Here is a 72089-nt window from a genome sequence, read left to right as displayed (position 1 = left end):
TTGATGTTCTCATCTTGACAATGTGGCTTGATGTGTTTGTGCTATATTCTTCTGTGTAGGTAATAAGAGGTAAGATGCCACCTGTGTAGTAAAGGATTTTCTGTACATCGCAGGGCTTTGGTTACCATGGCACCTGATTAGATATATTTTTATTGACTGGTAATTTTGATGCTTAAGGTTAATTTTTATGTTTATTTTCAGAGTTTTTTTTCTATGGGGGGGGGGGTGTATTTGCGGTATTCATTTTACTGACAATATACTGTTTTAAAAATACATTTTGAAACTTATGTGGATGAAGAAAAACTCTTTTTACTTCACCACCTGCTTTGGGCCTGCCACAGTCCCCAGTCAGTACTACCAAAACCACAGAGCCCTGTTGCTGCAGCACAACCTTGAAATTTCCATCAAAGGACATAAGTGCACAGCAGCAGCAGCAGCAGCAGGTAGCTAGCAGTGGGATGCACAGAGGGAACAGCAGTGCAGCGGGTGTCTGAGATGTCCCTGAATCTATCAATCATTTAGTAACTAAAACATTCATAAATGCAACTGCTGAGACCCCCAAAATATTGTGAGGTGGTAACTCCTGGTATGCATGGTATGGTGATGCAGCAAGCCTTCTGTACTGGTCTGTTTGTGCCTTGTTTTAAGGCTCTGAGAAGGTGGTTGTCAGGGCAGAGAGGTCGAGGTGAGCTGTGACACCCCGACCACAAGCTCCTCCCTGGACGCAGCAGCCTTTGTGACTGTGGGGGTGGAGCAGGTGGAGCGGGAGGAGGCTGTGTGGTAAAAATGATGACAGGGTGGGTGCAGGGAGGGTGCAGCAGGACCTGCTGCTGCTGTCTATACTGCAGAAAGAACTGTAAAGTGAATGGACAAGATGTATGCAAAGCAACTTGGAAAGCAAATACTTAATACCAATTAAACGTCACCTGGGTCTCAAAACCATAAGGAGAAAGAGAAATGAAATTTAAAAATCTTGACTGGAAAGGATGTAATGGGACAGGCGGACAGTTTGGTACCAGATGGCTGTTATGGTAATATGCAGGCTTTTAGTCCTTGAAATGGTAAGGTCCCACCTTCTGCTCTCTGAGCCATTTTAAATTCCCAGCCATCTCTGGCGTGCAGTCTTAGGCAGAGAAGCAAAACTGTGATTTCATCCTGTTACAATGCCCTCGAGTTGATAGCCCTATATAGTGCAGTCCCAAAGCTACACTCTCCTGAATGCTGCTGCCATCAGATTGCTGTGGTTTGTGTTTAAAACATTCTACTTGCTTCTTGCTGCTTCTTGCTGCTTGTAACAGAGTAATTTCCCAATTTGGGATGAATAATATCTATCGATCTATCTGCTTGTGGGCCCATGACCCCACTGTAAAAAAAAAAGAAAAAACAACCTTTTGTTGCCTATTTTATACTGTAATCACTCAGTTGCAACTGACACAGGAAGTCATGGACATTTGATTTTAGTTGGTTGCAGGAATGTTTTGTTTTCTTTTTTTGAACAAGGGTATAAAAAATATTAGGTGATAAAACCCATTGAGTCTAATTCTTTATGACGTGAACAACGGAGTAGGATTTTATTGCGTTTTTCTTTACCTTTATTGTGCTGATAGTCTTTGATTTTGTTTTATAGATACCACCTGCTCAGCCAGTCAGATTGTAACAGCAACCACAGCTGTAGTAGCAGAAGAGTTATTGTTGTGTGACCCCCCCCCCCGCCTTCTGACCTCTAACCTTAGCATGGAAAGATTTGATGTCAGCCATGAACATCAATCTCTTTGGCACTTTTCACGCTGGAGGCAAATCTTTGTGTGAACTAAAACAATTCAACATAACTTTATTGTGCTTGTTACAGTGAAATTGTATTTTCTGCACTGCACATTGTTTGTAAAGCAGTTTGGAAAAATTGTCTGTTTACATATTTTAACAGCTATCTGTTGATAATAAATGGGAAACTGTAAAAAAAAAAAAAAAAAAAATCCATTAAAATACATGTGGTGAAAAAAAGGGGGGGAGGGGTTAAGAACAATATTTGGAATTTGCATATTTTGGAATAAAAAATGGCCATTAATCAAAACAAAATGTTCATCATTAGCCTATATGCTGTATCTCTTCATCTTCACTTAGATATTTTCACCATATGGAGCTTATAAATGAGCAAACACAGTTAGTGTTTGGTGTGAAATGGCCTTCAGCAGTGTGCAGTAGCTACAGCAGTTCTGTGCTAAGCAGACTAAAGTGATCACATCAGCTATTTCTATTTATTTAGTTTACGCAAGCTTATCAACTTAGCACACCTAAGCCATTTATTCTGTCGATTTAATCTGCACATCATTCTTTTCAAATAATCATATTGTTATGTTGTATGCTTGTGTTAACATTCTAGGTTGCACATTTGATTAGAAATGATTTCTAAACTAATTGTGCCTATTGTGGATACCCCCAGATAAGGGTTTGATAGTCGATATATCATCCTTCAGCGCGGATTGCTTAGGAGCCGTCTGCAGGTGCTCAAGGTACTGTAGGCTGGCAGACGTTGGTTGAATCTGGGACATTATGCTGCTGCCAAGGCCCACCCAACAGTGCTTTGGCGTGCAGAGCCTTAGTTATGGTTTTGAACAGGTGCCAAGCAGGCACAGAAATACACAAACAAGCAAACCTGTTTTGTCATCAGACATTAAGGTTTTGTATGCTTAATATAAATGCAAGAAAAGCAACTCCAGTGCTGCATTGCTATTGTTTTATCATATCTGATGGAAACCTTCAAGCTCAGAAATGGTCAAAGTCTTGACGGCTAAAGGATGCAGTCCTCTTGATGTACATGTAGTACAAGTACACTGAAATGAATCATGCTTTTTAACTGCAGGAACTTTGTCAGAAGCTCAGGCACCTATTAGTGACTGAAAGACATTAAAATACATTTGACTGAGACACCCAGGTCTAGTTTTAGTTTCTGGGCTGTGGTTCCTGCCTCCAAAGTAACTTGCACCAGGCCACCACAGGTGTTCAAGCCCTTTCTGAATAAACCGAAAAATGGAATAGCGTCTTCCTGCTGTTAAAACCCACAAGTCTTACCATGTTAATATCACTTAAACTACACACCCAACTCTTGCAGGTTACTAATTATTTATCAGTCAGTGTAACAGCAGATGTTTACTTTATTAATGTGGATTGTACTGCTGATTATTGGTCACTGGTTCTTTCTTTAGGCGGTTGACAGTGGGGTTTATACTGCCTTTGCTACCTGTGTTAATTGATGCACATCTGCGGCAAATTGGACAAATCCAAGCCTGCAAATAGATTGCCTGTGGTACCACTTCTAGTTACCACTTGGAGGATGATGTCAGCAGCTTGTATTTACAGTAAATCTGATATGACAGGGACACAACATGACAGCCCCTCCCCACCCTTTAGGTTCCTCTTTTCAACCCTCATCTCCTCCCCCCTTTTTATTTCTTTCTACCTAACCTGCTTTCTATTTTCTCACCCTCCCCCAGTCTTTCCTCCCATCCTGTTAACCCCCCCCCCCAGTGTCCCAGCAGACCAGTGTGTTGGAGAATGTTGACGTCATGTGCTGCTGACTGGATGGTCGTCCAGCTCCTGCCCTGAGATAATGGATCTCATTTGATCCTCTCTTTCTCTGCATAGACCACACACACACACACACACACACACACACACACACACACACACACACACACACACACACTCTCACTCTAGAGTGACTTGCTGAGCTGCTGGAGCCTGCATCCATCCCACCAGCCATCTATCCTCCTCTTTCTCTCTTCCTCTCTCCCTCATCTTCTCAACCTACCTTTTTCCTCTGCAGTATTGGCCCTGCCTACTGGGGAGACTGTTTGCTCTCTCTACCCTTCTTACTTCCTCCCTGTTTTTTTCTATCTCACTGTTTGCTGTGCTCTAGTCTATTTCTGGCTCTTCCTTTTCTTGTTTCCTGACTCTTTCTGTCTCTCTCTTGGTGTCCGTCTCGATCCCCTACTTGTTGGGCTGGCTGCTGCTTCCTCTGTGCCTCGTTCTCTTCTAATCTTCATTTTCTCCCTGACACACCCTGCCTACCCCTCATTGCACCCTCCTCCCCTCAGCCATCTCCTCCATCCGACTTTTTCCATCTATTTCTTCATCTCTATGATTGACTCTCGAGTATTCTCCATCCCGTCCTTCATCTGCCACTCTCTGTCTCCATCTTCATCCTCTCTGTGACTGCGTCTTTATCTCCATTTTCCTCTCTTATTTCATATTCTGCTTGTTTATACTCATTTTCCTTCTTCTAATGTACATTTCTCTGTCATGTAGCCCTAAGTGCCTTCCTCCCTTTTCTGTATCTTTATTTTCTTCAAACTTTTGGTCCTTTTTCATTTAATCTCTGTAATTACACTGTAAAAAGACTGCTCCATAATAGATACTGTGTGCTATTAGTCCGCAGTTGTCATTCCCTTGTGGTCTCCATGGGTAAAAGGCCCTGTACCTGCTCTCTTTTTAATAGACCTGTGCATCCTTCCTGCGTGTCTGAATCAATAGCCTTTAGTCAGACAGCACTGTCCGACAGCAGCGAGGGGAAGGTATTAGGTATTGAGGATTGATTGCTGATTCATTTGTTTATTGCCATATCAACCAAGGTTGCAAGGGCTTGACATTGATTTGGATTTTTGGAAATGTAGCAAGCTTATTTTTCTCATTTATAGAAATGGTCAAAGAAGATCTCTATCCTTGCTAATGCAAAGTCATTGTCTAGTGTTACGACCTCACGCTTCAGTTTTCTTTAGGAAGTGCAGCATGAGGTCAGCCAATGAGTAAGCTGTGACGAGCAGTTCTCCTGGCCAATGGGAAAGCAGGAGTTTGGTGCTCCAACAACAACATATAGTGCACACAAGCTTGAGAGGTTATGAATGAGTAATGAAGTGGCAGTATGGTATTTAGACATATTGCTTTGAATGTGTGTGGAGCATAGTAAGCATACACATGGACATCAGAGAAGTGTACCTTTATCATTCCCAGTAGTTCATAAAGTTTGATTACCTCATGTCCTTGCCAGCATAGCTCCGATTGACTTCAACCTGAGCAGAGGTCTAACCAGCTACAATAATTGAAAACCCCTGTGTGGGTGTGCAGGGCCTTTTTAAAAGGCTGCATGATGGTACTCCTAAGCACATTGTACTGTAAACTACAAATCCATTTACATTAGAAATAACACCAGTTAGTTTTATCCTAATTTTTTTTTTCACCATAAAAACTACACAATAACCACCAAAAATTGGATTATTCGCCAGTTGCATGGCAACTGGTCCCGGCCAAGAAATAAGTCAGGCACAAAACCCCCTGTAAAATGTGAATCCATTTTAATCCGTTTTTTGTACGAAATAAACAAATAAGACATATAACATGTAAGATAGTGACCTTTTTAGAGGTGCTGTGTCTGGCAAGAAAGTGAATAATTGTCCCGAGATATTTCTTTAAGCTCCACACAGAATTCACATGGCTCAAGAATTATCTTCAACAGATGAGTGTGTGTGTGTGTGTGTGTGTGCGTAAATACAGTATCTACTTGTTACTGCAGAACCCACTTGGTTTTTTTTTTGACTTCCTGTTGTATTTTGTGGATCAGATTGCTTGTTAGTATGGATATGAAACTGAGAATAGGCGTTGCCCCGAGCTGCAGTCCTCTGCAGTGTCTCTTTTCCCCCTCTCCCTTTTTGTACGGCACATGAATAATGACTTGTTAATTAGGCCGGGAAGTCAAAGCAAATACTGTCCTCCATCGATTTCTGTAATCAATCTGGTGCCTTCTACCTTATCAGCCAGGATGAAGAGGCAGCCAAGGTTGTCTTCTATTCAGAGCCACTACACACACACACACACACACACACACACACACACACACACACACACACACACACACACACACACTCATACACACCCATACATCCATTTGTACAAAGGAGCATGTCTTTTTCTTTTGTTGTCTGACTCTGTTTTTACCACCACCTTCCCGTCTCACTTCTCATCATTACTACATGAGCCATAGCAACAGTCAGCTGCTTTGTTGTAACCTAGCTGTCTAGTTTTCTTAACAGTTTGCAGTACAGGTTTGCATTAATGCAGCGAGTATGTGGGACTCTGTATGCATGGCAAATTATTTAGTTTTAATAAGTAATTGTGTACTTCACGTGAGCGACATAGAGAGGACTCCCTCCTTTCCATTTTTTTTGTCACTCACGTCTTTCTTTACTGCTTATCATATGATGAAGGCAAATCAAGCAGTGATAAATACTTTATTAAATGAACTAAACCAGCGACCTATTCCCCTGATTAGGTTTCATTCATAAATTACAGACTCCGCTCATTTATAATAATAATTGTAATAATCTTTATTTATGGAGCACTTTTCAAAATCCACATTACAAAGTAAAAAAAAAAAGGTTTTAAAAGAAAACAGATAAAAACAAGTTGGTGTATAAAACCAATACTGTGTAGGGCATTTTTAGGCCTTTATTTGTATAGGACAGCTGAAGATGTGAAAGGGGTGAGAGAGGGGGAATGACATGCGGCTGCTGCGTCAGTTGAGAATACCTCTATATATGGGCATACGCTCTACCAGGTGAGCTACCCAGGCACTCAGAAAAACATTTTTTTAAAGAAAACAATGTAAGTCAAATTTTAAAATCTATTCTAAAACATACTGGGAGCCAGTGTAGAGGAGTGATGTGATCATGTCTGTTGGTTCTGGACAGTCTGGAGTCAATCAATAGATTTTGGTTTGGGCAAGTAAAGGGGCTGTTGCATTAATCCAGGTGTGATGAGATAAAGGCATGTAAAATGGTCACTGTGTCTTTTTTAAAAGTTAAGATGGATCATATTTTTGCAAAACTTAAATTGCTGTCAAACCAGTCGCCAAGTTTCCTTGGAACACGCTTGAGGTTGTTCAATAGGCACTATTGGTCCCTGGCACAAAAAAGGTTAGGAACCGCTATTGAATAGAGGACCAGACACATAGAGGACCAGACACAGCCAGATGTGCTGGGACCCAATGACGATCTCTGTTTTGTTTGAGTTCAGATGAAGAAATGTTTTTGACATCCAGCTTTTGACATCACAAAGGCATTCATTAAGTGAACTCAGCATTTCTGGGTCTGTGTGTCTAACCGGCAGGTACATCTGCATATCATCAGCATAAAAATACGTAGTTTTTTTAGGAACATAGGTATCTATCAAATTTGTATATTATTATATTTCAATAAATTTTAAATTATGGTTTCATAACCAGCTCATTCACATACTGGTCATAATTCCTAATAAAATTATAACATAAAATTATTATATAATGAAATTATATGATTACATATAATCGTGAGTAAGTATTTCATTGGGTTCTCAGGGTTACTAAGATCTAGATTATGTCCGTTATTGCATGTGGGTCCAATGGGATTGGAAATTTTGACAAACCGCTGCCGCGGCAGCCATTTTTTTAAATGGCTGCCACGGCAACCATGGTGGGAGTTTGCAATGGCCCAATATCCAGTTTTGTTCCCAATGTATCACAAAATGAACAATTGTTTAAATTTATTGAGCTATGCCGCCCCACTATAATGGGAGCAAAGGTCTTGCTGTAGTCTTGTAGTCTGTCTGCTGTCTCTGCTTCCTCTTACAGTGGGGTAAATGGTATTGATTTTAAACAGTGTTTGAAGGGGGGGATAAGAACAACTGGTGAGGCAATCAGTTACTACAGTAGCGCAATGCAGCATGATGCACTGAAAGAATATTAATGAAGAAGAGCTGTGTATGTGTCTCTGTGTCTCCGTTTCAAAAAATGTTTAGTGCGTGCTGCTTCTCTGAGCTAAAAGGTGTGTGTGTGTGTGTGTGTGTGTGTGTGTGTGTGTGTGTGTGTGTGTCTGTCTGTCTCCGTCCGTCATACTGTTCAGTGTATTGCTATCTGATGAGCCTCCAATCTCATGGATCTATTACTCAAACTGGCCTTCCTCCATCATATTTAATCATCTCACTGGTGCCTGAAGCAACATGGCTCCAGCAACACCATTTTAATGCAGGGCTATTGCTCTTAATTTCCATAACAGGCAGAGTGACACAGCAAAATGTAGCTAATGGGAACAAGGTTTCCCACTGCGACTCTGGGAGCTGAGCTTGTGCCAAGTTTATCCCAGTGGCTCCTGTTTTCTACACTGGGTCTCTCCGGGCTTGTAGTCTTTTGATCAATGCTGTTTTGGCTCCATCTGTCCATCAAGCTGTGGGTTCTCTAGTTGTAAACAATGGTGTTTTACAGCTCCTATTTTTATTTCAACGTGTTGATTAAAAATTGATAATGACAATATGGTTGCTGACTCCTTCACCATTTTCAAACTAGAGGCTCATGCTGGCCAGCTCAGTGAAATGTGTCTCTTTGTGGGTGGCAAAAATAATTTAATCTGATCCCAGGGGGCGTTGCAGCGCTGCTGACTGTGCATGTTGCAGTCTTCATGGCTGTGAGCGGGAACAAGACAAGGCTGTGACGAATCATATCCGTAATGTTGTCAGGGTCAAGTGTGAACGTGATTTATGTGTAGTTGGTTCATCACAGGGCCATCGACGTGAATAGTTATTTTCTGCAGTTATCATTAGAAAATGATGATACAGTTTCAGTGACCAACACCCAGCAGCAGCTTCTGTCGGTGTACGATTTCTGAAAGATGAGGTCACCCAACTGTGTTAGCCAGCATTTTCTAAACTTGTTTGCTCTTTCTTTTACAGCTGAAACTTGAAGATCGATCTATCGTTATTAGAGACATGGTGCGAAGAAACAATTCTAATGTAAGTGGAGTTTTTTTTCTTTGTCTATAGATCTCCCTTTTCACTTCACCTCTCTCATTCTGTCTTGTGTTTTCTAGTTTTCTTTCAACCCAGTCTCTCTCTTTGTCAGTCCTGTCGCTGTTTACCACTCTGTTCCATTTGCTACATCAGACATGACTGGAATAACATTACAGGTTGACACTTAAAAAGGTCTAAGAGGAGACTTTTTGTGTTAATGCAGTACAACGACTCACAATCTGAATACAAATGCTACACTCTCTCTTTTGGTTGAAATTCAAGTGTTGTCTCGTTCACATACCCTCAATCCAGTGATGCTTGTGGACCTCAGGGAATTTCATTTTTTTTTTTTTTTTTTACAAGCAATACCTAAGTGTCCCTGTTGATAAATAGGAAACTGTAGCAGTGATGATAATTGATATGATGGTAAACTGAACATGTATTTGTTGCATTACAGGACAGCCAGTGTGGTATTGTGACCAACATTGACATTGAGTGTGCAGTGAAACTAGTGGGGACAAACTGTGTTCTTTATCCAGTTAACAGCAAAGACCTGCAGCACATCTGGGTAAGAGCTTTTACTGAAGGGCCTTAATACTCTTTTAAATACATTTATGGTAATGCTGGATTTACAGGTCGTACTTTTCTTAAATGTAATGTAGAACTAATTATATATATATATATATATATATATATATATATATATATATATATATATATATATATAATATATATATATATATATATATATATATATATATATATATATATATATATATATATATATATATATATATATTTATTTTTTTTTTTCAAATGTGATTAAAAATCATTATAGTCAGCGATTAGGATGATACAAATACAGCGTGTCACTGCATAGCCTGTTGTTTCATATAGTTTAGGAGTGTGTTTTATTGCATTATGTTAAGGATAATCAAATGTATGTGAGTAATTGTATATGATAAACACACAGTTATCAATCTCATAGTACACTTACTATTCAAATCAGTATTTGGTCCCAGATGATTGACTTCAGTCGTTGTTCATAATAGGGGTTGGTCTAGAAATATGTTAATAGTAATGGTGAACCTCTGCAACTTTCAGTAAAAAATATTGCAATCCAAGCAATCGCTCGCGTCAGTCAGTGTTTCCGGGACCTGAAAAGGAGTGAATTAAATCTGTAGACCTGGCAGTGTTGGTCTATCAGACTGATCTCAAGTGATCATCATAACTATTGTATTTGTTTGTTTGTTTATTAAGACCTGTCAGTCTTCAACAGAAGCTACTCTTCCTGGGGTCTCTATTATTTCATAAGAATATTACTTAAACTGGATTACATACATCTATACTATTCATACTCACAATACATCAAAATAACAGAAAAATGTAAAAACATACATCAACGGTACAAGAAAACATAATCTGACATACATAACATTCATACTCACAACATAACAAGAGTAAACGCAATACATCAGACAACACTCAACACAAGCCCAAAACCTGTCTAATGCATACTGTTGCTCACAGAATCATTTAAATCTTCCAATAGTAGTTCATAACAGAAAGAAAGTACCTGAAAATTAATCTTCTAGGTCACAAAAAAGGGTAATACTTTGATAAAAATGTAAAATTGATAGAACCGATTTGATTTTCTTATTGTCATTGTGTTTTTTCTAGTCTTTTATGTACGGCGACTACATCGCCTATGACTTCTGGCTGGGGAAAGTGTACGACCTGACTAATCACATTATTCTCAAGCTCTCCAACGGAGCCAGGTAGAGTGTGTGTGTGTACTGTGTGTGTGTGTACTGTGTGACCCTGTTGGAGTCTGTCAGCGTGTCTACATGCTGGCACACATTCATCAGTGCCAAATCCAGTGAGTGTCAACCGGTCGTCTTTCTCTCTCTGTGCCTCCCTCCAGGTGCTCCATGAGTGTGGAGGACGGTGCCAAGCTTTACGATGTCTGTCCACATGTCAGTGATTCGGTATGTAGCCACGAGCTCTTATTTGTCACCTCAGGTACATCTACTCTGAACAGCTGCTAATCAGGGATCAGATCCCTTCACAAATAACTGGTATGCTGTCTGTAAATAGTTCTTATTTGTTATCCAATGTAATATGCATCCATAGTTCTGTGTAGGTCTAGTTTGTACATAAGGAAACATTGTAGTATTTGTAAGTATTTGCTCTGCTATAGAATACAATACAATTATTTATGTTTTCTAGAAATTGAAATGCAATGCAAAGTTGTCTTCATTTTAGACCGTAGTTTAACCAGTAGTAGTCAGTTACATTTTTAGAAAGACTAAAGCTGCAATTTGTTTAGGCCTACTGATCAGTTGTGTGTGTATATATAACAGCTATTTTTCCCAGAGGGCTTTCACATTTGCTTTTTAAACATTAATGTGCAGAAAATATCGGATATGCTGCATTGCAATTCACATAGGCAAATATTTGTTTAACGTAACTTTAATGTGAAGTTGTTTTAGTTGTACATGTTGATTATAATGCATCCTTGTGTTGGTTCTAAACAGCTAATAAATCATCAACAACATGTTCTCAGTTGTAGTCATATTGTATCCTTGTTACTGTGTTTGTTCTTCAGGGTCTGTTCTTCGACGAGGCGTATGGTTTCTACCCAGGCCAGGTCCTGATTGGTCCGGCCAAAGTCTTCTCTAACGTACAGTGGCTGTCGGGGGTCAAACCTGTCCTGAGCAGGAAGTGCAAGTTCAGGGTGGTGGTAGAAGAGGTGAGACAATGATGACGGCCCCTCCTTTTTTCTCTTTTTTAATGGCCAACTCTATTGGAGTCATATACTTGAATAAACTGGGTTTGACATGTAATTGTATTTTAAATAGCCTAAATTGTCTCCATGGTGTCATCGTGCTCTTCTCAGGTGAAAGTGGTCGAACTGAAGGTGACGTGGATCACAAAGAGCTATTCTCCCAAAGGTTCAGACAGTGTCTATCCCCCTCCCTCCATCATCACACATGAAAATCTCTGCAGGTCAGTCTGAATTTGTATCGATATATCCTCACACAGATTTATGTATGCAGAACAGATACAAACTGAAACTGTATCTTGTTGCCCATGGGGTAATGTTACTGTGCTGGTTGGGTTTAGGGTGAGGCGTCTAGGATACTACGACCACACCCAGAGGCAGCTAGGAGAGAGGGCCCTATATGTTTTCCCTGCTCAGGGGGACGCCAAGCGGATCACCTGTGATGGACCCGAGGGTGCCCCTGTCTTGCCCGAAGACCCCGTGGTCAGAAAGGTGAGGATAATATTTATTCATATATGTCAAAGTATAGATTAAATAGTGCTCTTTTATGGTATATGAAGAGCTTGTTACCTGTTGTAAGAATGAATCCTCAGGAGCTTATTAACACTCAATATCACCTGTTTTACACAAGAAGTTAATAAAAAGGGGGTCACAGGGGATGATCACCGTGCCGGGTGTATTTTAGGAATGGATATCTTGTGGTATTACAGAGACTGTGAGCATTTGTAAACTGCAAGGCTGCAATTTTTCATCTTTTCATCTTCTCTCTTTGTCTGTGTGTGTGTCTGTGTCTGTGTCTGTCAGTTGAAAAGGATGTTCAAGAAGGATTCGGGGAAGAAAACTGAGAATGCCGAATCACAAGGTGCCAAACAGTATAGTATACATACACACACACACGCACACTCTTCTGCTCTCTAATGCAGTCAGTGGTGCCTCTATTATGAGTTCAGCAAGACTCTTAATGTTTAAGAATTTTATTCCCTTAAAAATAGACGTGCGTATGAGAAATCAAACAACACAAATTATCATTTTAAGTAGAACATGATTACATATCGGCCAATATGTTATCAGTTTTTTTTTTTTTTTTTTTTTTAAGGTTCAGATTCTTTGAACTTATCTGTCTCAGAAATCCAGCAGCGGTTGGGTAGTTTAGGATGCTTTGATCTTGTAAATCTCTCTGGTCGAAATAATTTGTCTAATCATCACAATTAATCATTAGCCAAAAACGTGATCATTTCCTGTCTCTGCATGAAGTCAGAAAAGTGCGCATTACTTTTTGTTTACATCTTCTCTAAAGTAGCTGAGAACGAAGTGTCTCCATGCAGAGCAGAGTCAGAATGATTTAAAGTTCCTGTGAGATATCAGGGCGGCTCAGTACAGAGGGAACAGACTATTGGAAAATGCGCTGAAGTGCATTACACTACAGCTCAGAAATGTACTGCATCTGTCTTCATGATCCAGGAAAATAAAACATGACCGTGTCTCTCTCTGTGAAGCCATATCAAATTAAAATCCTAAAGTACTCGGACACTGTGAGCTTGTTGAGACAGAGATTGACAAAGAAATATATGATTTACACCTCTGAAATATTTTGGGTTTTAAATTCATACCATTTATTTACGCTCCTATTTTAAAAAAGATTATCTATCCATCATTCACTTAAATTGAATTCCTAATGTTTTATCTCTTACCAGGAGAGCACAAATCAGAGCAGACAGACACTTCTCATCCCAACAACAACAACGGCCCCGTGGTGCCCTTCCAGAACCCTCCGGACTCCCAGAACACCTACGACCCTTCAGCTGAACACGGAGAGCAGGACGCTGACGACGAGGCTGCAGAAGACACTGACGATACCAGGTCTGTTAACTAAATGTAGTTATTTGGTAGGTTGTTTTCTGTCTGTTGAAGTGTGGGAGGACGAGCTGATAAGCACCCAGCGTCGGCCACTTGAGCTTCTGTAAAGTAAAATGTGATTTGACGCAAAAAAAATACTTTCTTTGTGGAGATTAAATGTTAAAGATTTTAGAGTGTAGAGAGTTTATGTCTTAGGGGGTTGAATGAAGCCTGGTAATGTTTAAAGCTAGAGTTTAAGGTGTTGTGTTGGAGTGCAGTATATTGAAAGGTGTTTGGGAGGTTAAGAGTTTATACGTTACACTTAAAGTAGGACTGCAGCAAGCTATTATTTTCATTATTAATTAATTGGCCGTTTCTTTTCTCGCTGAATCGTTTTGTCTATGAAATGTAAGAAAATAATTATAATTGAATTATAATTTCCCATAACCCAGGGTGACTTATTTAAATTAGTTATTTTATCTAAACATTAGTCGAAAAACCCAAAGATATTCAGTTGACCATAAATGACAAAGAAAAACATCAAGAATCATTTATCTGTTATCAAAACAGTTGCCGATTATTTTCTGTTGATCAACTAATTGATAGACTTGTCATTTCAGCTCTAAATAATAAGATGCAATCCAGTAAAACAACATCACTTATGGCGCTTTTCCATTACATGGTACCTGCTCGACTCGCCTCGACTCTATTCGCCTTTTTTGGTTTTCCATAACGAAAAAAAGTACCTGGTACCTGCTAACAGGTACTTATTTTAGTACCACCTCAGTCGAGGTTCCAAGCGAGCTGAGCCGATACCAAAAGGTGACGTGAAAGCGACAGACGGGGGTGTCCTGAACAAACCCGCCATTTTTACATAGTTTAGCCAGCTGTGTTTTTTTTGCTGCCTCCAGCTTCTTCTGAAAATAAAATGTGTCTTCTGGCAACAACACACACCTTCGACGTTCTGTGTGTGTGTGTCGCGTTAGGTCACGGCAGTTTACTGCGGCGCCGCTATGACGACCAGCCACGCTGAGGCGGTACTAAAATCTGCAATGGAAAATGGACGCACAGTGAGGCGAGAGTCGAGTCGAGCAGGTACCATGTAATGGAAAAACGCCATTACTATTGCAGAGCTTCGTAGGACCAGTTGCCCAGGGCGGCCACATCCGTTGTGTCCCTCATCCTCGTGTTTTGGCCATTTGAATAAGAGTGCTACTGTTGCACTGAGTTACCTTTTTTACATTTGGAAACATAAGTGACATTGTTTTAGCATGGGGGAAAAAAAAGTCAAATGACCTCTAAAACAGGCTTACAGTAGTTATTTCCGATTATTCTGCCAGTTAACCCAGCGGAATCACCTTGCAGTTGTGCAGTTTGTCTTATTGTTGATTTTGCTTTAAGTTTGATTTGCATTATTAATGAAGCTGATTCACTTGTTCTTAATGAAATCCATTTCATGAGTGTGTTTGTGTGTGATGGAGAGAGCGAGAGAGACAGGAGACAGATTGTATGTTTGATTTCACTGAAATATTGGGTATAGCTAAACAGGACTGTTATCCCCTCAAATATAAGTGATGGAAATACGTTTTGTCAGTTTAGCTTCTTTGCAGCTTTTTCTTAAAGTTACAGTCAGGCCTATTGAACCTCAAAAATGACCGCAGTGCTGAATCATCATCTCTCAAACACGGCCTCAACAAAATGTAAAGCTTAAAAGTTCCTCCTGTGTGTCTTCATTCAGACTATTGTCCTAAAAGATATCTGCATGAGTTTTACATAGTTCTACATTAACCCCAGGTCTTTTTTGCTGTGCTGTAAATTAAAGCTTTAACAATTAGTCAATTAATCTATTAGTTGATTGATAGAACACTAATCCCCAACCATTTTGGTAATTGCTTAACTGCTGAAGTCATTGTGTTCAGCAAAAAAAAAATCTCTGGTTCAGATTGTCAAAGGTGAATATTTGAAGGTGTTCTGAGGTTCTTCTATGATTTAAATCTTTGGGTTTTGGACTAGGAATAGCTTTTTAAACTATTTTCTGACTTTTGCGGGCCAATCAGTTAGAGGAAAACTACCCTGTGTATGTATGTGTGTACAGTTTGTATGATTTAAAGGAGATGTTAACCTGTGACTATAATCCTGGTTGCAGCTCTCTGACGTCATCGGCCAGCTCTACAGCCTCTTCTCAGAGTGGCGGTCTGGGAACCAACCGTAAGAAGAGCATCCCACTCTCCATCCGTAACCTGAAGAGGAAGCACAAGAAGAAGAGGACCAAGTTTTCCCGCGAGTTCAAGCCTGGAGACCGGTGGGTTAACGGCAGTAAACAAAACTCCAGTATTGTCTTTTTCCTTCTCCACTGTGTCTTTGTTGCTTGCACTGCTATGTACTTTTCTTTGTTTTTTTTTTTCCATTTATTTATTTCTGTCTTTTTTTTAATGTTTCATCCATTCGTAAGTCCATACATTCATACCGTCTTCATTCCTTACTGCCAGTACGTAAAAGTGACCAGAAAATAATCCAGAGTCTGGGGGAACAACTGAAATATTTTGACATTTGGAATATCTATAAGGCTGATTGGTCTGGTGCTTCCTCGCAACTGTTTCAGGAATTTGGTGTAAAAATAAGGCCAATGACATCGTCTGTTGCAGACTGGATAAAGCAACAGCTGCTGACCCCGGAAATCTGACAACAGTGTGTCTGTGTGTCCCTCCAACCTCTCTCTTGTTTGTCAGAGGGCTCATGTCTCGATCTGTGCTCGACAGCAGCCTCGCACACAGAGAGTCTTTCAGACTACTGATGGTGTCATGTTCTCAACAACACACGGTCACCCTCATCCTCAGTTTACAACACAGATTTCACACTCTCTCTGGCTTGTTTTACTTCAACAAACAAACCACAACACTGCAGATGTTCTGTTATTCGCCAAGATTCATGTTTTCTAAATCTAAACCTTTTTAGAACTGAGACCTTGAAAAAAAGAGAGAATGAGAGGGAAGATTGAGGTCTCAACATCCCAAGAAGGGAGATAAATGTAGTGGTTCAGTAAAGATAAATGCTGCAGTAGATAAGTGGACAGGATAGGAGGAGGGTAAAAATAGCAGTATTGTACAGTAGCTTTCCTTTTGTGATGAGTGAACTACAAGAGAGAAATTGTCCTCTATATGATAAAAGGCAAGGCAGTTTTTACATTGTTAATATTTACCTTTTGTGTGTTTTGTACAGGGTTGCAGTGGAAGTTGTATCCACAAAGACCACGGCTGATGTGATGTGGAAGGACGGGCGGGTGGAGAAGGGGATCCGATCAAACAACCTCATCCCCATCCAGCACCTCGACAGCCATGAGTTTTGTCCCGGGGACTTTGTAGTAGACAAACGACGTAAGGAGAAACGGTTTGATTTAAAAATTATACATTTTCGTGTTTAATTTTGTTGCGTTTCAACTCTTCAGACCAGTGAAGACACAGCATATGTCAGATTTCTGTCCCTGTGGACTGCGATGAGAGTTTGTATATAGGCCACTCTGCCACCTAGTATCTACAGTATCTAGGTCATTTGCTGAAACTATGGCAAGTTTGTGTGTCTGTAAAATGGACTGAAAATACGGGGATGTAGGTTAAGGCTGGAATGTTACAGCCAAACTATTTCATACAGATGCATCTTTTTTTATAAATCTTTGCAATTAGAGGTTTCAAGTGTTTGTGTTTTGTGTTCTTTGTTTTGCTCTCTAAACTGTGTGTGTGTGTGTGTGTGTGTGTGTGTGTTTTTTCTCTCAGCCCAAGCCCTCCAGGACCCGGGAGTGTACGGTGTGATCCAGTCTGGTGACCACAAGGGCAGAACATGTGTCGTCAAGTGGATCAAACTCAACTCCAGAAGCGACGACGTGGAGGTCAGTCAGGAAAATAAGACAACAGTGTTTGTGTTTTCAAGAATGTAAAAACCATGAGAATACTTGATATTTGTTGGGGGGCTTGGTCTTATTTAGTGATACCTGGCTGCTGTACGTGAGTCTTTAGTAGAAATGAAATCGGCCTGATATTCTTGTTTGCTTTATTTCAGGTTTTCGGTATGGAGGAGGATGTCAGTGTGTACGACATCGTCGATCACCCAGATTTCCACTTCCGCACCACCGACATCGTCATTAGAATATGGAACTCTGAGAACGGACATGACTGTGAAAACGATGTGAGAACAATTTTACAAATTTAACTGACCATTCATGAAGGTAGCATTTATTGCATTACTGTATCAGACTGCATTTGTTTTAGCTAGCTTTATCTAATAAACTGGCAACTGAGTGTATAATATTTTGCTCTGCAAATGTTTAGATAACCAGGAACCTGTTCTTTGTTTCTGTTTTACACTCAATGAGCTTTTCTCCTGCACCACCCTCAGGGCAAAATGTCACCTTTGCCCTCAAACTATTTCATAATCCAACTGGTAAAGCACATTTATGTCCCCATAGGGATAGACTGTTCTCATTTTATTGACCTCATGAGGTTTTAGAGCAACTGTAAGGTACAGTTTTTAGCCGTTCTCCTGGTAAAGCATTAAGAAAATCAAATGTCTCAGTAGATTGCTCTCTGTCATATTCTGAAGTAATGAACACTGATGTCTGCAGTCATATTGATTTTTATTTGTATTACACAGAACCACAAGTTTGCCTCAAAGGGCTTTACAGTCAGATAACACTCAGGGCCCTATCTTGCACCCGGCAAAGCCCGACGCAGGTGTCTGCTTGTTTAAGACCGACGCAGTTGTCAATTTCCCATCCAGCGTTCACGTTGTTTAAATAGCAAATGCACCTGCGCCCATCTGTGCGCCCATGGGCGTGCTGGTCTTACAGGGAGGTGTGTTCAGGTGCATTCTTGGCGTATTGCTATCTTGAGGCAGCGGGAAGTGATCGCGCGCTTTCACTTCACACACGAGCAGATCAGTTTCTTCTCCTGAAAATCTCTCCTTCCTGCTTAGCAAATCCGCCATCATTACCGCAATGTGCCAAGGTACAAACGCGCCTGGCTTTTAAAGGGAATGGGAGTGACACTCTGATTGGTTTATTGCATGTTGCTCCTAAACACACCTATGATTAATTAAGACACTAAGTACAATCATTTTGAACCATGCGACTGGCGCATGAACCCTTTTTTTCGCCGGTAAACTAGCAAAAGTGGATTCGTACACAGGGCCTACATAGGGCTTGCTATATCCTCTCAGACCATTTTAGTCTTGTTTTATTATTGTATAAGGTGTTGTTGGCTGTTGATAATGGTTGTACTGTGTCTCTACGTCCTCCTTCGCTCAGACGTCGGTCGGACAGGTGTCCAGGGTGGATGTGAGCAGCAAAGTGGAGGTGGTGTGGGCGGATAACTCCATGACCATTGTCTTGCCACAGGTAAATGTTTATCCTTAATGAAATTGAATATTGTTTTTGACATTAGAAGTGAGACGTCTCTCTCCTAATAATCACACACACACACGCACAGCACCTCTACAATGTGGAGTCTGAGATCGAGGAGACGGACTACGACTCGGTGGAGGAGACGAGCAGCGTCCTGTCCACCGAGGAGTGGGAGGACGAGAGCGACAGCTGGGAGACGGATAACGGCCTCACCACTGAGGAAGACAGCCATGTCAACAATGCAGACATCATCGACACAGCGACCCCGACCCCCACCCCCACTAGCTCCGCGACGTTCATCATCACCCCTCAAGAGGGCAGCAAAGCTGGGGTCACTAGCCCCACTAAAGGAGCCACTGGAGAGGAGGGAGAGGCATCTGTGGCTGCTGCTAGTCCTGCTTCTGGAGGAGGTGGGGAGCTTATTTTTTGTAACATTTACATTATTGTTTGTTTCGAGGGAATAGTGTCAACATGCCACCTATGTGATAGTTTGTCGACAGGACAAAAGAGCTTTTTTGTCCTGCATAGAACTGTTGTGTGTTAATAAAGTGAAATTTGTGTCTTTGGGCAAGGTAAGGATATTTTAAGTACATGCTTTAGAAAAAATGAGAGAGTGCAACAACTCCCAAGAAGAAAAATTAATTAAAACCAACCTAAAGACACACACACACACACACACACACACACACACACACACACACACACACACACACACACACACACACATATTAACTAATCATAATATTAAACTTTATTTATGGAGACTTTTCATACAAGATATGTAGCTCTAAGTGCTTTACAGTAAACAATACAAATGCAACACATTAAACCAAGGGCAAATAGACAATACTATTAGACAATTAAAATACAGTAGATGATAAAATATAAAAGTGAAAGTAAAAACGACAGACCATTAACGATAGTAAAAGAGAATTAAACCCTACAAACATTTCCAGTCGTCACAGATCTCAAGTCACTGTCAGTTTGTTCCAAAGAACCGGACCAAAAAAGCACCTTCACCAGATCTGGATCGAATATTAGGTACAGTTACAAAACAGCGTTCTACCTGTGTCCTGTTTGACATTTCTGATTCATTTATTATACACTTAATAAATTAGGAACCACTCCAGGAGCTGTTAATGGAGCAGAGAAGCCCAGTAAAGAAGGCGCCTCTCGGGGCTTCAGGGAGTTGAAAGAGGCCCTGAAGATCCTGGAGAGCCTGAAGAACATGACTGTGGAGCAGCTCTGGACCGGCGGTTCTCCAACCTCTCCGACCTCCGCTGAACCCGCTTCAACAACTAATGTAGCGAGTTCGGTGACGCCCACGGCCCCCGAGAAACCGACCAAGGAGAAACGCTTCCTGGACGACATTAAGAAGCTGCAGGAGAACCTGAGGAAGACGCTGGACAACGTGGCCATCGTGGAGGAGGAGAAGATGGAGGCTGTGGTGGAGGCAGGGGGGAGTGGAGGAGCAGGGACAGAGGTAGGTGTTAAATGAATCTACAACATGGCAGAGTTGATTTAATTTGTGCACAAATTTGCCAGTGCAGTCCAAATAAATGAGCAGTAAATGAGTGTCTCACCTGCTAGTTTGTGACGGTTCAGGTAGAGAAAGCTGGAGAGGAAAAGCCCCAGCAAGAGCCGCAGACACCGGTGGGTGGACAAGAATGGCCCAGTGAGTTTCTCAGTGATACACCAGTACTGTGCCAACAGAGTGGTGGCAAGCCTGGTGTCACCTTTACTAGCGCCAAGGGAGAGGTGTTCTCTGTGCTGGAGTGGGCACCAGGTGAGAATTGTGAAGATTTTTCTTTAACACTCAGACAACAAACCGAAGCCTGCTTCCAATTTCCATTCTGTAATCACACTTGGCTGTCACACACACGCGCACACACACACACACACACACACACACACACACACACACACACACACACACACACACACACACACCTTTAGCTTGATTAATTCCCTGGCCACATAAGCTATGAAGTTGTATTTCTTTGTTTTTTTATTTATTCTGTATTGCTATTCAATCACCGTCTGTCTGTCTCTCTCTCTCTCTCTCTCTCTCTCTCTCTCTCTCTCTCTCTCTCTCTCTCTCTCTCTCTCTCTCTCTCTCTCTCTCTCTTTCTCTTTCTCTCTCTATATCTATATCTATATCTATATCTATATATATATATATATATATATATATATATATATTTTTTTTTTTTTATTTTTTTTTATTTATTTATTTTTTTTTTTTTAGACACACACTCATTTCAGAAAATGGAGTTTCAGCCAGCGGAGGCAAAGAAATTTTTCAGCACAGTGAGGAAAGAAATGGCTCTACTAGCAACGTCACTGCCGGATGGCATCATGGTCAAAACATTTGAAGATCGCATGGTGGGTTTCCTGTCATTACTGTATTATCACCATTTTTAATAATAAATCATCGCCCTGATTCATTTTGAAAGATTAGTAATCTTACTATTAAAAATACTGGCAGCTTCTGTCCTTCTTTGGTGGTAAATCTGCTGGATCACTGTAGAGCACACATCAAGAAAACAGAATTTACAATAACTACTCATTATTTGTCTGCTCAGATTTCACTGCATGATTGCCGTTACCAAAGGCTAATATTATGGTCTTAATCAAGGGTCCATAAGATTTTGAGCTTGTGAGATTTGTGGGTGTATATCACACCTGAAAAAAAACTCTGCATTAAAAATGTAACCTCTGTGTACACATTTGAAAGCTGACAGCTGCATGCGCGGTGTGCGTGCGTGAACTTGAATTTCTCATGAAGAGTTCTTCACAGATACGGGTGATATACAACCACAGACAGAATTGATCCTAAGCATCATTACACAATCTAATAAAGTACGAGCTCATAAATTATGAGCCTTTCTTCTTGGTCTTCAAAACATTAACAGCAGCAGGGAGTAGTACCGAAGAGAAGTAGTAGGATCCTCTGTTTCAGAAAGCAGCAGGGGTTTATGTGAAATAAAGTATTGATATTTAAAAACTAATTAATAACCTTAAGACAGAAGCTGGCTGCCCTTATCTCATTATTTTATTTGAGCTATGATGTACTGCTTTCTCCACTTATCTGATAATTTTCACAATTTACACACATCAAACAGATTACACTGACTGCATACAGCATAAAACGTGTCATAAAGGTCTTTGCTTTCTTGGACACAGGACCTGTTCTCAGCTCTGATCAAAGGGCCAACTCGTACACCCTACGAGGACGGTCTGTTCCTGTTTGACATCCAGCTTCCCAACATCTACCCGTCTGTGCCGCCTCTGTTTCGCTACCTGTCGCAGTGCGGCGGCCGCCTCAATCCCAACCTCTACGACAACGGCAAGGTCTGCGTCAGCCTGCTGGGCACCTGGATCGGAAAGGTGAGCGCTGTTTTACAGCTCAATGTATGTACAGGTATGATATCTTACTGAGGGAAGTTGAGAGATACAATACCAACCTGCAGTTTTACAGTACTGGGTGTTGACCTGTAATTAAAGTGTTGAAATGTGACACGGTGGTGTGTCAAGGTAACCTAAACCAAATAAAACCTGCTCTTTTGAACCTGACTTTCAACAGTTGTGGTTCTGTTTCCTGTTTGGATGCATAACTCCTTGATTTTGACAGCTTTGTGTAAAAATTGCAATGATGGTAACTGAAAGTAACGCAAATGGTAGGGTACTACACACAAACAATTCAACAGTTAATCGACAAGTCAATTGTCACTGTTTTATATGATTGTAAACTGAAGATCTTTGGGTTAGAGTTAGACAAAACAAGACATTTGAAGACTCTTGTGATGTGTATTTTGTAAAAAAAAACAACCTAATTGATTAATTTGAAATCAAATATAACTGTATATAATTGTTACTGATTTTGTTTTCTTTTGTGGTGATGTGATCCACAGGGCACAGAGAGGTGGACCAGCAAGTCCAGTCTGCTGCAAGTCCTCATCTCCATACAAGGTTAGAGCGTACACGCACGCACGCGCGCGCACACACACACGCAGCCAGACAAACTGAGTGCAGATAATTCACTTATTTTGTTGAACCAAATCTGTATCTCGCTGGCTCAGAGTTAACACGTGTAAAACATGCCTTTAACTGTATAATTCAATATTCACTGAAGTGTGATTTTGTCATCTCCTCACCAGATTTTAGTTAAAATGTCCTCCACTACACAGTGAAATAGCCACTCTGAACCTACTGGTAATGTTTGCCCGCCTTTTATCATGAACTTAAACTCACATTTTGCACATATACATGTGTATCTTTCTGCAGGCCTTATCCTCGTCAATGAGCCTTACTATAACGAGGCTGGCTTTGACAGTGACCGAGGCCTACAGGAAGGATATGAGAACAGCCGCTGCTACAACGAGATGGCCCTGATCAAGATGGTCCAGTCTATGACGCAGCTCCTTCAAAATCCGGTGGAGGTTTTCAAACAGGAGATCCAGGAGCACTTTGTTTCTAACGGCTGGCGGCTCGTCCACCGTCTGGATGCGTGGCTTGAGCTGAACGACGGTGCTGAGAGGGGGCAGGCAGCACACATGTCCTCCAGGGCTCAACACTCCAAAGACAGAGCTTCATCTGTGGAGCCTCTGGACGAGCAGGGGCCCGTGGCGGTGGCTCACAGCAGCCCCAGCAAGCGTGGGGAGCAGGGGGTCACAGGAGTTACCAGTATTATGGAGGAGGAGCTGGAGGATTCAGGGCTGAGTCCCTCCACTACAGTGGCCTCTCAGCAGGAGCAGAGCCAGAACTCAGACTGCGACAGCACCCAGGGGAGCACCTCTCTGAGTGGCTCCATGGTCGCTGGCTCTGTAGTCCGCGGCGTGACGTCAGAATCAGGTTCAGTCACGGTTAGCGGAGGAGGGGTGGGCTCCACAGGAAGCCAGCCGGTGGTGCGACCAAAGAAACGGAGAAAGAGCTACCGGAGTTTCCTGCCAGAGGGCAGTGGCTACCCAGACATTGGCTTTCCACTCTTCCCGCTCTCTAAGGGGTTTGTGAAGAGCGTTCGAGGGGTGCTGCTGCAGTACCGAGCTGCACTGGCCGCTGCTGCCATCCCTGATCACACGGAGGACAAGTAAGTGCCTCCTCGCCGTTCCCCAACACTCCTCTGCACTGTTCCCTGCTCTTTTCCTCCTTCTCTTCTACCTTTTCATCTGCCTCAAGCTGTAGAGGAGGATCCATTACTTGTTGTCTGGGGGGTCTTCCAGTTTTCAATCTTCTGTACCCCTGTCCAGAGCTGCACTGTGCCCCCAGCACTACCCACACTTTTGTCCTGCATTTCGTAGTCTGTACTGTTGCCCCAAACTCCACAATGTTCTGCCTTCTCCCCATAATCCCTCTGGATCAAACAAAGGCTGCAGGAGAACGGCACCCTTGATCAGGAGAGTGAGCGGGTTCAGGTTGGATGCGACTTGATAATGTCTTTGTTCTCCTTCAGTGTCTCTGCAGATGAGTGTGATGAATAAAGAGGGGTGGACCTCACATGCGCTCATCCATTTGCACAAACCTATGGGAGCTTCCCCGTCACACAGGAACCCTCATCTGTTCACAGACGCAGGTAAACACAGAGCTTTTACTGGAGGCCATTTCTCTTCTGGTTTCAGCAGGACTTTGACTTCAGTGGAGGTGGTGTGGATGCAAAAAGGATGAATGAGATGGAAAATCAGTGCCATGAATCCTCTTCCACCCTCCTCATCCACCTAGCCTCCAGCAGCATCCACCATATGTGTGAAGATTTGCTGGATAAACCAGCCTGAAAAATGTAAAGCAGACTTGTGATCGTCGCTGCATTTTGGACAAGGTCAAATATGGCTGAAACCTGCAAAGCCCAGCTCACCTAGCTGTTGGGTCTACTGCGGCTATCTGTAGCACAACTGATATTATCGCTGCACCATCCTGCACTACCACAAACGAATGGACAATCTGGTCTGGGAGAGGTGACACCGTATAAATACACTGACCAGGAGTATTCTTTTTAAATAGAAATCACTGGTTGTACGCTTTCTGCCAAATTCTCTCTTTTCACACACAAAATATTCAAGTAGAATGTACTGAATGTCAGTTAAACTGCCAACCACAACAGCTTCACCACTTCTATACTGTACTTGCTGGTATTTTCCTTCGCCAATCACTCGCACTGAACCACGCAGCGAACACCGTGTGACAAGTTTACATACGAATCCCCTCTGGAGGTCAGACTGCTGTAGCTGTTTGGTGTGTAGAGAAGCCAGCCAGGCACAGGATGACCGTTAGGTAGCTTCATATGAAGGTGTGTGTGCTCTAGTCAAAGCCCACAGCTGCCGCCTCTACATAACAAAGTTCCATTCATTTTCTGTAGAATTTAGCAAAGTTGTTTGATCACCAAAATGGAACTTGTGCTTTGGTATTTTGATGCATTTTAAGTCGTTTTACTCAGAGGCTGAGGTGAAGGTTTCAGAGCGGAGCTTTACCCACAATGCTCCACTTTTCTGTGACAGCGGTGAACCCACATTACATGCAACTGACACAATTTAAAGAATAAATAGAAGAAAAAAAAACAACAACATTACAGCATCCATTCCGTCATCTCATGTCAACATGTTGCCTTACTTGAATTGTTCTTTATAATCTCAGATCATTGTGTACAGAGCTGCTTGCGTCATGCTTTATACATTAACCTATAAAGGCAGAGACACACTGAAACCACTAAAGCCCTGTTCCAGTGTTTTCCTCTTTAATAGTGCAAATCTCTGATCAGTTGTTTCTTAAACATGAGTCTCTCACACTGCAGCCATCGGTGTATTCTATACAAACTACAATCAGTGTGATGCTGAAGGTTTGCTGATATTATAATTATTTTTGCTTGATTATTATTTTCTTTTATTTAGTGTTTTACCTGACTTGAGCGTCTTATCCCATGGAGGCGACTGCTGACCCCACTGGCGAGAGAAAATTACACAAACTACAGCACTCAGACAAAACTTAAGGCGGTATAACTGGTCTCTGATCTTTTTTTTCTTTACATGGCATATATTCAATCTAAATGAAAGGAATCAAGGTTGTATTTACCAAGTTACCATGAAGCTCTTACGCTGCATTTAACTGTGAAAGAAAGTCAAACTCCCCTTTGGGTCCAATCGTGCTTCCTGGGGAAATCAGAGCAGGCTTAGTTTACAATTTTTTTTTTTTTTTTAAATAGCTGCATTCCACCTTTAACATAATGCTCCTATTTCGTTCAATATATTATGATTCTCATTGTAATAACTATTATGATGATTATAAGGGAGAGCACTGGCTGTCTGGTAATTTACTTGAACAAAGAACCTTGATGCTGAAGAGTGTTTCTGAATGAGAGAGCACATTGTGCCATTGTGAAACTATGAGTGATGGGAGAGGATAAAAACCATGAGCAAAGAGCTGCTGTTTTAAAGAGACTTAAGAAAATAAAGGTCTTGAATGAGGGTATTTTGTTTTGCTTTGTCTTCCATTGTTTTCCCCATGCAACATTTAAAACTGGCACTCTGTACCAGATATGGCAATCAGGCATCCATGACATTTTGTCCTCTTCCTTGGATTAGACCTTGCCATCATTGTTTTGTTGCCTTTAATGCTACAGAGAAGGATGTGTTGTCTTCTCCACTGGCTGCTGTATCTGTAGCACGTAGCCTTGTTTGCTTTCTTGTCTCTGTTTGTCCCGCCACTTGCTGCTTTTTTGTAAAATGTCACCTTCACAATTCTTGGAGAAGTGTGTCAGAACTCAGTCTGAAGACAAACTGTATGGACGATGGTTCCCGAGTTGAGAGGTAACATTACTGCTTCGTCTTTAACACTCTTTCTCATTTGTCTTCAATCGCAGAAACAGAAAATGTGAAGTTATATCTCGCTAGATCTCGAAGCAAAAAAATCTGGCAGGATACCAAGCACGTGATGTGCAATTTTCTGTGTATGTGTGTATATTATTCAAATTTAAACCATTATTATTATTATTATTATTACTATTATAATTACTGCAAGGCGTTTGTTTTACAGCCAAAGCATGTAACATGTTGCTTTAAGCCTTTTGAACGGGCTACACACAAGACTTGACTGTATGATGTCTACATTTTCACAGTGGCCTGTTGTTGATATATTAAAAAGAATAACTAATAAAGTAATGATTTGTAGCCTGATTCCCTCTGTACAGATGTCATGACTATATTGAAATATATAAATACATACAGTATATATTTAACACATCTGTCATGTCACATAGATGCTTGGGGCATATATGTACAAAATGCTGAGTGTGTATTGTACTTAAGATTTCATTTTTTTATGGTTTACTTTATTGCGTTAAGACAACTGTATAGTGATGTATTAAACTTTGCAAGCAGTAAAATAGTAACATTGTGGCTTATACTTATTTGGATACCTGTTAGCTGTTGTATCGTATTTTCTTAATATTACCAAATCCCATGAGAACACCAAAACCAACAATGAATTGATAACAATTGACAATTGGTTCCTGTGCAGCCACACAGTTTATTCTGAGTCAAAATGTCCTAGAGAAATAATCAAAGGAACGAGTACAGTATATGCAGTAATGTAGTAATGCAGTATGTCTTAATGCTTCTTATGCTATCAATTTATTTTGAAATTGCTCTACTAACTTTAATTAAGGCTTAATATTGATTGTTGATGAATACTCTTGCATTATATTTTATTATAGTAATACAGACAGACAGTACCACTACTTTATCATATCCTATATTAGTCTGGTTTACACTGTTCACACAGACTTGATTTTTTTTTAGTGTACTCATTAGCGCACCATATGGGTATTTATCCACAGCTGAAATTAGTCCTCAACTAATACACTACTTTCTCCTGTTTGAGTAACATTTGCTAAACGTAACAGTGCCCAGCTGTTTTAGGAAACAACTGTGAGCCTTAAAAAAATGAAGCTACATACAGTATTTGTGACCTGTTGTATAAGATTGGTATGGGAATGGTTTTAATTAGTACAAATTTCATTGAAATATATCCATATAATGTATCAAACAAAAGTGGAATATTTTAAGGTTTTTTGAAAAGCTGTCGCTACACTGAATTGCTGGTTGAAATGTGTAAGAAGGCAAAGTTGTAGGGAAAAGTAGACATGGTTCTACTAAATAGGAATGTCTTAAAAAAGCCGAATAATACCAATATTGTATGAAAGTTTTTGTAAAAGCTGTTGCTAAACTAAATTGCCGGCTTTAATTTGGATGAAGTAACTGAAAGAGTAATGAATGAGTTGGTAAAATGGGAAATGGGTGGGTCAAATTAGGAAATCTCAATCAGCTGTGTTCAATATTTTCAAAAAGTACGAAAATAATTCACAATGAATGAAAAATTTGGAAAATTTTTAGGCTTTAATTAAGTAGGAATCTGTAAATAAGATTTGATTAAGTATGGAAAGCAGCTGAAGCAGTGTGAATAGCTAAAAAAGAAATGATAGGGGTTCATGTGTTTTGCTTATCTGCACCGCTATTTCTTTACAGCAGACGGACATATTGACAGAGAAAGACATATAAACATATGGAGAGAGAGGCGCCGTTTTTTATATATATATATATATATATATATATATATATATATATATATATATATATATATATGTATGTATATATATGTATATATATATATGTATGTGTATATATGTATATATATATATGTATGTGTATATATGTATATATATATGTATATGTATGTGTATATATATGTATATATATATATATATGTATGTATATATATATATGTATATATGTATATATACGTATATATATGTATATATGTATATATATATATATATGTGTGTGTATATATATATGTATATATATATATATATATATATATATATATATATATATATATATATACATATATATATATATATATTACATTGATCCTAAGCAAGAGCCAAATAAGACAATGAGATAAAGTCAAATACATGTGTTTAATCAGTCAAGCATCTGATTTACAATACACAGATCTGTGGGATCACAAAGTACGCAGAGACTAAGTTTCCCTAACAACAGACAAAAAGCCGGAGCCGGTCCACGTTTCTCTAGACTGTCAGACCTTGTAAGCCCCGATCTATTCTTCCCCTGATCATATATACCTTTCTTTTGGGCGTCCTCTTCTTGTCCAGCACAGGGACGGTTATCTTCTCATAACACATACCAGGGTGGGGGCCACTGTGTTATGTCTCTTGCTTATTTTGCCCTTCCATAAGCAGTACAAACTAATGTGGTGATACATTTTTAGATGAGACTGCTCAACTTCCTTAAAATGTAGTATCTATCCATCCATCCATTCTTAGCAGTGATTTAAGATTTCAGAGATTTTGCAACGTTGAAACCAAATGGGAAAACCCATTATGCAGCTGCAAGGCCAAACAGGTAAAAGTGGTCACCAAAAATAAATCATCCTACCAGCCCTCAGTTTCCTGTAACAGTAAGCAGAGAATCACATGCGTAAATATGTTGCCATCTGTGTTACTGTTTGTTACTTCGTCTGAGTACAGTTCAGAAAGATAATTTATCATTTCAGAGGCACACTCTCAAGACATTGGGACATTGAGGACCAAACTCTACAGTCAATACAGCTGAACATCATGGATCAACTGACAGATATCTATGTCAATGAAGAGGGAGCATTCAGTTATCCTGGCAAAAGGAAGAGTTTGGTAAAAAGTTCAGAAAGTATTTATGAAAATGTGTTGCTCCACAGTCTGGAGCCAAACAAAACTACTGCTGTCTCAGGAAATGAACACATGCAAACAGGTCCTGTGTACAAATACTATAATGTTGACTGTAGGTTCATGTGAATGTAGACTATATATAAAGAGGTGTGGACATTTAAACACAAACACAGGAAAGATTATTGTCTACAACACAGACTAAAATCAGGAACAATAATGTGGAGGGCTGGTTTGCTGTCATTGATGGTTTTAGCTTTGTACTAATAAACTCTAGAATTACAACATAACTGTGGTGGAACATAACTAGGTACATGTACTTAAGTACTGTACTTAAGTACAAATTCAAGGTACTTGTACTTTACTTTAGTATTTCCATTTAATGCTACTTTAACCACTTAGGAGGAGAATATTGCACTACTTACTTAACTACATTTGTTTGACACCTTTACTTTTTAGATTAAAATTTTTCATATTCCTGTCCAATGAAAACTATGTATCTCCAGATTTGGTGATTTTAAATGTTTTTGGTAAACTGAAGGATGAAGTGTTTCTTTGTGGGTTGAGAAAATTCTCATAGTTCTTAAGTTAAATAAATTTAAAATGCCTCTTGGAGTACTACACACACACACTAATGTGCCAGTATGTTGATCCAAGAACATATATAATAGTAAACTAGAGACCATCTTGGGATGGGATTACACCAGCTGCGACATCAAATTAGGACAGGGATTTGGCGACAGAAGGTGTCTCCAGGACCACATTTTGCCATGATGACACACACACACACACACACACACACACACACACACACACACACACACATCAGAGACACTGTCACGGCTAGTAACCACTGACAGGGACCATTTTATTGCACAATGAGTACTTTAACTTTTCAAACTTTAAGTACATGTTGCTGATAATTGTTTTACTTAAGTAAGTTTTGAATGCATTACTTTTACTTGTAGTGGAGTATTTTGACAGTTTGGTATTAGTATACTTTTACCTAGGCCTACAGTAAATAAAGGATCGGAATACTTCTTCTACCATTGCACATAAACAAACAAAAAAAGGTCACTGCAGAGCAAAAATAGAGACATTTTAAATTGCAAATCCCATTTGAAATTCTGACATCACTCTTTTCAGTCCTCATCCCTGCTAGCATCTCTGTGAAGCTCGGCATACAGACCTTTTTAACAGCAGACACTGGATCTGTCAGAGCAGGAAAAGCACACGTGGAACTGATAACATTAACGATGTCTCAGTCGAGCTATTCTAGTGAGCCAGTATGTATACAATACCCCTAAGTGAAATAGGCCCTTTTCACAGCAGCCGTTTTGACATGTAATAGCAGGGCAAACACAGAGGAATTTGTTAAAATTAATTATGGTCCCTTAATATATAATATGTCACAGCCATTCCAGAGAGCATGGTCTGCATGCTCGCTTATACCAGGGCCTAGTCATTAGTAGGTAGTTGTTCATAAAGTATGGTGCCGCAAAAAAGAGAATCAAAAAGAGATATTCTGATAGTATCACTCTAGTGTGGCTAAAACATGAACACAAATATGTGAATATAGGTGGATTTTATACTTCTACAAATACTCCTACCTTCAGGTTCTGAAGTATATAATATGTTTAAATTCTGGCTGGCCTAACTTAATAATAATAATAATAATAATAATAATAATAATAATACATTTTATTTATATAGCGCTTTACATGGTACTCAAAGACACTTTACAGTGAAACCAGCACACTTAGCACATAAGAAACAGATGAAACAATAAAACCAACACACAAAACAAGCATATTAAAAGCAATTAAAACAATAAAACCAGTAGGCTAACTATCAGTGGAGAAACTATTTCATGTGGAAGGCTAATCTGAAGAGGTGTGTTTTGATGAGTGTGAATGTGTCTAGATCAGTACAGTCAGTACAGTTCCAGATGGAGGGGGCCGCAATGGTGAAAGCTCTGTCCCCAGGTACAGTGCTTGGTCCTCTTTATTTAATTGTTCTTCTTCGTGATAAAGCAACTTTACCGGCAACAGTTGAGTGATTCTTGTGTGTTAGCGGCTTAACGAAGCATTTTATTTTATTTTCTTTTTAAATTTTTTCTTTCTTTCTCTTTTCTCTCTTCCTGTATTTCTTTTAATTTGTTTATGTACTTATTTATTTGTTTATTTTTATCTATTGGATGTTGTATATCCTTACTGGTGTTTATTTGTCTGTGTGCATGGGTCTGTGTCGTTTGTCCCCATCTGGTTTGGACCTGATCTGGGTTGGTTTGCGGATGGGTAAGGGACTTGAGGGGAATTGACATACTGTCTCAATTATGCTTCATTCACCATGGCCTCCACTGTATGTCATTTATTGTGAACTTCAAATAAAGAGTTGTAAAAACAAAAAAAGCAAAAAGAATAGTCATAGTGTAGTATGTCAAAAAAAGTAAAAAGATAAGTCATAGTATATCGAAAAAAAGTCACAGTATAGCATGTTGAAAAAAGTGATAAAAAAAGTCATAGTGTAGTATGTCAAAGAAAGTTTGGATACACAGAAAGTCTAAGTCACGCAGTAGACACACTCCATTATAAGCACAGAAAAAGCCTGAATAAAAAACACTAAACTTAAAGGTGCACTATGAGTTCCTGCATGATTTCAGCGCAATTTCATTTTTGTCTCAAATTGTAGGCATCTCTCCTTGATCCGCTAGCTGCCTGCCCCCTGAATACACTGTGAAAAAGCCTGGTCTCAGGAGACAACACAGGGGTCATAAATTAAACCTGTTTGAGTCGTGATTCACTCAGATCTTTAACCCGAGTCTTTAAATTGACTCACGAATCGCGATTCTCTAGTATCATTAACTCAGATCAGTTGAGTCCTACTACAATTCAATCTAAAATGATAACAGCGCCAACACAAACCTCTTGCAACATTAGCTACTACTAGTCCTAGCCATCTTAGCTGCCAAAAGCTTTATAACTTACAATTTCGTAGGCAACCACAACTCCACAAGTCAACTCAAGCGACTGAGTGAGCAGAGAGACAGTCCGAGACAGGTTATAGGAATTTCCCGACCCGCAGACTCAGAGCCGGAAGCTCTCAGACCATGGGATTCACTCGAGAACTCACGAGTCTTTGATGACTCGTGAGATTCATGAGTTCTCGCGTGAGTCAGTCAGTAGCGTGAATCAGCCAACTATGAGTGGATCAGTAGCAGACGAGCGAGTGAAGTCTCTCCTTGAGCTCAGGGTAAGGCAAATCAACAACAAAAGCCATTCTTTCACTTCTGAAATAACATACAATGTTCTGCACGTAGCCTAGGCCTACTGTAGGTTTTGGTGTATAAATGTAGTATATTAAAATGCAATTAGGTCGAGCAGACAGTCCGAAACATTGCAAGCTCGCCTCGGCTCGGCTCGCCTTACTGACAACTCATGATTTTTTTTTTTTTGTCTTCAAAAAACTTTATTATTCAAGTACACATACACATTGAAAAAATTAAATGCATACATACATACATGAAAAAGGGGCGCAAGAAATTTACATTAAAGAGGTTGTAAGGCATTGTAAATGTTCAGAGTCTGGATGGCTTTCTTATTTGTCAGTCCTTTTAAAGTTTCAAAATATAATTTCATGTCATTTTTAAATTGGTGAATATTCGTTTTTCTTTCAGACCATTTACATTTATGGATATACAATTTTCCAAATAAAATGAAAAGATTCAAAATGAAAACATGGCATTTATCCAAATCAAAAGCTTGCCTCGGCTCGAGCCGATGTAGCATACATAACTGACTCAAGTGACTCGCACAACCCGGATCAGTTTAGTGAGTGACTCAGAATAACCTGAATCCTTAAAAGGAATCAAGTTTGCCAGGCAACACTAGGGGCACAGGCTGTGCACCAAAATACAACAAACCACATTCCAGCCAATCACCAACAAGATGGTTGGGTTGGTTCCTCCCCCATTATGTGCATGTGCACTAACCCCCACCCCCCTACCATCTTGTCGGTGATTGGCTGGAACGTGTTTTGTTGTATTTTGGTGCACAGCCTGTGCCCCTGTAGACTGGCTCCGGCCTCCTACTTACTTCCGCTCAATTTTCATTTCCCTTCAGTACTCCATCTGGGTTTGCGGTATATTCTTGGGTTTTCTCCAGTCAAATATTTGTAGGTCCAATCAGTGAACAGAGGGAGTGGCTGAGAACGATGACGTTGAGGACGTGCACTAGAAAGATGCGAGCGAAGCCATTTGGTCCGTTGTGGCAGCAACGCTGCCGAATATCCAGAAGTTAAAGCCCGAGCAAGAACAATCTTTGCTGAGTTGTGTTGGTGGCCGTGATGTTGTGACGGGATTCGGGAAAAGTTTGATTTTCCAGCTCGCTCCGTTAGTGGTGAAGGAGTTGGCTAATGCTAACGCTAGCGATGCTAATGCTAAATATAAGCCGATAGTTGTCGGTCTCCCCTCTTGTTGCACATGCGCATTACATACGTCACGACCAAACGTTAGCGATTGGTTATGGCAGATCCAGAGTGGCTCTGGGCAGATCCAATAGTTTTAAACTTCAACAGAGTACCCGCCTTCAAGGAAGTTAACACTTGTCAATGGAGAGAGCCCAGACTCTCTGTACAAATGAAATGTACGAGAGTCTGGTAGGACCAGGCTAGTGCTCCTAGTGTTTGTTTTACGTTTACGACCCAAGAACGAGCTTTTTCACTGTGTATTCAGGGGGCAGGCAGCTAGCAGATCAAGAAGAGATGCCTACAATTTGAGACAAAAATGAAATCGTGCTGAAACCATGCAGGAAATCATAGTGCACCTTTAAACAGTGATAACACAAAATCTGTAAAAGATTTTAAAAAGCTAAATCATTTTCCAATAGCTGAATGTTTTGTGAATAGTCTAAAATTTGAATGACATCTGTAGGTGAAAGTACTGTATGTGGGAGAAGTTGCATTTCAAAGATGAAGAAGACTGAAGAGGATTTGAAGATTGATTTTGCCAACTGCCATCAGCAAAGAAATATTTTACCTTATTGTCCCAAAACCAGATGAAGAAATCAAATCAAATCACAGATGGGTTGTTTGTCATAATTTATTTTATTTTACCATTAAAAAACACTCCGGTAGAATGTTTTAATTGATATTAGAAAAATTACAGACATTTGTCAAATGGAAAAATAGATCTCTCTGTGACTGAACACTGAATCAATCTTCAGTGTGCCAGAAAAAATAAAATCGACCCTTCACCATAAACATTTAAACACACAGACAACGAGCGTTGAGAACATGAAGACGTAAACAGCAAATCAACAGTTTTCAGGTTGCTGACAGAATGAACATTAGGTTCTTCATCATCTGAAACTTTGTCCGTCTGACTTAACTCATTTGGATTTTCAAATACACTGACCTACAGAGAGAAATTGATGAAGGATGAAGGCTGTTGCTCCAATTTCTTCTCTTTAATGAAAAGCTGAAGATTTTAAGATCTCCCCAGTATTAATTGATGAAGAGGTGGCACCATGGCAACAGCATCAACAGTTTCTAAAGTCAAAATAGCACGGTGCCAGAATTACACTTGTTTTTCAGACATAAGGACACATTTTCGTCAGTTTGTCCAATGTATCTGTTCATCTGGGCATAACAAAATAAAAAAAAAATTGAAAGATGAGAAAACAATTGACTTGATTTTCAAATGAGAAATCAGTGCATGCACCACTGTGTTCAAACCACCAGGAGGGAGCACAATCAAGGCACATCAAACAGTTAAAAGGACCACTGCATCACTCACAAGAAACCTGACTTTGCATAGAAAATAAAATGTATGAAAGTGGTCTGGGTCAGTAGCACTCCGTGATGTAGAAAAGATTATTGTTATTTATATATTAGAGCTCTGATTCCCAACCAAAAATAAATCTGAGGGGTCACGAGTAAACAGAAAAAATATATTTCTGCTGCACAAAATATTCAACTATTTTGTCTCATTAATTTCTGGATAACACATCATCTTTACATCTTAAGGCCCCAATTTTCTTTGGTTGAACTTACAAGTAGACATAGTAGCTTCATTTTAAGGGGACATGAGCCAAAAAAGTTGGGAAACATTGTGTTGGATGTACAGTTCGTCCACTTTTAACAGTCTAAAACAACAGCAAATTTAAAGTGTTACAAGCGTGTCTTTAAGTTCCATCATATGTGCTCATAGCTGAATTTTTGTTGCAGAATCCTTCATGTGTAAATATAATTTAAACCAACTAAATGACCTTGATGTCCCATCAAGGCTTCAAAACGGCCTTGTAACAAACTTACATTGTGCAAAAACATGTATAAAAGAATATCTCTTTAGAATAAATAAATTTTGCCTTGAGACGAAATTAACTGAAGCACGTCCTCTCTTTCTCACCACAGGACAGTTTGCTAATGCTCCCAAATGATTTGTTGTGGTGGGGAGGAAGAATAAGGGCGCCGTGTCAGGAACACAATGCCGCCTACCTCATGCAGCATTTAACAAGTCGATATCTCCCCCCCCTCCCCTCTCCTCCTTGTTTAAGGCTACTCCGAGTTCAGTCAGAGTGTGACAAGTTTAGTCAAAGAACTGATTTCTTTGCGTCCACATCCAATTTTTGTAAAATGAATGAAACATACCTTGGAAGAGATTTGGATCACAATTAAGAACACATTTAAAAATCTGACTTTACTGCCAATGAAGGCCGAAGCCTCAGTCATCATTTCCTCTATGTGACTTTAAGCTCAGTGGCAAGGTGTTGATTATTAATAAATCCCCCATAGGGACAGTAGGTATTTTTCAAGAGTTCAGTGTTGTAATTAACTTTTTCTGGAGCACTACTTTTGTTTTATCTGTTTATACTTTAGTTAGTGATTTCTTAATTTACTGCCAGTAAACTCGTAGGTGATTGAGCCAGTTATTCACATTAACGGGATAAATCAGCACCAAAGTGGTGGATTACAGAGTCCATTCACCCAAATTACAAAAAGAAACTTTTCTCTTTGACCTAGTCATGCAGATAGCTTTGGTTTAATTGAGCAGGTTTTAATGTCCATCTATGAGATTTCTGCATTGATAGTAATAAGGTTGTCAATGGCATTTTGTTTGTGATGCAGCAAAATAAAATGCATGTTTAACATCTCTTTCCTGACTAAATGCTTTGGTTACTCTGGATAATCCACAGAGCTCACTGTGAACAGATTTTACTGGAACTACTTTCTACTGAAACAGACCCGATATACTACTGATACTACTGACAGTGAAGTCTGTTGACTTTTCAAAGCTTTGAGCACAATAAACGAAACTCCATTTACCCCCATTGATTTGTAGGCAAAAATGTCAGCGACAGATATTTCAAAACCTGTTCTATTTAAAAAACAATTATTAGTTGTTGAAAAAATCTTTTTAAATGGAAAAGCACATATATTGAGACTAGAAGAAGCAAAACGAGAAATGAGAAACATTATTCAAGACTCAAAATGGCGATGAACTACAAATGAATCCACCACCAGGACTACATGAATGATGGTAATATTATTGTGAATGTATTTCCCAAACAGGTTTTTTGTTTCTGTTATCATTAAATATTTCAGATCTCTTCTCTCTTCAAATTAAATATTAATAGTAAATAACATACTTACTTATATTGCTTGCTATGTGGCCTTAATTGAGTGTTTGAGGCTCTCTGTGTTCAATAAACAGTCACAAAGCCCAACCACCTCTGTTACACACACACACACACACACACACACACACACACAGTCTCCAACATACTGCAGAGGAGCCATGAAGGCATAAATCCAACCTTTGCTGTCGCAGAAGATGCCGTAATTCAGGTTGCTAGGTCAGCTTCAGCACAGAGAAGAAATCCGCTCCATGCAGTGATAAACAAGTTGAGATACACTTTATCATGAACTGTGTGTCTACAGTAAGCTCAGCCATGGCTATGGAGTCCCAAAGTGTTCAATATTAAATTAATAGAGGCATTAAAATAATGAAACAATTCAATACTTTTTTAAACCTCAGCGCATTATTGTGAAATGTTATCCTGTTCCTTTTTAAAATAACTGCATTCATTGTTTACTTTATTCCAGCAGTTTTTTGTTTTTTTTTCAAAAAGTACTTTTTCAAAAGGCTGGTAAAAAGTACAGAGCCCCTGAAGTCATGAAAGATGATATATATTTTTTTGTGCACACCATAAAAAATTCAAGACTTTTGAAGGTTTCGTAATTAAGTTTTTGGCTGTCCAATCACATAACTTACTCTGCCCTGTTTGTCCTGATGGACACAAAAAAAGTGCGTTGTGAAATAAATAAAAATGTGGAAAATAAAATAAAAAAACCTAAAGCTCTTATTTTGAAAAGAAGCTAGATGAAAGAACAATTAAAAAACATATATTAGGCTGTTTTACAATTTCATGATTATATTATGTATCTTGTCTGCATTAATTAATATGATTATTCATTTCATAATGTCTTACCTATTTATTTAATATTGAACACTGAGTCGTAATATCACATAATCGTCTACTGAAACGTGTTTTCTACGTACCGATGAGAGGCTATGAGGTTGCAGATAACAGTGAATGAGTCTTACATTCATTGCTCTGGACATGTCTCAGTTGAAATGCTAAAATGTGTTTATTGGGCCTTTAATAGAGATGAAAGTTGGTGGCGATGATTGTTCATCCAGTGATTAATCTCGCCAGGCCTCTGTGTACCTCTGCTTGCACCGGCCCATATTCCACCACTTCTCCATCTACTGTTATTATCCCTTTGGGTGAATGTGGCTCCAGCCTGAGCGCCCGCACCTTAGTGTGCACTAAATGCTGACAGTTAGTAGTCAGATGTGCACCCTTCTCCATAGCTAGGAACAGCTTCAGCAGCGCGGTGCGTGATATCCCTGCTCTGACATAGATAAGATGGATGAAGCCGTCATCCGAGGTGGCGCCTGGGGCTGCCAGCAGGTCCTCCGCCAGGTGGGACTGGTACATGGCCAGCATGAGGACAAAGTCTTCCTCCTGCACCACCACCCAGTCGCTGGGCAGCGGCTGGTCAAGAGGCAGCAGAAGGGAGTCAGACGGGCCTTTGGTAGCGCTTCGAGAAGGCATGCTCTCCGTTCTCTGCACTTTGAGGGAGTTGTTGGAGTGGCAGGAGTTGTGAAAAGTGTTCTGGCAGGGAGAGTCTTTGGATGGTCGAGAGGCCGGAGCCAAGGAGGAAGCCTGATTGTTACAATGCAGTATCTGGTTATTTTCTAAACCCTCCTCATTGCTGTAGTCCTCTGTGGCAGGCAGGTAAGCCAGCTTTCCCTTGTAGATGTGGAGAGAAGCCAGCCTCACCAGCGTGCCAATAGTAAACCTGGCAGCTCCGACCTGACGGTATTTCTCGCTCTCTATGTCAACGTCGGCCACAAAGCCCCAGGCCAGCGAGAGGAAGGAGAAGAGACGAGGGCTGGAGGCCACATGGATGGAGACCAGGTCCATTCGGGCCACAAGTCTTTGACAGAGCAGGAAACCACAGCTGACAAGGAGCTCCTCACTGAACACTGGCGAGGCTCTGGAGGAACAAAGGAGGAGAGAGTTATGGCGCTTTTCCATTACATGATACCAGCTCAACTCAACTTTTGGTTTTCCATTACGAAAAAAAGTACCTGGTACCTGCTAACAGGTACTTTTTTTTAGTACCTCCTCAGTCGAGGTTCCAAGCGAGCTGAGGCGAGCCGAAAAGGTGACGTGAAAGCGACAGACAGGGGTGTCCTGAACAAACCCGCCATTTTAAACAATTTAGCCAGCTGTTTTTTTTTTTGCTGCCTCCAGCTTAATTTGAAACAAAATGTGTCTTCTGGCAACACACACCTTCGACGTTCTGTGTGTGTGTGTGTGTTGCGTTAGGTCACAGTAGTTTACTGCGGCGCCGCTTGTTTACAGTTCTGCGGAGGCTCCGGCAGAGCTTTCGCCGTAGCCTAACTACACACATACATGGCCGGCTCCACGCACACACCAGCGCACAAGTATAAACATCAGGCCACTTTTACATAGGCTACACAGGCTACGGCGAAAGCTCTGCGTGGAGCCTCCACAGAACTGTAAAACAAACTCAAGTGGCCTGATGTTTATACTTGTGCCCTGGTGTGTGCATCGATACGGCATAACGACCAGCCACGCTGAGGCGGTACTAAAATCTGCAATGGAAAACGGACGCACAGTGTGTCGAGTTGAGTCGAGTAGAGTCGAGGCGAGTCGAGCAGGTACCATGTAATGGAAAAACGCCATTAGTCACAACGGGCAGAGCTGGAAGCATCTAACCACAGAGATCATCTAATGCTGCCTTCAAGAGATATCTGAACTACAGTGATTGGAAAATATGCTCATATGATTTAAAGCACCCATATTATGCTTATTTTCAGGTTCATAATTGTATTTTAAGGTTGTACTAGAATAGGTTTACATGGTTTAATTTTCAAAAAACACCATATTTTTGTTGTACTGCACCGCTCTCTCTCACTGCTGCAGATCCTCTTTTCACCTGGTCTCTGTTTTAGCTACAGAGTGAGACCTCTTTTCTTCTTCTTCTTCTGTACTATCTTTGATTGCACTCGCACATGCGCAGTAGCTCAGATGTAGATCATGTCAGCTAGCTAGCTCCATAGACAGTAAAAGAAAGGCTGTTTCTACAACTTCGGTCAGTTACAAGGCAGGATTAGCTGGGAGACTTCTAAATGAGGGCGCACATGTAGTAGTGTAGCAAGTAGTTATTTTGTAGATTATGGTGAACTTGTGTGTGTTGTAGCAGTGCTTTGCTATTGAGGACGAGGTAGCATGCTAGCGTTAGCATTAGCGTTAGCATGCTAACACTAATGCTACGAGCTAATGGTTGCGGTTAGCCAGCTCGTTTCGGCCGATTTCGTGCCGATTTTGAACAGCTCACCCAGAGACTGAAGACACATTCAGAAACTGTATCTCACTCAAAACAGCATGGATGGATTTTTTTCAAAGTTTGTATGTGTGTGGAAGCACCAGAGACACAAAAGAACACCCCAAATCCCAGAAAAAGTGTTTTTTTCATAATATGGGAACTTTAAATGTGAAAGGAGTTTAAATTGCCATCTTATCAGACAAACAGTCTGATCAAGAAATCAATTATTTTGGACAGGTCTCTCTTGTTAGAGAGATAATTTGTTTCAAGACACTCCTTTGTTAAATAAATGCTAATAAAAAGGTTATTTATATGAGTGACTGGGTAAGTTGATAAGGTGTATTGTTAAGAAGAAAAAGTCAGAAAGCACAGACAGCTGGTAGAAATGATGAAACAACTGGTTAGTTAATTAATAAACAGGGCTGAGAATCAAGCTTCAATACTAACTGATTAAACCGTGTCAAGTATTAAAGGTAGGTAGGATTGTGAAGATCCAGGACTTAGCCAAAAAATTTGAACATCGACAACTTCTCAGTCCCTCCCCCCTTTCTGCTAAAGCCCAAACAGTCTTCTAAGCCCCTCCCCCCACAAGGGAGAGCTGTGCACAATAGACCGCGTGTGAAGAGGGGAGAAGGGGAGGAAACCTATCTGCAGCTCGTGCGCAGGGAAGGGGAGGATGCTGTGAAATGCGTGTGCCTGAGCAGTGATTGACATGCAGTTAGACACCCCCCCTGGCCCTGATTGGTGCATCTGAACAGGGAGCGGTGGATTTTTGCAAATCGCACTACAGGCTGTAGGTGGTGCTAGAGGAGACAGATTTTTTTAAAAAAAAATGTATTACCTGCTTCATGTAGTTCTACTGGAACATAGGCTCAGTTTCAGCAAATATGACAGAAAGTTAGTTTTATAAGTCTTACCTACTGCACCTTTCAGCTTTTTTGGAGCTTTCAATTATGTCACATCATTTTCATCAGCAGTTGTGATGGATTTGTAGATGTTCAAATTTCCATTTTCTTCTGAGAGCAGAAGTCATTTAAGTGCTCAAAAATGAAAATGTGAACATCTGCATGACAACTGCACAAACTCTGCTGATGAAGATCATGTGTTATGATCAAAAGCTCTAAACAGCTACTTTGTGGCGAGATTGTTTTCAAAACCAAAAAAAGCAAAGCATTGTTTTGGTAATGGTACTGAAACCAACAACCAACAGTTGTTGTAAGATGCTCGATTAACATGTTTTAGTTTATTCTGCTGCAACAGCACAAAGTAACGATGTGAAGCTTGATTTCAAAACAAAACAACAGCTACCACAGAACTACTTCCACTTCAGGCCCAGGGTGCTTTAGGTCAATATTTCCGACGGAATGCACTTGACCGGGAGACAGGTTGTGTTTACAGCGTAGCAGCAGTATGGCGTTTTTCCATTACATGGTACCAGCTTGACTCGCCTTGACTCTACTTGCCTATTTTCCATTATGAAAAAAAGTCCCTGGTACCTGCCAACAGGTACTTTATTTAGTATTACCTCTGTCGAGGTTCCAAGTGGGCTGAGGCGATACCAAAAGGTGACGTGAAAACCTGCAGATTACTGATTAGTCGGAGAGAATCGTCACTAATCACTGTGTCATCATTTCTAGCGACAGACGGGGGTGTCCTGTTCTCTTAATACATCCATGTCCTGAATGAACCCGCCATTTTTAAATAGTTTAGCCAGCGGTGTTGTTTCTTCTGCCTCCAGCTTTTTTTGAAACTAAACGTGTGTTCTGGCTGTGGCAACACAATCAAAAACAACACACCTTCGACGTTCTGTGTGTGTCGCGTTAGGTCACGGCAGTTTCCTGTGGCGTCGCTATGATGACCAGCCACGCTCGCCTCACGCATGAGGTGGAACTAAATCTGCAATGGAAAAAGGAAGACGGGGCACCGCGGTCAAGTCGAGCCGAGCCGAGCCGAGTAGGGCTGGTACTAGCAGTGGGTAAGCACCATTTAAGGCAGCAGCAGCTCTAATTACATGGTCAAAAGGCCATTTAGTGGGCAGAGTTGCACCAAATCCAAAATGGACACCAGTCTAGGACTTCAACTAATGATTATTAACTTTCGGTTAAGAAAATAGATATATTATTATTTACATAATCTATTTTGTCCAATCAACGGCCCAAAACCCGTTTCATTTACAACGATATAAACCAAGAAAAGCAGCAAATTCTCACATTTTAAGCATTTTGATTTAACCCTCTGGGGTCTGAGGTTGTTTTCAGACACAAACATATAATTTTGGCATGCTCTGATATTGTTGTCAATTTGAACAAATCTAAGCAGTATTTTCAAAGGACCATGACTGTTTTCTATAAAGCACAAGTTCACCTACAATACTATCTAAGTGAAATGTATTTCATGATTGTACTCCTTTTTAAAGTACTGCTAAATAAACAAGTTGTATAAAGTAGTTTTAGAAGTGTGCTAGAATTTGTGAAAAAATATTACCTTACCCATTGTGACGAACTGTTTTGGTCACTTAAGGTGATTGTGTGTCTTAGTGAAGTCTTAGGTAGTAACAAGCACAAACACTTTCATCTGCTCCATTGTTTTATACAACTAATTTGCAATCTAAAGAAAATGTTGTTTTGTGACCAAAAGTTAATGGTGGGAGGGGTAATGTCTCTTTTTGCTGAATATTCATATAAGGTTTCTGTCAATATTTTTGCCATGCTTGTATGATAAAAACTCATGAAGCTATTTATCTAAAAACATGACATTTATTTTCACCCTGCTGAGCTACAGCGGCGGAGCTCTTGACTCTAGAGGGTTAATAAACAATACATTTACGAATCAGTTCAGCCCTAGAGCAGTCCTCTAGAAGGAAACACAGTTAATGATCTAGCTTCAAAAATAAGATAAACAGGAAGGTGCACTTAATATTTTTGGGTTAGAAAGTGGGTTGAGGCTGTGTTTGGGGGATTAAGCTATAAGAGGAGTGTTATACAAAACTGGGGTAACTGACCTTTTTGTGTGATCGTAAACAGAGGAGGTAGATGAGGTGGGCGGAGGCTCATGGAACTATGAAGGGAGTGGGGGTGAGGGAGTAGGGTAAGTTGGTGGGTTGGTTGGGGGGGGGGAGGGTGGGTGTCAATAAACCAGGAGGCTCAGGGAAAAATCTTGGAGGGACAGAATCAGCTTATGGGCCTTCAGACATGACAGGCCAGTCAGACAACAAAGACAACCCCATCTGGGAGAATGGAGACAGGGGTGGAAGGTCACGATAACAGCCCTAACACACACACACACACACACACACACACACACACACACACACACACACACACGCCTGCTGTGACCAACCACAGCCAATTACAGTGATGACTGGTTGTCTCAGTGGAGTTCACTTGCAGTGGCCCTGCAGATATCTCCATATTTATCATCCTGAATTTATTTACCAGTCCAGCTATCCAAATAGTCTGATCTACATTTCCACAGCTCTGTTATTTCTACTCACTGTCTGGTAGAAAGGTCAATACATAACAATATTTACATCAATAAGAGTACACAGCCATGCCATCAGCTCTTTAAGCTAAATATTAACATCAGCAGCTAACATGCTCACAATAACAATGCTAATATGGCGATGTTAGCATGTTCTCTATCTATTCTAGTTTGTTAGCATGCTAACATTTGCTAATTAGCACACAACGCAAGTACAAGTACAGCTGAGGTTGATGGGAACATTGTATGTTTTGCAAGTGTTTAGTCATAATGTCAGAAGTATTAGGCAAACTGAAACTTTGACCTGATGGTGGCACTAGATGAGTTTTGGAATCACCAAAACATCAACCCAATTCATCCTTTCGGGGACATAAATGTCGGTACCAAATTTTATGGCAATCCATCCGACAGATAGCGTGGCTAAAAACGTATGGCAAGCTTATAAAATACAGGACACTGTTAAATATTAAACCAGTGGAAACCTTTTACAAGAAGTCAGAGTCTATTTGGGGCCCCTTTTCATATGTTCCAGATGTCTATGAGTTCCTCCAAGAGTTAGTTCCTCTCTTATCTTCTCAGGTTATACATCAATACAAATCTGTGTAGCCTAATTATTTCTTTTGTTGTGTCCTGTTTACTACCCCATTTAACTAACTATCTGTATATAAAGTAGTTAACACTGGCTCCTCCTCAACCAGCTACAACTATAAAATTGTAATGTCATATAAAACAATACATCAGTCACAGGGGCCACTTTTCAGCTGGATGAGTACTTTTTAATTTCAACACTGTTTAAAAAAACTCAACATTATTCATGAAGGTTGAATTTTAAATAAGCTCCTTTTATTTCCAGATCCAATCCATGGATTTCACATTGTTTATGCAGTATCTGTGAACGACCAGGGGAGGGAGACTCTCACTCACATCAAAGTGTAACATCTGTCACTTCAGAAACAGTCAGCGTTCAGATGATGTTCCCGCTCGTGCTCATTATGTTTGTGTACAGAAACACATTAAACCCTCACTCAGCAAACCTGTTCACTGCGTTGCATAATAACAGATACGTTCTAGCTGTCACTCGTTCGATCCACGTAGCCTCAGTGAACCCTACATTCAGCTGGGAATAATACCAAATACACTCTGGCCTGGGCCACTGCAGGACAGCCTGCAGCAACCAGAGAGAGAGAGAGAGAGAGAGAGAGAGATATTTTCTGGATGCCCCGGGAGAGGAGAGTAAACAATACAGAATCTGGTTCCTTCCTCTCATTGTTGCTGCCACTCTGGCTGGTAGACCATTGTTTGATGAGAAGCTGATTGGCAGATGCAGTTGAAGTGATGAATGAATGTGGCTCTTTGGTGAAGACAGAACCATCGGTGTAAGGTGTTTTGTTTAATTTAATTTCATTGTGACTTTATTTAATGTATCCTTTATTTAGCTAGTAATCTCACTGAGAATAAAAGTCCCAAACTACAGCACAAAGACAGTACAATAAACAATAGGTTGCTGGACACGGAGCAAAAAAAAACACTGAAATACCAAATGACAGATTACAAAAAAAATAAAATAGCAAAAGGGCAAGACAAAGCTTAATGTGACCTACAAAGAGAGTATGAGCAGCTTAAAAAGGAAGTGCCTCAAAGCACTTCATGACGTTTTAAAATTTCCCAAGCGACACCAGGTGACTTCATAGTAGAAAGGGCAGAGTATTTAAAACACAAACAACAGAACACAGGGAAATGTATATAGCCAGCAGCACAAGAAGCAATGTCTTCATCACACTACACAAACTACCTTCACTCTACTAAGAGAAAAAGGTCAATTTGTAGTGAAATAATATAATATTCCACGACACAGTTTTGGCACAGAACATTTCCTGCACCACAAACCGTTGATCTATCAGGGGTGTCTAGACCATTTTGGAAGTATTCCGTGGAATTTTCTATCATGTATAAAATGAATGACTCCTGACTTGTGATCTCTGATATTTCTACTAGCGTCATCATCAAGTCAAAATTTCAATATGTCCAATACTTTGATTTACAGGATTCTAATTCGCAATAATGACCGGCTCGCTCTACATTATCCCTTACATAGTGAATGAGTGAGCAAGGGAGTGATTTTCAGACACAGCAGAAGTTCCTCCACCTCTGAATCTGATCTGTTGCCCTCATTGTTCTTTCCTCTTTTCCTTCTGTCCATCAACTACTCCTTTCTGTTCTTTGTTCTGGCTGAATGAACTCCAAACAATTGGGCAAATGAGCAAGTCATTAATAATTTATAGATGAGATAAGTGCATTTTACACTGACAAGCACCAGAAGGCAGGCCTATGTGTGTCTAAAAAGGATACTACATCTATTATCTGTACTAAAAAAAAAAAATTCTAATCTAATTGTTTTAATCATTACATGTTCACACAGTAGTTGTGTCTGGAGCATTTACACTACATTAAAAATACCCGTTATTATATTTCTATACAGTTGAGATACTGGGCACCATCAGAACTACTGACTAGGGCTGTCCTCGACTAAAGAAATTCTTAGTCGACTAACACTTATATGATTTTGTCGATTAATCGATTAGTTGATGTAATTGACAGAGCTGTGCTCTTTGAGAGGTGGTTAAGACTAGAAAAGCACAATATAAATGTAGTTAATGAACCATCTGTAAAACTGAGTTTCTCCACAATTAATCCTGCAAAAGCACCACTTTAAATCTTGTGCTTACCAGAAATGTGCTCATAAGTTTCTTGGAAATGAGTAATTAAGCATGAATAAGCATAAAAATGACTCATCAACTAAAGAAATCTTAGTCGACTAAGACCAAAACGACCGATTAGTCGACTAATCGACTAAGAGGTGGCAGCCCTACTACTGACTACACCATTGCATAGTCTTGTTTAAACCAGATTTACCTGCATGCAGTACATACGTACTATGATTATGCAAATGAGCACCACTCCTGGAATGATGTGGCCCAAATAAGTTACCCAATAATTTTCTTGATTAACTGAGTAATCATTCTATAAAATCTGTCTATCAGTCTATAAAATGTCTTGCTCCACTCAACCAACAGTCCAAAATCCAAAAATATTCAGATTTTACTATCATGCATGACAAAAATAATCCCAAAATTTAGGAAGCTAGAACCAGCAACTGTTTGGCATTTCTGCTTGAAAAGTGACTTAAACTAACTAATAGTTGCTGATTAATATTCTGTTGATCGACCAATAGATTAATCGCTGAAGCTCTACTACAGTAAATTAATCATGTAGTAAATTAATTAAGTCACTTCACCCAGCCAGAGTGATGTGTGTTTGTGTGTGTGTGTGTGTGTGTGTGTGTGTGTGTGTGTGTGTGTGTGTGTGTGCAGCCATGAGAGAAACAATATCATAGCCACACAGGATTCTTTGTGTGTCTCACCCAGAGTAGTGATGTATAGATGCAGCCAAGGCATTGCCTGATCCACTAGGAAGAATACCCAGCGGGGTTCGGATGGCCTCCTCCCAGTCTGGTCTCTCCAGCAGACCATTTATCACCTGACAGAAAATACAGCTTTGATCAGGTTTGCTGTGTGCTATTACAGGGCTGTGTATCAAACCTCTATGCCTTTATGCTATAGACTGAAATGTGTCTGATTCTTAGTCTTGTCTACTTATTTTCAAATAATGTATATACAGTATACTGTATGTTTTTTTTTTACAATTTTAGACTGTATGTGTTAAGTTTCAGTTCTAAAACTAGTATTGAGTTGAACTAGTATTAAAAAATTCTAACCAGCCCTACTAATAACAGGTATATCAGGTTACTCACACTGGGTGAATAAATATAACCTGTTTGAGGTTTCACTCTGACTACTGTAACCACTAGTCTGTAACTTTTAGCAGTGATGATACCACATTAACAGAAGGCTATTAAATATTTGTAAGGCTGCAATGACAATTACTTTCATTACTGTTAATCAGCCAATCATTTTCAATCAATTTTGATTAATCGATTAATTGTTTGTTCTATAAAATGTCAAAAAATTGTGAAAATTGCATGCCACAAATTTAAAATGCCCGAAGTGATTGCTTGTTATGTCCGACCAGCAGTCTAAAATACAAAATATTCAGTTTACAATTATATAAAATGCTAAAAAGCTGCTTGAACCAGAGAATGGTTGAAGTTTTTATGATAAAAATAAATTATTAAAACGGTTGCTGATTAATTTTATGTCCATTCACTAATCAATCAATTGTTTCATCCCTGTTAATATGTATTCCTTCTTCCAGGTTTTAAGTAATGTAATGCTTGAGTTTAGTATATCGTAGCGTATTAGAGAATTTCAGATGGACTCAATAGTGATCAAATAAATCAGTGATGTCAATAACAGCAACTACAAAGACTGCTTGAATTCAGTCAGGACATCAGAGGCTGGGGTCAGTGATGAAACCCATCTAAATTCACTCTATTTGTCTCTGATGAATTTCTATTGGGCAACATTTTATAATTGATAATATTCATTTTGATACACAACAGCAGGTGTATTATGATGACAGAAGTGTGTAATGTAGACTTTTAGTCACCTTCACTAATGTAAAGCCACACAATGTGTGTGCGGACATGAATATAGTGAACGCATGTTGTGTGTCTCTCTTTACCTCAAACAGCAGTCCATCTCCGGACATGATGACTAAAGCGTCCCACTGCGACAGGTCGGCCTCCTTCACCAGCTCTCGGGCGTGGTTCTGCCTCTCTGCAAACCACACATAAATATTTAGGTGTGTCTTTCCTGTACAATAAATCTAGAAAGTAAAATAGAAATTTGTCCTGTCAGCTTCCTCCTTCCACAGAGAGGTCAGAGGTCACGGTCAGCTCTAATGGAGGTGTGAGAGACATTCGGTGTCTCACTCAAGGACATTTTTCGCTGTTGTTTGATCTCAGCAGCTCTAGTTACACATGACACTAATACGTACGTCTTATTTAAATCATGACATTGGCATTAAGAGCTCAGGTAAACAAGGAGTCCTAGTCCTCGTGATCTTCTTTCCTTTTTCTCTTCAGTTGCCAAATTAAAGTATCTCCGTGGGAGGGAAAGCTGATATATGGTCTTAAATGAAGTGTCGACCACGCTGCCAATTAGTTTGGAACAACTAAATTACCCAAGAGCACTTTGTCAAATTAATCTGAGGCTGAATCATGTGATGAAGTGGGGCCTTAGTGAGAGGGCTTCCTCTTAAGGTGGACGACACAAGAGTAACATTTTAGGAGATTGTCTGTATCGCCATCAATGTGCACTAGAACTACAAAACAGGACTAATTAAATATGGAAAAACATAAAAGGATATAAAAAATAATATAGAAAAGTAAATGTGAAAAGCACAAGTGTTGCATTTTGGCAGAACTAACTATTAACATTTCCTCAACAATATTATCTAGGTGTCATGGCTTTTATAGTAATGCTTCATTTTAGGGTCTTTAATTTCCTAGAAGTTTCCTGAAAAGGACTTTACAATTTGGTACTAATTATAAAGATAGTCTTCAATTACTACACTTTCTATTAATGAACTGCTTGTATAACCCTGAGTCTTCTACTCAGTGGACAGCAGATCAGCTGAACATGCAAAAAATCTGTCTACAGACAAACATACAATTCAACATATGCAAGGAATAAAGTATCTAAAAATAAAGGAACAATTAAGGACTATTTACTTGGTTTCCTTTTCAGGAACCTTTCTAACAAACTCAAAATCAAACCAACCTTCCTAACAAACTCAAAATCAACAAACAAATGAGGAAATTACACACCCGTAAAATAAAGTGTTACCAAATTTACTGTAGTGAAACCTTCTCAAGGATGTCTGAGGGATCCAAAACCACACTATATGTGTGCTTTTCTATCTATTGACTGAGCTTTGGGAGTGGTGAGATTAAGCAGGAGCCAGATCAGATATTCAAATATCTTAGCAAGAGTTTATAATGATCTGGCACATGCTAGGATGGTGTTTTTAAAGGCCATAGAACAACTGATAAACCATCTAGAGTTTAATGTTTATAACTTTACCTCTCAACTGCATGTAAGGTGTATTTAAAAAAACTTAGATTTTACGCTGTTGAGTCGAGTGAAAACTGTTCTCCAACTAAGTTTTTTTCTGAACTTCAACTGGACACTGTGAGCACAAGATACTTGAGAACAGCTGTGACTGAACTTATTTTCAACATATTTATGGAATGACAGTAACTTCTTCATCCCATTGACATTTGAAAGTCTAACTAAACCTGTCACTCATAATATTTTAATATCTTAATTTTATTCTCATCATTTTAACACTTTCACATGTTTTCTTTGGAGTCAGGTTTTTAAATATTCCTCTCGGTGTTAAGTGTGTGAAGGGATGCATCTCTCTCTCAGTTTCCCTGTCCTCATTCTGCAGGTGAAAGGGCAGAAGGAATGCTGTGAGGTGTCAAGCAAAGTCAGTGAAGCACACTGGGCTGTCACAACTCTCTCCTCTTCTTTCCCCTGCTGAGGCTCAGCAACAATGGAAGCTTTTTCCTTCTGTCTCTCCACTCTTTCACATACATTCTTATTTCTTTCACTTTAAAAACCGCCATCATCCTAATATTGATATTATTTAATATCATATGCAGACCCGGCATTTTTTTGTGAAAAAAAAAATCATGGAGCATTGATACATTTCTTAAAGGCAGAAACATCTACAGAGCTGCTACCACAACCTGTGTGAGAATGAGAACAAGGGACCATGAAGTCATTGATTATTGGCTGTAAAGCTGCAAACAATAGTTGTTTATCTCAGCAAAGCTCTCTGCTGCAATGACAAGCGGAAAACTTCCAAAAGAGTTGTTTTTCATGAATTATATTTTTGCCCAATGGTAACCTGGTGCTGGAATCACAATCTGTGAGATTACTAGATATTTCTGCTGCTAATATTTTTGACTGGACTAAGCCAGAACATCAGGTTTTCAGACAGGAAATTTGTTGTTTAGGCAACAAAACCTTAGACTAACAGGTTCCTGATGGACAGCTGAACTATCATAACACAGTAAGACAGCAGGGCAACATACAGGTGGCCATCCTAATCATTCCAACGAACGAAGACATTTCAGCTATAGCAAACCTAGACAGAAAGATACAGTAGGTCCACCCTAAGGATTAGCTACAGTAGGCCACTAATCAATAAATAGTATAGTATTATATTTTGTATAGTTTACATATTTGTTGAGGCAGCTACAATAGGAGAAACACTGAACTGCATTTGATGGGAGAAAAAACACTAAATGACAACAAGTCTAGAAAAGGATTCTACTTTTATATGAGCCTAAAAATCATCAGATTTTCTCCGACGTTTCAGGGACCTGAAAATAAGTTGTCTTTTTTTTGTCTCTTCCATGTAACTACCTTATTCTTCCTTTTAATGCCACCATTGTGTTTATTTACCCAACAGAAGTACAGCAAAGTTACCCCCCCCCCCCCCCCTCCTCCTCTGGAGAAGTATCTGATTTCTCGGCCTCTCCTCTTCCCTTCCCTAAACTCTGCAGAATAAAGGAATCAATTCCTCCTTATCAGTCCAGTCACATCACATTTCCTTATCTATGCAGAGGCTGTAAACTAAACAGGAATGAAAGGCCCCAATCAGCAACAAAGCTGTAGAGCAGGAACACTGCAGTGTGGTGGGAGGAGAGCTGAGAGCAGCTTTAGTATGCATCTCCCCTTGTCAGACAGATTGATAATGGCAAAATGACACAGTGAGGGAAAAAATATATATGTGACGGAGATACGACTCACAGTGCTGCTTGTGATGATACTTAGGAGAGAGTGTGGAAGAGTTTCTCTAGAGGCAGGGTAGAGGCAGTGGATTCTTTGTGACTAACTCATTACAGTCATGCAGATCTCTACTGGCCTCTGGTCACAGCCTGTACAGGCACTGTGGTGCATCTTTTCAAAATGTTCTCAGAAGGATAAAAAGATGAGTAAGCTCCTGTGAGGATAAGTAAAACTGCAGATCAGTGTTAGGATTATGGTATTTCTTCCAACGCGTATACATTTATACAAGCATTTGGAGGATTAAAAAGTACAACCACTAGGGAGCATCCTCTCAGACCAACACTGTAACCTCTTCTTATTTTGCACGAGGTAAAGATATTTGGCACTCGAGGAGGTTACTACATTGATAATGTTGAGTGTGTTATTAAACTTTCTGGAGCAAAAAACAATGAAATTATTAATTGATCAAAAGAAAATGAATTTCCAGCTAATTTGATAAGTGATTGCAATGATTTATAATGTTGTTGTTTTTTTTTTACAATGTTTTGACATTTATAGAGCAAACAATTATCATATCACAACATTATCATTTATTTGGATGAGATGAAACTCGCTGTGAAGCTCCGTAAAGCTGAGGGGAGCTGCGGCAGATTCAGTCATATTTCAATTCTTCCATCATGATGGTTTGAGTGCATGCAAAGTAACGAGGAGAAGCTCTGTCCTCATGCTAACCTTGTATCATCTCCACACTGCTGTCACACACATCCGATCTGCGGCTCTTTTCAAACAGCACATTCTAATAACTGCAGTACTCCTCCACATAAATGACAGCAGGTGGTGACAGTTAAACAGCACAAAACAGTATTTAACACTGACAGCTCAGTCAGCTGCCGGGAGGGGCCTGAGGGCGTAAGCAACAGATGAACACACAAATTTACACACACACACACACACACACACACACACACACACACACACACACACACACACACACCTCAGGTGGGACATTTTCACATCCTGAAGCGGACACATATTTGAGAATGTACATTAGGTGGACATCAGATGCCTTTAAATAGGGTTAGCATGGCTGTATTTGTCATGTTTGCATAACCAGAATATTTTGTTTACAGCATGTCACATGTGTCTTTGACTGCCAGTGTACAGTCAAACATGTACACGTTTCAGCCTCATTTCCTCAACTCACAAAAGCAGTCTTATAAAGTTTACTGTAACAGTCCCTTCTTAAATCTCATTATATTCATGCCACCAAAACTCATCACCAAAAGAGAACTACTTTCACCCCACTGTCCTAAAACATGCGATGAACGTTATATTTTTTCCCAGTGTTTTTTCCCACTCCTCATCACAGATCCAGAGAGACTCGAATGGGTTGTACCGCTGATAGACACTTCCTCAGCCACGCCTGAACCATGACCAGCTAATAAGAGTTTTAACATTGGAAGTCTTTTGTGGTCTGCCAGTGGAAAAAAAGTACCTAAATTAAGCAACTGTTTAGAAAAGAATAACTACTCCAAGCAGCAATTATATGAAGTGGTAACAACCACATTAAATGAGTAAAATCCTCAAAATGATTGCTTTTGGGTCACAGAGTCATGGTGGAAAAAACTGTCTGCAGTATAGGGATGGCTCTCAAAATCCACGAGTGATTTACTTTTCCAAACTTACACTGCAGCAAGATTTTAATGTGAGAAGAAAACAATACTTTACATCAGTCAAAACATGGGACAGGCAGTCAGCTGTTCAGATTCTGTAGATTCATCTTTTCTGCCTGTTTACAATCACATGAAGTAACAAGCCAAACTTTTACAGCAAAGTCAAAATGTCATAGAAAAGGAATGTGAAATATTTTGCCTCTTTTTACTCTGATATTCTCTAAAGGGGTACTCCAAAGGTTTAGTCTTGTACTACCAAAACATTGGGGGTGACTTGCATAAGACAAAAAACAAAACAAAGACATGCAGAGAAATCCTAACATTTCATCCCTAGTATGAGCAAAGCACCAAAAACGTTGGAACCTACGTTTTCCACGATGCAAACAGATTTTTCTGATCTTTCATCATCATCACAACACTGTGATGAGTAAACTGATCTTCATGTCGGTGGAGTGCTCCTTTAAGCACCACAGGCCAGCCAGGTTTGTGCCCGAGTCTGATCAATTGTATTACAGGGCTTCTGGCATTTTAAGGTCCAATGTAGAGCTGGGCGATATGGAGAAAATCAAATATCCCGATATTTTTGACCAAATACCTTGATATCGATATTGTGGCGATATTGTAGGGTTGACAATTGGCGCTTTCACAAAATATGCACACAATGAGATTTTTGATAAATAATCATCACTTATGTTGAAATAATAACTATGTGGGTAAAGACAAATAATGAAAGCGCTAGAACAGTCTAGTGTGTTCAGAAAATGACATCACTCTACTGTAATGCAGCCTTTAAAGGAACACGCCGACTTATTTGGACTTTAGCGTATTCACTGTATCCCCCAGAGTTAGATAAGTCGATACATACCCTTCTCATCTTCGTGCGTGTTGTAACTCTGTCTGACGGCTCCACCGGTAGCTTAGCCTAGCACGGATCCTGGAGGTAATCGTAGAGGTATAGTCACAGCGTGTACAAATAACAAGGTCACATGAGACACAGCCATCTTCTAACCGTATATAAACTGGGAACTATATTCTCAGAAAGGCGAAGCATTGCTGATCTGCTCTGGTCTTCTCAGGTGCTGCAAAGCATATCACTCCGCCCAAGTAGCAGAAGTAGCACTGCTTCGCCTTTCTGAGAATATAGTTCCCAGTTTATATATGGTTAGAAGATGACTGTGTCTCATGTGACCTTGTTATTTGTACACGCTGTGACTATACAAATCACAACATGTAAATGCTGCTCTGAATAAGTGACAAAATAACGGCAACATGTTCCTATGTTGGCGTTATTTTGTCACTTATTCAGAGCAGTAGGCTAGTTGGAACCAGTTACTTTCAGGATCCGTGCTAGGCTAAGCTACCGGTGGAACCGTCGGACAGAGTTACAACACGCACAGAGATGAGAATGGGTATGTATGGACTTATCTAACTCTGGGGGTTACGGTGAATAAGCTAAAGTCCCAATAAGTCGGCGTGTTCCTTTAAAACCAGGAAAAGACAACACTTGTGTCATATCAGGATATTACGATATCCAAAATGTAGGACAACATCTAGCCTCATATCGATATAATATCGATATATTGCCCAGCCATAGTCCAATGTCTCAAAATGTTATTACTCTATACTGGTTTGAGCCACCACTGTAGTTGCCATGTTGTCTCAAACTACTTTATTGATAGCTTATTTTCCCCATTTTGTAGGATCTATGCTCTTTCAATGATTCCTGTCCACCTTGTTAGTTCTTCCACATCCTTACATGGGCCATGGCACAGAAAGGAGCTCCAAAACAGGTTGTGCTGTACCTTACGTATAAATAAACCATGCTATTCTTTAAGAGAGCACATGGATTGTTGCCATAAAAGAAAAAACAAAAGACTGAGAGAAAAATAAAGAAAGAAAAAAAGCAGCACCACAGAGAGGTTGTTCGAGGGGATATCCGTCTCCTCTGGGAAATATTTGTAATTTGTATTGAGCAGATGAGTCAGAGCACGAGAGGAAGACGAGCGTGTTGCGGTCGTTTAATTAATACTGTGTGACAGACATTTCATGATGCCTGAGCAGTGACGGAAACTGCTTGAGAGGAATCAATGGACGTCTTTACTATTAGTCACTTACAAATGCAAAATAACACACTCAGACTCTCTCTCTCTCTAGTCAACTATTTGCAAGTGTAAATGGTCAGAGTTTTTTCACCATTAATAATCAACCATAGTAGATTTTTATAAGTTTTTATTAAATGGATCAGATGTTCTTTTCCACAAGATGTCGAGTACAAACCAGTTTCAAACATCTCAACAGCAGAGGACGGAGAGTGCCTTTGTAAATGTGACTACATTCAAAGGACGTAATAATTTACTATTAATTAATAACGTTACAGGTTTCAGCTATAACACAGCTGAGGCAGATCGATTATCGGATTCCAGTGAAAAATGTAAATAGGATTGTTTCGCATACTATGGAGCTCAATTAGGATTGTTGAGGAATTACTAGACTGCACAAAAACAAAAAAAAACACAATACTTATCTACGGAGGCATCATTCAGGGCTATTTGGGAGAGGTTAGAGTCAAAGTTTTATTTTAGAAGTGTATTTGTCGAAGAGATGGTCTATCACCATGGTTTTAAATCTCCCTTTAAGTAGTCATGCTCTCTCATGTAGATATAGATTTGGGGATTAAATCTATTCTCTGGGATTAACTTGTCAAAAAGTGCATCTCAGAAATCACAATAAACTCAATTTTCATATTTTCCACACCACAGTACCAGGAAGATGAATTCTCATATGCCTCTGTCTGTCTGCCCTCTTTTCTTTGTTTATGCACCTCACACTGTGATGAAAGACATGTTTTTTTGTCTGTTATCTGACACTGCACTGATTAATGTACGAACCCAGAAAGAGGGTAAAACTCAAAATAAAAGACAAGAGAAAACTTCAGTGAATAACTGAACTGATCAGGCTGAGAGCATGATATAGTATGGGATGAGTGAGTGAGTCTAATACTGCACTATATAATCACTAACACCCAGTGTAGATTATGGTGACGATTATGAATGCATCTATTAAATCAAATCATGACCAAAGGGGATTTTGTGCGAATGTGTGTTTATCATGGACCTGTCTTTATCCATATGTGTGACTGACTGCGCTAAGTGTACACACGTATTTATTGCATAACAAATCTGTATGCATATGGGTCAGAGGCAGTTGATGTTGAAAGCATAAAAACACGAAGGGGATTTAAACTAGTGAAGGGTTACTGGGACAGAGAGAGAGAGAGAGACACATGGAGGGAGGTGATGGTGTTGTTATTGTGGTCTTGCTGAGCTGTGCCTATTATTATGTGTGTGTGTGTGTGTGTGTGTGTGTGTGTGTGTGTGTGTGTGTGTGTGTGTGTGTGTGTGAGCGTGAGCGTGAGTGTAAGTGTGTATATATATATATTCTCATGCTGTGGTGTATATCTCTGCGTGGTGTGTACTTGTGCCTCCAACTCACCGGTGATGACCAGAGTGTGTGTGACTCCCGCCTCGTTGAGCATTCGTTGGATGTGGTTGTTGTAGAGAGTGAGCGCCTGTCCTTTCCCGCTCTGCGGGTTCATAAGCAGCATCATCCGGCTCGGACGAGACAACACGCTCATTGACGCCCCTGCAGAGGACAAAAAAGACAAGGTCAATTCTCCACAACAAACCATATTTTTACATCAAGGCACGCTTACTATATAGGACACTGTCGCCTGGAAAGTTTCTATTTTTATTTTATTTTTTTTAGAACATTTGGAGTGACAGCCCAGTGAGTGGACAGACTCTCTTCACAGTGTGAATCCAACAACAGCCTCCTGTTCAGCTTTGGAAACCTTAACCTCAAACTTATCTATTTTCAGTCCTAGTTTTAGCTGTACTTTTGTTGTTTGTTTGTATGACATGCAACAGAGATCCTGCAGTCAGGACCTGTCATTAATGTTTATCCAATGTTGCTTAAGCAGTTTCATCTCATCTTTACAAAAAAAACCAAGTCAGTTACACACTTAGGACACTTGTCCATCTTTAGATTCAATCCCACACTGCTTGAATCTAAAGATGGACACTTTGGTACATTTTGAACTGTAGGGTTGGTGCAAATTAGTGTTCAAAATATCTTTGGGATCAAACAGATTTCAGAGGGTAATACTGATATTACACACACAGACACACAGATCCCAAATCGTTTTAAAACACTCTAAAGATTATGGCTTCTCAGAGGCACAGCATGGGGCTAAAGAAGGGAGGAACTGGAAGAAGCTAGTTTTGGCCTTTTCTTCCTTCCTGAAGGGGATTAATTAAATACTCCAAGCATAAGACTGTGCCTTGCCAACATTAGATTATTATTCAATATCTGAGATGAGACAGGAAGAACTAAATAGAAATACAGATATGATGGAAGTCAGAGTGTGATGATAAAACTGTGCTTATGTTAAGGGGGAGCTGGTAGTTCTGAGAGAGAGAGGAGATAAGGAGGATAAGGGGATGGTATCTCAAATGTTTAAACAAAATTACACCATGTACTCCCGTAAGAAAAACTTTTTCCTTTATCTCCGTACAAATCTGAACTAAACTACATATCAATGTTCTCTGCTTTTCCCCGTCTCCCTTAAAATATGTTTTTGTAAGTTTTTTCAATTCAATTAAATTTTATTTATAGTATAAGATCATAAAAAGAGTTATCTCAAGACACTTTACAGATAGAGTAGGTCTAGACTATTCTATTATATACAAGGACCCAACAATTCTAGTAATTCTAGTGGCGAGGAAAAACTCCCTTTTAGGAAGAAACCTCAGACAGACCCAGGCTCTTGGTAGGCGGTGTCTGAAGGTGCCGGTTGGGGGTGTGATGAACAGTGGAAATAATAGTCACAATAAAAGATAATGGAACAGTGACTAGAAATAGTAGTAGTAAGTATGAGACACAGAGTCTTCTCTGTTGTAGAAACAGCACGCTTTAGTAAGACTGTTTTCTATGTCACCCCTTGTCAACACACACACAAAAACTTTTTCAGTGAAGCAGCCGAATCCGCAGTGAGATTCCTCTCACTTTGTTTTGCAGTCTGCTTGATGTGAGCATGGAGGGAGGCAAACCATCCAAACAAGTCTGACAGCTGATATATGAGTAACGATGGGCAGGAACAACTGAAGTGCAGGGATGAGCACATCTAACTGTTTTAAAACCTAATTGGCAGGTTTGGTTTCACTGGATACTGCACTTTCAGTGAAGTCCAAGTGATCCTATTGGAATGCAGTGAAACAGGTCACAAAAATGAACACACCTTAACCTTTTTTTATTTACCTCTGTCACTGGAGTTTGACGTGAGGTAAACTCAGGTCTTCCAGCAAGGTAGGAAGATAGGTTGCTATATGTATACTTTTTAACTGCAAACAACAAACTCACATTTCTTGTGACGGTTCATAAAGGCACTTTCTCTGTAGGATGAATATTTCTATGCAGTCTCTCCTCTCCAGATCATAACTACTGGACTCCTGAGGGAAAGCCACAGAAGTGCCCTTATGAATCAGTTGGCATGACAGCTGGCACTGAAGGACCTGACCTTGCTGTCTGTGTGCCCCAACACCCACGCAGACCTTAGTGGTTAACTCCAACCCCATGCTACTTCCTGTGTGCCACCCCTTTCCTTCTCCAAACATTCCAGAGGGAACTATCTAGTCATCTCTCACGCTCCGGGTTTCCTCCTCTGTCATTAGCTTGTCTGCGTTACATAGATCTAATGGGGCACACTCAAATCAATGGAAATATAACTATATATAACTATATATATATAACTATATATATATATATAACTATATATATATATATATATATATATATATATATATATATATACACATATATACATATATATATATATATACATATATATATATATATATATATATACATATATATACATACATATATATACATATACATATATATATATCATTCTGCCATAGATCTTTAAGGGAAATGGAGGTTATTTTTAATTGAGAATTAGTGGTTTATGATAATATGTCTGGCTTGTTTGCATAGGAATGGGTGTAGCCCTAATTGTAAAGTAATGATATATATGTTGCTATTGATGAACATAGAGTCAAAGACACTTATTGTGGTCTGTTTCTGATTACATTATCAGTTTGTTAACCAAACCACAAAGTATGACATAGAGCTACTGTAACTTGACTGAATCATCCTCCTCACAAACTGCAGCTGAGACGAAAGATTAAAAAAAAGCACTACAGCAACAAATCTCTGGTCTGCATCTCAACAGCATTCACTTGATCTGTGATTACAGCAGAACGTCACACGCGTGTAAAAAAAAAAAAAAAAAGGTTGGGTTTAGGAAAAGAACATTGGGAAAGGCTTTAGTAACACAAAAAAATTACAAAAACACGACGGTGACCAACGTCACACGCTTAGGAAAACAATAAACGGTTGGGTTTAGAAAAAGAACATTGGGGAAGGCTTTAAAAAAAAAAAAAAAAAACGGTTAACAAACGTGATCCCGGCGCTCCTGAGTGAAAGTCCTGTGTTTTACCCATCCGCCACCCCAACCAACCTCCGCAGACTTCCGTCCTTTCATACTACTCGCTACGGCGATAATTCACACGTAATGTAGGTCAATGGAGGCCAAACGGCGTTGATAAACACGCTAAAAGGTGATTATGCGTCTTGATAACACGCCAAAATGGTATACAGATTGGCGTGTCATACATACGCCACTTAACGAGATCAGTCTGATGCTCTTATACACCTTCAAGAATTTCTGACAGCTGCAATATCTCTGAACTGCAATGTGCAGTAACACTGAATCTAATCAGCATGTTGTTTACACAGGGCAGCTTCAACAAATTGCTGCACAGCAAGAGTACCTAATCTATATTATTTGAATGGTGTGAATACAAGGCTTGCACAATCTTGGAATAATACATGAGCACTCCCAAACTGGAATAACAGGACATGCCGACATGGCTTGAAAGCAGCATTAAAACGTGTCCTGCTTCATGTTAGCATAAATGTCAACCAATAGCAGCAGGACATTGACATTAGACTGAAAACAAAGAAGAAAATTGGGCTGCTTGATTATGGAAAAAAAATCACAATCACAAGTAATTCTGGCAATATTGAAATCAAGATTATTTAACACGATTACTCATTGACTTTTGGAAAGATGTTGCATTTATGAAACTTGAAAAACAGTTAAACAAATCAACGGTGAAAACATCTTGAACTGTGAAATTTCACTTCAGAACACAAGACAAAATAACAGTTTACTTTCAAAATATAATGTGCTAAATAATCGTTTTTCTGGATTACAAATCAAAATTACGATCTAAATTTGATAAATTGCAAAGCCCTAGAAGAAAATGTTTTTCACTGTTTGTTCAACTTTGTGATAAATGGAAATTAAAAGTATATGTTTTTTTATTATTCTCATAGAAAAACAGACCTAGAGCATGGTGACAGAGGACCTCCATCCATTAACACCTACTGTACTCACCAACAGGTTTGTGTCTCAATGCTCTTTTTCGGTCTCAGTGGTGATTAAGGCTCTAAGCCTTTACAAACACCCATTAGGAAAGAATCCAGTTTCCACATTAAAAGGATTAATGGATTAACATGTATTTGACCTGGTATACCCTCCCTGCCCTCTGTAATATGACAGATATGTTCACTTTGCTATCTACTAAATGTTAGCTTTGTCCCAAGCCAGCTGAGGACAAACAAACAGATACTCTCTCATATACTGTACTGTACATGTATGGCAGTCTGAATCTCATGTAGTCTGATGTATGTGGAAGAAATCTTGTGTTCAGTAGCAAATAAACAAAACAAAAAGAAACATATAATGATCACAAAAACAATCACTTTTAGCCGCCAATCAGTGACTAAAGCGGATTTAAACGGACAACAAATGGTCTGGTAAAATAAGACATTCTCACATTGCCTCCACCCTTACGGTCTGACATACTGTACCTGTTTAGACAGGCGTGTGGTTGACCTCTGCACTTTCAGTATTATTGTGCACAGTAATACTGATTGTGTATTGTGTTCTCAATCTTTTTTCTTCCGTTTCTTGTGTTTGACCCTGTAAGAACTTTGTGATTTATGTCTGTAAAAAGCGCTTTATGAATACATTTTACTTACTTACCTTAAACTGTTGGAAGATGATTTTATGTTGCATTCATGTCATCTTTTAACTCTGAAAAACATCCTTTTTGCAGATATGAGCTGGTCATCTGATGGCAGTGCAGTGTTCAGCCTCTAAACCGAGCTTCATACTGTAGTTAACAACATACTAACTGTAACCTCATGATAGCCATTTAGAGATACAACACAATGTCTGGAATGTATCCATCATGATTAGAGGTTTAGTCCTGCTGTGGGTCATCTATCTTGTACTCAAATATTATTCATAGTGACATGCACATGCTTTATTTGGAGTTTCAAGGATTGGATCCCAAAACTAACTGCAAGTCACTGTGGACCGGACCAGCGTTTCTAGTGTGCTTAAATGTGCCCACATTCTTATTAGTGCATGCACATGAACAGTATCAGAATGTGTGTAGTTTTGTGTTTATTGTTTATTTATATGGCACTTTTCTATACTTAAAGACCATTCACAGTGCAAAAAAGAGACTAAAAGTCTAAGGCAACTTGCTTTTATTTACATCAGTGCATTTTGATGTTATTTTCCAGATCTCTGATCTTATGTTATATACATATTCAGTGTTGGAAAATAACTACTCAAGCACTGTGCTTAAGTACAATTTTGAGGTACTTATTTACTTGAGTATTTCCATATTATGCTAGTCTCCACATCTACTACACATTTCATAAGAGATTATTGATTAATTATTGATTAACAACTACATATATCTGACAGCTACAGTTACTAGTTACTATGCAGATTTTAACATATAAAATGTATAATCACTACATAAAAGACTCAGTGTTACAGATTAAACTACCAAACAAAATATAAAGTCTGATAATTGAATATTTTGTCTGCTAAATAAGCACTTTTACTTTTGATACTTTAATACATTCTGCTGATAATACTTCTGAATACATGATGTTTGCTTCTAATGGAGTATTTTTACACTGATATTGCTAATTTAAGTAAAACATCTGAATGCGTCATCCACCACTGAATATATTGTACTATATTCAGAGATGGACAATAAACAGGTAATGGGTAATACAAACTATTGTATGAGAAAACATGAGACACCACTCATCTCGTCCTTTCTCGTCCTATGATTAACGTTGTCCCGATATTAAGGTTAGCAAATTAAGGATACAGTCAGTAATCGTTTGTACTATTTCATTAGCAGGTTTATTCAAATACAATTGATTTGGTTTGATTTTCTGTGTGTTTCTCATCTGATCATATAGAAATGTGGGCATGTTTTACTGCTGTGTTTTACAAACATTACTGATTTGAAAATCCCATGCACCAGAAAACATTAAAAAGCTGTATAAAAAGGCCTGTCAATCAATTTTAGAGTGATATTATTCTCCAATCCTGTATCTTGATTTTTGGTGGTGGGACTACCCTTTTGTTTACAGCTAAATCACAGACTGTACCTTTAAAAAAAACTTTGTGTACCTAACCAACCTCACTGCAGTAACATTTAGGTGCAGTGAGGTGATGACTCCTGTCCATAAAGCTGTCTGTAAATCAGAGAGTGGAAGCTGCTCGAGCACACAGCAGATTTTTGCTGAGCCAGAACCACAAAGGGTGTGGAAGGAGCAGGAGGAGGTGGCAGTGGTTAGCTAGCTGTAGATCTATATTAGGAAAGGCATAGAGTTTACGACATTGAGGTTTTTACATGAAATCATCCTGCACTCTGTCTGTCAACCACATGTCTATACTGTATCCCCTGCATTGTTATAATAAAGAGATGCATGCTGTGAGACAGAGAGCCAGGTCGTGAAAGCAGAGAGAGGATGTAACCATCGTCTGTCTCTCCCATACGGGTATTTTAGGTTGCAGGGTCGGATTAGAGAGAGGAGGTTATGTTGCTGCATGAAAATTCTTTTTCCAAAAGTCACTTACATTGCCAATAATTTTATGTTTAGTTTCAGTTTTATTTCAATGGGAACTTACATTTTTAATTAATGTTAGCTCAGTTGGCACTACAGTTTACTATATGTTCACTTTCTGCAACTATTAGTCAGTGTTAAATAAAAGACATGAGACCAAAACATGACATTACTGCAAAAAAACTTCTAAATACATAGAAAATGTGCTGTGTGCCAGCGTATGGAGGAAATGGACTTCCCACCATAAAAAACCCACAACCACATGTTCTTTTACCAGGCAAAGACACTTTCTCTGAGGTGAACCAGCTGCTCTGTAGGCCGAGTGGTCAATTAGTGGATGTTGTTGTTGTCGGCGTATCATAGAATGACTTGAGAAGCCGTTTCTGAGAATAGCAAACTAGTGAGCAGCACTGAATGCTTTTTATGCTTGGTGGTATAAATGTACAGAAAGTCATCCTCCAGTTTGAGATGTAAATAGTCTGCGACAACGACAGGAACAAAGTTTGATGGGGTCTACGCTGGAGTGTATTTTGCCAAATTTCACCCATATACTCCATCATTTAGATTTGCTTGTGGTAAAAGAGAGAGGGCAGGACACTGTCATTACAGACACAGAGCTGCTGTGAGCCCCCAGAGCCGGAGAAATCTCCAGAGACACTGAATCAGAGGTCACGACAGCACGTCAAGCTCTATTGCATTGTATATCCAATAAGAAGGAGTCCTCAGGGAGAGGACTGCTGCTACTACTGCCATCTCACACACACACACACACACACACACACACACCAGAGAAAACCACATTTAGGACAGTGCTGATCAGAGGACAGACCAAATAATAAAACATTTTCCTTTACTACTAAAAGCGAATGAAACATGTGGTTTCTGTTGTAAGGAAAATGGTTTCTTGTCCATTCAAGACTGAATACTCACAAGGGTGTGATCCTTGATGAATCAGTCACATGATTTATCAGCTTCTCACATTTGAAAAGAAGATTGCCTTTTCAATTATGTCATTGTTATGACCAGCACCTTATTTTTGGTACGTCCTCACCAGACAACTCATGCTTATCACCTTCACACACCCACATAGACATACAGCTCAAGCACTAAAAACATACTGTATGTAAAAATATGTAATAGCGAGCATGTTCACCAATACCAAAATGCAATGGGGAAATCAGTTTACAGTAAATCAGTATATTCCGAACAGCCTCCGTACTTTAAGTTATACAGTACCCATTAGAAGCCTCCGCATGTTTGCTGGATGTTTTTCTGTAAATAATTGGGCTGCAATTAACGGTCACTTTCATAATCGATTTACTTGTTGATTATCTTCTTGATTAATCAATGAAAACTGTCAAAATTACATTTTCCGAGAGACCAAGGTGACATCTTCAGATGTATGTTTTGTCTAACCAACACTCCAAAATCCAAAGATATTTAGTTTACTATAATTTTAAGGTATAATGTTAAGGTAAAGAAAAGCAGCAAATGTTCACATTTAAGAAGTTGGAACTATCAAATTATTTGGCAATTTGATTACAAATTGTTGAAACTTAAAACGAAACCAAGTTACAAACCAAAACATAAAGAGTATAAAGATTTATCCCAAATTTAAAACATTACTAAATCCTGAGGTCACCCTTTGCCATACAAGCAACATCACAATCAGTCTGCATTTGGGAAATTATTTTAACTATTCCCCCTTCTTCTGCAGCAAATTCCAGAGAGGACAAGCAGGACTAGCATGTCGAGTATGTCCCATACATAATCTGTGGGCCTGTTGTGTGGAGATTTGGCAGACCAACCATTAGATTCAGATTACTTTCTTGTTGAAGAATGATGTGCTGCCCAACTAATGATAAACCCAATGGAAAGGCATTCTGAAATATGAGCTGATATCAAACTTCATCACCTGCAAAACAACTTCAGACCATGACACTGCCCTTTCTGTTTGACTGCTACAAAACATACATACAAAAGTTATGTTTTCACCCTCTCTGGATCTCACAAATTACCCATTTTTTGTAGCCCAGAAAAAAATGGATCCTAAAATATCTTATGGATACTTAAACAATGTAAAATGTTTCATTTAGGTTTAGACAGGCTCCCTGTATATGTCAAAAATAGGCATCAAATGACAATTGACATTTTTTACCATAAACCTCTTCTTTTTTGCTTGCATGTATGACATTGTGTGTAATAGAGCATAAAAACCATTCAAACTCTGTCTCAGCCAGAGGTAATCTATTAGTAATAGCATTGACTGGCTTAGACGCCAGGATTTGGCTGCTAAAAGGAGCAACAGCATTCCCCCCTGAGAGTGTCAAATAAGGTGCTTCTCATCTGACATTCCATCACTGATATTTCCATCGCATCCAACACTTTTACTAACAGCCTTATTCGGTTACAGTGCATTAGCATTTACTAGCATGTCACTGTGGCTTATCACATTGAAAATGTTATTGCGTTTGACCCAGATACAGTTTAAAAAAAAAAAAAAGGTTGACAGTGTTGTGTGATTGACCACATATATTCTTGGTAACCCCAATTAATTAATTCACATTAGTTTGTAATGCGTTGTAATTCATTGTCATTGGACAGTGGCAGCCAAGTGCTTAAGCCAGATGACAACTCAGAGTGATTGATTTAATCAATATTAGTAACCCCTCTGCCTGCTGCCATCACCTGCTTCATTACAATTATAATGCTGTCCACAGCTGAATTTAATCCATTTATCGACAGCATGTGATCAATACTATTTAGGAAATACTTGGCAATGCATCTGAACTGTCCATTGTAATTGTCAGCGCAGGGATGAAATGTATGAGAATCTTGTGGATCTTATATGTAAAGAACTAGTGCCACCTCATGTCACCTCACTTCTTCTGTTAAAGGTTGCACACCACAAAGACTAGAGCCAACAGCTAGCTGACCGTGATATAGTGGTATATTCTGCTCTACTTCCTACTGTGAGGAAATAACTAGCCTGTAATCCAGTAGGCTGAAATAATTATAGAAAGACAAAGAAGACAGACAGTAAACCATGTTCAAACTAATTCATCCGTCCGGCTCGGAATACAAATTGACAATGGTGCTGTAAAAATCTTCCTTTGCTTTGTACCGGCATTATATGTGGTCTGTGACCTGTCAGACGGCTCTCTCAACAACTGCCTCAAATACCCAAAAGTGAAGAAAAAAAAAAGGACTGAGCAAAGGCGGCGCAACGGCACCCCAGGGCCAACTGACAGCTTGTTGTCTTAACAGATGCTTGGGGAAATGTTCATTGTCATGCAAACTGGTATTGATTCCATGAACACTGAAGTGGAGTCAATCCCTTTGCCATACAGTTTGACACAATCACCTACAGTGTTAGCGCAGAGAAGCAACGCTGGGCAACCTGAGCATGTGCAAACATGCCAAAGACCTGTTTGTATTTAAACATTATATAAGAATGATCAAATATTGAGAAAAAGAAGAGAGTTGGCCATTTTGGTATAACCATGTACCGTACATGTAGGTAAATGGATCTGGGGAAAACCGATGCTTTCTGAATAATTCTGTGAGGACACCAGAAGTCAAGCCAATGACACACTGCTCCAATATTGATAGAGACCGGCAGCACTGACCTCACTTAGACTAATGGTTTGGATGCAGAGCTCATGAACATGATTAAGTATGGTTCACAAAGCCTGTGGCATAATGAGTAACTTACTGTAGACTGCTTTTTAGACAGGAATCCTGTTGTCACATTCCAAAGATACCAAAGACCCCTGCAGTCTGAACGATGTTTGAAATGAATGCTGCTGACTACAAAAATGCTCAGAAATGTGACACTTCGGTAGGTAGCCCAGCAGGAACACATGCTGCCAATATTTTTGCTCAGCACTTATAGTTCTGTTTGACTCAATGAAATAAAAAAACATATGACCCAAAATGGTTTTCAGTAGGGCTTCAACTAATAATTATTTTCATTATTCATTATTTTGCCAATTACTCTGCTCAATCAATCAAATAATAGTAAAAAATGTCTATTTTGTCCAACCAGTTAACACCAACGATATTAATTTTACTATACTTTAAGACAAAGCAGCACATCGTCACATTTGAGGGTCTGGAACCAGCAAATGTTTGGCGTTTTTACCTAAAAAATGTGATCGATTGTCAGAATTGTTACTGATTAATTTCCTGTTCATCGACTAATTGATTAACTGACTGTTCGCTACACCACTCTCCCAACCAGTGATTGCCCAATCATAGCTTAGCAACCATAACCAGCCACGGAAAGTCTGTCAGGCTTTGGATTTCTTCTCCACATGACAATAATTGTTTTAAATATGGCAGCGCACATTTTCAGATTCATAGTGTTGTTGAAATAGTTAGATAAAGAATAAAAAAGAAAGCTAGAGAGAGAAGTTAAAACTCAGCTTGCTTTCTCACATTTGTGTGTGAATCAATCAATCATTGGGTGTGAAAGTCAGATTGTCGGAAAATTACAGAAATGGTCAGACACAGCCCCCCACTTACAATGTAAAAAAGGCAACATTCTCACTCCCATCGCGTCAAAAAGCTACGCTTGGTCAGGTGCCTTTGGCGTTTGTTATTGATGCAATAAGTGTCCTTTAGCGTCATATTTAGATGTGCTTGGTCGGGACGTACGTTTAACAGACATGCAGCACAAGAACGAGACAGTTGAGGAAAAGATTGTGGGTGGTGTTACAAAATGTACATTTCAGTGACACGTGGGACAACAGGACAGGTAGAAATGAGGATCCTGCATTTGTTTACTTCCGTGTAAAATAAAGGAACCTTATGATTCAAACATTACAATGAATTTTGAGTGGTAAATCTTCCATTGTAAACAGCATATGTGCCGTACGAGAACGGAAAGCTTGACAGATGAGATGCAGCAACAGTACCTAAGCTTAGTGAACGATCAGTTGTTCCAGCTCTAGTTTCCAACGCTCTACTTTGCATCCCTGTTAGTAATAAACAAGCAGGAAATAAAATTGTGTCCAAAAAAAAATGGCACCAGAAACAGCAGGTGTTTCAAAGCAAAGAACTGGGTTTTTAAGTCTGGATAAACTGGGTGGAGGTAGAGTTGAATCACATGACTACAGAGAAGGTGAAGCCATGAAGACATTTGTGTTTTGTCCTCTGTCCCAAGGTAGAAAACCTGTTAAATCACTGTCTCAGGTTAAGCTCCAGGCAGTGGACTCAATACAAATAATTCTGTTTTGAATTGCTAAAAGTCTGCTCTTTCCTTCTTCTGACAATGACAGGCAGTATAGAATTGCAGCATATTTTGTCTAGTTAAAAATGCATTTGTGCAAACGGGGGAATGCTATCTGGGTCACACAATGCCAGTGATACCATGGCTGTGTGGAGGAAAAAGTTTGTGTTAGGCAAAAAATTGCATTTTATGTTTTTTCTTCATAGAGCTGGGGCAGCTTCATGAGGAGGACAAATGATGAGATAACTTATCTTTAGAAAACTCCAATTAGAGAATGTTTCCCACTGGAGTAATTATAACCTCTTGGCAATACATGAACTCAATAGCAGTAATACTACCTCATGTTTCTCAGGTGTCTTTTATGTTAAAATGGTTTGTTTGCAGACTAGCGTTACTGTAATGTGACTCTCCATACCACACCAGCCCTATTGTTTTATTCATATAAGGAGTAGGTTAAAGGTAATGACATCCTGTGACAGATAAGAGATAAGGATCCAGTTCTATACAGGATATACCCCTTAAAATGTCTTGACATAATGTGAAATCAATAGCAGGGTTTGTTTGAATTCTGTTAACGAAATGTGACTCTGTACCAGGCCAATCCTTTTGTTTTATTCATTTAAGGAACAGGTTAAAGGTAACGGAACAATAGCCTTAAATTGACAGAGTAAAAATAAGCCAGTTCTGTACAGGAAATAAGCAAATAATAATATTAATGATTTAAAGAGCTGTGGGGCAAACTGATATGAGAATAAGCCAATAAAGATTATCATGCCTTCAAATTTTTATCTTAATTTACAATATAGTATAGTAAGACAAGTATAGGCACATGTAGATAGTATGACTGCAGTATTTGAACAGTATCCAAAATGCAGTTATTTAATCACAGGAAGAAGCCATGATGGGACATCTCCTGACTTCAGGTCATGGAGGTCATTTCTCTAAAGAGACTAATGAAACAGCAGAGCTGAAAGGATTAATCTATAAATTGATGGTCAAATAATTACCTAACTATTAACTATTTTGATGATTGTCTAATAATTTAAGTCATTTTTTCAAGCAACGTGCCAAGCATTCTTCCAGCTCCTCATTTGTGAAGATGTGCTGCTTTTCTTTGGCGTATGTGATAGTAAACTGAAAACTATTTTCTGACTTTTTATAGAATACACGTTTATTTAATCTGGAAAATAATCAGCAGATGAATCCATCAATTAGGCCTATTTTTGAAACTGTTTAGTTTCTTTTTAATTTCACTTCATGAACACGTGCAGATTTATACTCAATCATTAGGTGATCTAATGACACTAGGCCTATCTATTATTGCCTCAAGTCACATAGTTTTATCACCTGTTAGAATCAACTGTAGGCTACATGTAGTGCGTGGAGTCCTGACAATAAACTTTTCCTTGTTGTTGCTAACGAACACTCACCGTCTCTTAGGTACTGTTGCCGTGCAGAGCGTTCTCGAACAGCGCGAGCCCACTTCTCCGCCTCCTCCAGGTTAGCGCACGGGTCCTGGAGCGAAGCGAGACGAAAGCACTGCTCCGCTCTCTGCCGCGACATCCCGGAACTCATCCAGCGGCGTTTGAGCGGGTAGAAGTAGACTGCCAAGTATGCTGCCGGGTCCGCGTTGTCACCTTCCCGGTATGCCCTGCAACCGACGCAGTCCTTCAGGCTGAGCACCACCTTGTTTCGCCCGACAGGTGCCAAAAGAAGCCTCTGGACGATGAGGTCCTTCTCGGTCAAGCTCACGGCACACCTGGCTTTTCGGTTACCAGTGACCGTAAATTCCCCGTACAGCGAAACCGGGTTGATGCTGGTGTCAGCTCTCCTCTGATCCATCCTGAGTGGACGGGGGAGACTGAGACGCTGGGGGTCCGGGATAAAGCAGCGGCCACTCTGTCACATAGCTACTCGCCTGGATGGTGCGAGCAGAGCAAAGTGGAGAACTGCAACCAACTGCTGCTCGTAACGGTGTCAAGAGAAACCGAATTAAACACATAACATCCGGTTACATTTCAAAATAAGACCCATACGTACCAACTGTCAAAGGGACAGTGAACTCGGGTCCTTTGTCCGGTTTTTCTAAGAATGTGGGGGGTTTAGCGACCTGGATGGAGTCACATTGATTCCAGTATTTTTTACACTATTAGCCTGTTATATTATAATATTGAAATGGTACTTTTTGGCCCACAAAAATAAATAAAGTGTGGAGAAGGCTTTAAAACATATGTCTAAAGCTTTAAGAATATATAATTAAACAGGTAAATTAACAATAATATAATAAAATAATAATATAAAGAGAGACTGAAGAGTATTTAAGACAATCTTTTTGGTGTCTTGCCACAGCCCTGATGTTGATATAAAAAACAAAGCAACACTTTTTGATGTCTTACCATTCCTCCCGCTTATGCAATCTGTATGTCTACATTTTTATGTCAGATATTACAATTAGGTGGTGCATGCTCCCAAACAATATTTCAATTAAATCAGCACAAACCAGTTGATGCACAGTAAGCCTATGAGCGAGAGGCTATAGCCTGGTTGTCAATCCAGCCTCGCTGGTGCTATGGGTACTATTAGTGGGTACTTGAAAAGCATTGCACTATGGCCATAGTGCATGTATTTTCCATTCATCTAATCACCCTGTGATGTAGGGGACATTAGGTGAATATAGTGAGTTATATTTTAGAAGGTGATAGAAAGCCGACAGTAGGCTACTGAGAGTCTGAATAGGTTGTAGCCACACTCAATCAGGACCATGAAACACGTTTTTGTGTTTTTTAGTATTCCAATAGAAGGTAGTTTTAATGTAATTGTACATTTCTAACCAGTAAAATGTAGCCATCAATTAAATCCACATATACTGTAACTGTCATAATCCATAAATGGACCAATTCACGCTTTTATTTTAAAATTCATAACCGCCCGTTTTCTCTGAGTTGTTGTGGGTGTCTGGTGCTGACTTGACTTATCTCTACTCGGCTGCAGTTTACGTTGAACTTTACTGTTCAGTAGTTCTGCCCGGTAAAAAGAGGCGGTCTGCTGGAACCTAGTGGCACAATAAGGGAAATACCAGGTGACAAATTTCATAATCACAAATTATAATAAGTTTGGATTTACCAACGTAATTTACTATTTTAATAACTTGTTTCATTTTTGACCTCCACCCTTTTGTGCCTCCCTCCTTTGTCTGAACCATGATCCAGTTCATGACACTATCTTTGATAAATTATATTTGCTTTATTTTCACAGTCCTGGTATTGTACATACTGGCTCAATGATTTATTGGGACTCATGAATAGATCATAGCCATTGTTAATGTTATCAGTAAGACCACTGCAACCACACATCTCTTAATGAAGGAGAGATTGTCTTCATTCACATAGAAATAATAGTTACATAGCTTCTTCT

General features: G+C 39.6%; 2 protein-coding genes across 5 annotated transcripts in view; one reads left to right on the top strand and one right to left on the bottom strand.

Moving 5' to 3' along the window:
• Positions 1 to 27198, top strand: part of ube2o (ubiquitin-conjugating enzyme E2O) — a 30797-nt gene extending 3599 nt beyond the window's left edge. Inside the window, exons 2-24 of one of the 3 annotated variants that reach the window (XM_036000369.1) lie at positions 8752 to 8811; positions 9266 to 9376; positions 10489 to 10586; positions 10733 to 10796; positions 11417 to 11560; positions 11708 to 11817; positions 11935 to 12085; positions 12398 to 12455; positions 13288 to 13453; positions 15576 to 15731; positions 16649 to 16803; positions 17200 to 17312; positions 17483 to 17608; positions 18726 to 18815; positions 18907 to 19231; positions 19940 to 20304; positions 20412 to 20607; positions 21070 to 21206; positions 22008 to 22211; positions 22736 to 22793; positions 23109 to 23440; positions 23477 to 23910; positions 24274 to 27198. In XM_036000369.1, the coding sequence (XP_035856262.1) occupies positions 8752 to 8811; positions 9266 to 9376; positions 10489 to 10586; positions 10733 to 10796; positions 11417 to 11560; positions 11708 to 11817; positions 11935 to 12085; positions 12398 to 12455; positions 13288 to 13453; positions 15576 to 15731; positions 16649 to 16803; positions 17200 to 17312; positions 17483 to 17608; positions 18726 to 18815; positions 18907 to 19231; positions 19940 to 20304; positions 20412 to 20607; positions 21070 to 21206; positions 22008 to 22211; positions 22736 to 22793; positions 23109 to 23440; positions 23477 to 23910; positions 24274 to 24301 (3681 nt within the window). In that variant the 3' untranslated portion in view covers positions 24302 to 27198. Of the gene's footprint in view, positions 1 to 8751; positions 8812 to 9265; positions 9377 to 10488; positions 10587 to 10732; positions 10797 to 11416; positions 11561 to 11707; positions 11818 to 11934; positions 12086 to 12397; positions 12456 to 13287; positions 13454 to 15575; positions 15732 to 16648; positions 16804 to 17199; positions 17313 to 17482; positions 17609 to 18725; positions 18816 to 18906; positions 19232 to 19939; positions 20305 to 20411; positions 20608 to 21069; positions 21207 to 22007; positions 22212 to 22735; positions 22794 to 23108 lie in introns of all 3 variants that reach the window. The other 2 variants (XM_031288918.2, XM_036000370.1) reach the window with 2 other exon arrangements.
• Positions 27199 to 36305: 9107 nt separating this feature from the next.
• LOC116043012 (sphingosine kinase 1) lies at positions 36306 to 70679 on the bottom strand. Of its 2 annotated transcripts, XR_004897061.1 has the most exons (6): positions 70106 to 70679; positions 56864 to 57013; positions 48577 to 48671; positions 47357 to 47472; positions 37016 to 39096; positions 36306 to 36942 (listed from the first exon to the last, which is right to left on the bottom strand). XR_004897061.1 is itself a non-coding variant. In XM_031289508.2 (5 exons), the coding sequence occupies exons 1-5, from the start codon at positions 70515 to 70517 to the stop codon at positions 38226 to 38228; spliced, it is 1644 nt and encodes a 547-aa protein (XP_031145368.1). In that variant the 5' UTR covers positions 70518 to 70679; the 3' UTR covers positions 36306 to 38225. The 2 variants fall into 2 exon arrangements, 1 of the variants encoding a protein (XP_031145368.1); XM_031289508.2 differs by having other exon boundaries at positions 36306 to 39096.
• Between the last annotated feature and the right edge of the window lie 1410 nt (positions 70680 to 72089).

This window comes from Sander lucioperca, chromosome 4 (genome assembly GCF_008315115.2).
Source record: "Sander lucioperca isolate FBNREF2018 chromosome 4, SLUC_FBN_1.2, whole genome shotgun sequence".
NCBI classification, from domain to species: domain Eukaryota; kingdom Metazoa; phylum Chordata; class Actinopteri; order Perciformes; family Percidae; genus Sander; species Sander lucioperca.
Note: the sequence above shows the minus strand (reverse complement) of the source record. Positions and strands in the feature narration are given on the sequence as shown.

Excerpts from the sequence above, each read along its gene's own strand:
- LOC116043012 (XM_031289508.2), bottom strand. The coding sequence starts at position 70,517 with ATGGATCAGAGGAGAGCTGACACCAGCATCAACCCGGTTTCGCTGTAC. Across the intron at positions 48,672-56,863 it reads ACACACTCTGGTCATCACCG|AGAGGCAGAACCACGCCCGA; the intron begins GTGAGTTGGAGG and ends TGTGGTTTGCAG. Across the intron at positions 47,473-48,576 it reads GAGATGGACTGCTGTTTGAG|GTGATAAATGGTCTGCTGGA; the intron begins GTAAAGAGAGAC and ends ATTTTCTGTCAG.